Genomic DNA, 72,089 nt, shown 5'->3' with positions numbered 1-72,089 from the left:
TCTCCAGCATGATTTTCATCTGATTATGAGGCTGCTTCATTAAGAGCACTCAGCCTAACGAGCTGTAGCTGTAATAAAGTAATTTTCTGTCTTGTGCTCTGATTGATAAAGAGTTTCTATAGCTAAAAGGAATTGAAAATATAATTATAATTAGAAATGGTTGAATAAAGTTATTACAGGATTGCTGAAGGGTAGTGCAATTGACACCATAATGTTTTTTTGGAAGTGCACATCTTAAAATTAGACTTTATAAAGCAACAAAACTCCTTTGCTAATAACTGGGCCGAATGTTGCTGCTTCCATAAAATGAACATTTAGATTAAAGGAAAATGAGACTTTCTCACATTGTTCTCGACAAGAAAAACATATGCAAGAAGAATGCCGTCGCCTTTCTTCCCAGCATTCTTCCCTTGTGAAGTAAAGCTTATGAACATACTTTTTACTCCATTTATAATAATTTTCCTTCTGCCATATGTTGGAAAAAGATCTTTTTGATTAAACTGATGTCTTTTTAAGCATACAGTATAATTTTGGAGTTTCTCCTTGCCAATGTGCAAAGAGTTATGCTGTCTTTTTATATATTTATATTTATGAAGCAGTTGGATTTCAGATAATTTTTCAAATTATGTAGAGGGTTTTTTTTTTCTGTCTTTGCCATTCATTGGTTGAAATGAAAATGTAACTGGGGAGGATACAAGATTCTGACCCCCTCCCATGGGAAATGCTAATCAACTTTTTATCCTAGAAACCTTATTTCTTTTTATGATGTTCACATTTATAAACCATGAAAACTCTGTTAGAGCAGTCCTTGGTGTGTATGTCATTGGATATGTCTGCAATATTGACATATAAGTCTATGGCAGTGGTTTTATTTAGAATTAGCTGATAAACTTTGTGCTTCAAATTAGTTTCACATATTTAATTTAGTCTCTTTTGCCTTATTTTAGCTCCCTGCACTGCATGAAAAACATGCATATACTTTAAAGCTATATGGTTATGTAAATCTATTTTATGCAAACTTACCCAGACATTATTAGGTCTGGGCTGAATGGAGGAGTGGATATTCCTAGATCCACACTTTTGACGGATTATTTCAAAGCTCCATTTTTACACTGATTCTGACAATTGGAAAGACTTTTAGAATTTTTGAGAATCATTTCCAACATATCATAGGGTAATAAAAGCATGTTATTGGAATACCATTAGTAAGATTAGAAAGGAAAAAAAGAGCAGAATTTTATTGGTTGTTCATTGAAAATGTTAGCTGTGATTAGTTACATAATCCTACATTAACCTGTAAATTAAAATTCCTTGGTGCAATTTGATGGCTGATTTAATTTTGTCTTTCTTTGTTTGCCGCAGGCTAATTCCATTATGAATTCTTTATACAGCCTTTTCCCTCAATGATTAGCAGCTTCTACTCAAGTTCTGATTACTATTGTACACTTAGCACTACATAAAGCCGAGGATTAATATTCCCCTGAAGAATTGTTGCTATGGATCTGCTCTATTCCTTCTAAGAGATGTTTCTGCAGCTTCAATTGTCCATAAATTATGATCTCTAGTGAATTATCAGTGGGAGTGAACTGAGCTTAACAAGCTGAAGAGTGCACTCTAGTTCGGAGAGAAAAAAGGCAAGGGAGAAAGAGAAAAAGAGATTCTCAATTATTAATTGTGAGGTTGGATCATTCAGAAGAAGTGATATTTTTTCCCATCTCTATCCTTGCAGACATGTACAAATTAGAATGAGGTTGTGGGTTAAAATAGATGCTTTAAAATCTTTCAATATGTAGTGATTATAACATGCCAGAAGGTCTTAATTACCTGTAAACAGGAAGAGAGAATGCTGGTTCTGCTACCCAGTAACATAGCAGGGTTATAGGGTGGGTTTTATTTTGAGAAGTGGCATAGTCTTAATTTGCAAAGTGTGATTTCTCCATCTATCAGTTTAGGAATATGTATTTGGGTACCATTGTTTTAAAACATCACTGGGAATAGCAGAATGCTCAAATGGAGTCGATACAAGGATTTTTCAAAATGAGAAAAGTTTTTCTCAAGAAGGTGGTATTTCCAGATAAAGTTGATCTGTAGCTTGGGAAGGGTCCCAATTTTGCTGGGACTAAAAATCAGGGTTTAGATCATTCTTGGGTATGCTTCTCCTTGGGAAGGACATCACAGGGGGGCGTGTGCAGTGTGTGTTTTGAACCTCAGCTTGGATAAACCCAACTATCCGTTGCTTCCACTCTATAGCACTGTTTGCTGGATGGTGCAACATGGGGCAGAAGCCCTTACTGGCTCAGACACTGGGACTGAGTTTAGCCAGAGAAACCCATTGGAATCCGGTGGAGACCACCAAGCTTGCCGAATTGCTTGCTTTACCCACACGTGTCCCGGGCCAAGAGAAATAAACATTTGAATAATATATCATGTAAAATGATTCTCTTTTCTTTCTTCTCTCTTTTTCTCTCAATTAATTTCCTTCTTCCTTTTTACTTCCTTTCTCTTCTAATTTTCTCTTTCTTCCTTCTATTCCCCATCCTTTCTCTACTTTAGTCTTCAATGTTTTTTTTTGGGTTTCTCTTTTTCTTTTTTTATTCCTCCCCCAGCCACTCTTCCCCAAAGAGCTCCAATACTGAAAATATGCTGGCATTTTAAAGTTAAAGCAAAAAGGTGAATTATATTACTACTTGGAAGCCAGCTAAGGGCAGAGTCCTGAGGGAAGTGAGATAAAATAACGGAGTCTGAGAAATGCACTTAACAGAACAGACACAGTGGAAAGAATCTTTTCCAGGAATTATCACTTCCCGGTTTTCCAACTGCAAAGCAACAAATCATATACCAAGTCAAGGCAATGCTGTTATTACGGAAGTGGTTCCTTCGAATCATTCTTAAGTCAGAGTCTCAGATTGTACTGAGTAGTTCCTGGAAGAGAAGGTAATGCCCACTTTATCAGGAGCCTGGTTTCTGCAGCACAATTTGTGACAGTTTGGGTACATTCACACAAAAGTACAGGTATGCACACACTCACACACATATGCATACACACATGCAAATCCATGCAACACTTCTGAGCGTGAAAAGATGTTATTAGTATTTAAGCCAGGACAATAGCCATAGACAAGACCATGCTTGGCAAACAGGTCAATGGTCACCTTAGCTTTAGTGAAGGATTGCAGTCAAGGTCCCTGAAGATGAAGACTCTCCCACAGTCCTGTGTTCCCATGTTTGCCTTTCCTTTTGGCCGCTGGGAATCTGAGCTTCCCTTTCATGTTTGAGGAATTCGGCACCTGATGGATCTTGTTAGGAGTCAGGGACTGTTCCCCACTTTTTACTGAAACCCGTTTGCTTCTAGGGTGCAAATATGTGACCGTGGTTTGCCCAGCAGATACATCTCCGTGGCACTTGGGCTTGGGGACTAGTGATGCCAAGAAGGGGTCTCTGAGGAGCTGCCTATAGTTTCTGGGCTCAGCAGGGATGGCAGTCCCACAGCAGGCTCCCGACCCCAGGGTTGGGGTGTGTGGTCCAGGTGGACCAGGACTGGGTGAGATCTTGAATGCAGTTCCTAGGCACATAGTATCCCGGTCTTCTCTTCTCCTACTAGAGATTCTGTGAACATTACTCTCTTATCATCAAGGAGTTGCCATGAGAATTACATATGAGACCATGTGGGAGTCAGTTATAACATACTGGTCAAAGTACACTTCTGCATTCCACAAACCAGGTACCTGGGGACTTGTATTCCAGGTGCAGGGACCTGGGAGCCAGTGAAGAGTGGCCAGAGAGTGGAGGAGACCACATCTTCTTTATTACATAAAAATTCAGCTCACTTTACTCAGTACTGGAGGTAGGAGTGGGGGACCAGGGGCTAGCTAGACCGCCCTCCTCAGAAGGTACAAGATCTCTGGGAGCACTTAATGGTATGTTTCTCAGCAAGACATCCAATGGCATTTTAGACAGAAAATTTCTATTTTGTGCATTCTTGTTCCTGGCCCCACCCATTACATGCTAAATGCCATTTTTGATCTCCCAATAGTTGTGACTACCCAAATCCTTCTCTCCACCCAATTCCAGACATCTCTGGAGAGCATCAAACCCCAGATAGAATCATTGAATTACTACTGTATTCTTCTGATCACATACAATAGTCTTTCCAAAAAGAGTTTTGACAAGCACATTTTTAGCCATTTCATAACATTTTTAGCAACATTCTGTGTTCTGGTGATACTTTAATACACTTTACAAATCAGTCTCTGCAGTCTACTTTTTCTTAATCCACCTCTACTTAAAATGGGTTTGGAGTAGGGTACCAAAGGAGGCTGAGCGATCACAGAGTTCATCTCTACTTGATTTGACAAACAACCCATCTTGAAGCCAAATTTCAAGGAAAAAACCCCACTCAATGCTTATTTTATTTCATGTAGTAGCATTTGCACTTAGTGGAAGTAAGTGATATTTTGGGAGTGACTCCTCCTTCTAGAACCTTCTTCCCCAGGGACTTGGGCACAGTCCCCAGGCAGGAATCTGGTCCACTGGAGACCCCCAAGGCAATATCTGCTGAGTGAGGACAACTCTGGCCACCGGAAAGGGTTTGTTTCGTATTAAATGACACCTAGGGTCTCAACTTACAGCATGCTGAAAATCCAGAGCCTTCTCACCCACGTGCTCATGTGACTGTTTTCCCAAGTTATATGGCAAATTATTCATACTTGGTAGGCAGAGTGATAGAAGCTTAAAGATAGAATTACCCAGTTTAGCTGCTTTTCTTTTCCTTAATAAGGGAAAGAAGTCAGAAGTGTTGAAATGACTTATCAGATCATCATCATAATAGCAGCTCACATAATATTCTACTCTACTTATCATTATTTCATTTATATTTGGATAAGGCTGGTTTCCATGCTGGTTTTCTTGTAGTCTGCCTAACATGTTTTTATAACTAATGTATTTTCTAGTTAAAGCATAGCTCACAAATTGAAATTCTTCTAGCTTTTCACCTTGGGGGAAAGAAATGGCCAGGTGTGGTGGCTTATGCCTGCAATCTCAGCACTTTGGGAGGCTGAAGCTTGAGGACTGCTCGAGGCCAGGAGTTTGAGAACAGTGTGGGCGACATAGTGAGACCCCCACTGCTACAAAAGATGAAATGACACTGCTCTAACATTAACCATTCTAAGTATTAGCTCATTTGAGCCTCTTGACAGTTTTATTAGGTAGTTATTATCATCATCACTGTTTTACAGATGAGGAAACGGAGGCACAAAGAGATTAAGAAATTAACCAATATAAATCATAGAAATCGCAAGTGGCAGAATCAGGATTTGAACTGTGGACCTTCAGCTCCAGTGCCTCCACGGCTCGCGGCCATTATGCCATTCATCTCGGGAGGTGGAAAAAGCATCTGAATCTGAAGTTTGTTTGCTGTGAGGTGTAATAGACTCCTCCGCCTTTCTCTCTCTGCCTCTTTCCTTCCTTCCCCATCAATTACTTATCTCTCTGTAACTGAAGCTCCTCTCCACTGAGACAGCTCCGCGGTGCTTCCTGTCCCTGCTTCCTTCACATCCTCACTTTGACATTTACATATCCACTGCCTCTCAGTTTTTACTGCTGCCTTTCTTGCCAAATACAAATAATGACTGTTCTTTTTACTGCTCCTTGTTTCTGGTGCGGCGGGACAATGAGGGGAGCATAGATCAGTGTTTCTCAGAGCATGGCTGTGGCGAACCTTGAAAAGAGGGAGCCCTGGTAACAGGCCCAGAGGTAGAGGCAATTTCCTTGCTCCATTGATGTCTCTCCCAGGGGCGAGATTCTCAGTAGAGGAGCCAGCTCTGGATTCAGAAGAAACAGTGATGGTTTAAATGGGGTGTGTGTGTGTGTGTGTGTGTGTGTGTGTGTGTGTGTGTGAATAATACTCATTCAGTGAGGACACAGAGGTCTCAAGCTAGGTGATTTCCTGAATAGCAAGCGCAGGGAGCACCAATGAAGGCATAATTTTAAGACATGAGTTAAATATTTTCCTGCTCTCATATTGGCCAGTGTGAGGGAGTGAATGAAAACCCCAAATGAAAGGGACCCACATTCTATGGATGCCTTCTCTGGCCTTTTATTTCCTCTCTATTCTAGCTACAGCTCAAATTTGCGTTTGAGCCAAGGAGGCTGAATAATTTTCCTTTGCCGAAAGACTAGCTGTCAAATTTCATGCAAGTTGATTCTGCTGATTTGCATGAAAGGAAATATAATCTGATGAAGATGTAAATGTACACAATTGTTTTCTTATCTGTAGGCTTTCTGTTTCTTATTTGGAGTCTGATTTAAATAGTCCCATTTCAAGTAACTTAGAAAGGCTTAATGCAGTGCCAAATGATTACATTTTCAGAGACTTGTTGTTGGTTAATTCTGGCTTTCCTTCTCCTATATCAATTCATTTTGTCATGCTTAAAACAAGAACTTTTGAGCATTTATATTAAAAATATTATGGGAGATAGGATGCAAAGATAAATAAGAAATGGGCCCAACCTTCTAGAGCTTACAGTGAAACACATTTTAAAATGCATTTTGAAGTCATTTGAAATTTGGTATGAATTTGCCATATAAGCAAGGTTCTAACACATTGCAATTGTATAACACTTTATTGTTTACAAAATACTATCATAATCCTAGGCAAGACAACAAAAACTTCTTTAACCTCTTATGTAGTTGAAACAATACAAGTGAAGACCATTTTAAGTGTTATTTCTCAGTTCTGTGAAAACCCAGAACTACCATGTGTGAGATCTTGAGCTGCTTCCACTTCATTCTGCAGTGGAATTACCGAGGCATCAGGACATAAGCCTGAGTGTTGGGCGAACAGCATCAGTGAGTCCCAGCTTTTGCAACCTCTCACTTCTGCACATGGTAGTTGATACCCCTAAACTATCTTTTGTGGGTCAAATTTGGGCTTTCTTACTAGAGCCAATAGGAACTTTCAAAATTTTGATGTTGCCTGCCAGCATCTTAACAGTTTCAATCTCTAGCTGTAAATATGTTTGTCTATGCAATTATTTAGATATTTTATCTAATGTTTCCCCTGGTTAGTTAAAACAAATGTCAAAAACAGGAGAATGCAAATGTGTGGCTTTTATCGAGTGAATATAAATGAGATGGGTTGAAGCACTTTTGCCATGTTGTAAGTGGAGACCCTACTCTCTCATTCGGCCTGTTACATCAGGTAAATGAGCGTGTTCACCTGTGAAAGAAAAGAAGAAAATGGTAAGACACATGGTATGATAGAATTAGATTATTAAAGATTGTATATGCAAGACAAAGTAGAGTTAAGATCTTTGTAAGATTATTTTTAGCTTCCTGAGAACAGAACCTGTAGCCAAGTTTACGGTTTTGTTTGCTTACCTTTGACTCTGAGACATATTTCAAAGTCAGTGTGGATGGAATTAAAGGTTTCTATGACTGCATGGGTAGAAGGTATTCACTATTTGAAGACGGCAGATGGTGATAGTGGTGGCTGGAGTATTTGGCTACAGAGAAATAGCAGAGTAAGGAAGGGGACAAAGAGGAAGGAGGGCGGTGTGGCCTAGGTCAGCAGCAGTAGTGTACGGGGAGCTTGAGAGGAAGGGGACAGGGAGTGTCCAGCTAAGGGAGACACTTCTATAAGCGGGAGACATTAGGAAGTCATACAGAATGCTTTACATCCTATTAGTGACAAGGAAATGATGAGATCATGTTTGATGGTGGATCAGGAAGGCTTCAGGGTATGTATGACATTTAAGCTGAGCCTAGAAGAGTGCATAAGATATTTTTTTCCAGCCAGAAATTTGGGGGAATGATATGATGAGGGCAAATGGGATGAGATGAATGATGAGAACAAAAGTGGAGAGGTGGCTGGGCACGGTGGCTCATGCCTGTAATCCCAGCACTTTGGGAGGCCGAGACAGGTGGATTACCTGAGGTCAGGAGTTCGAGACGAGCCTGGTCAACATGGTGAAACCCCATCTCTACTAAAAATGCAAAAATTAGCCAGGCGTGGTGGCAGGCGCCTCTAACCTCAGCTACTCAGGAGGCTGAGGCAGGAGAATTGCTTGAACCTAGGAGGCAGAGGTTGCGGTAAGCCAAGATCATGCCACTGCACCCCAGCCTGGGCAACAGAGCAAAGCTCTGTCTTAAAAAAAAAAAAAGTAGGGAGGCAGGAAATGTAAGCACCTGTTTGGGGAACAGTGAACTGTTGGGCAGCAGTTATAGGTCTGTTCCAGGTTCACTGAGGAAAGAAGAGAATGATTAAGCTGGAAGGCTAAATTTGGCCAGGTCAAGGAGGTTCTGGAATTCCAAGCTAAACTGTGATTTAGATTTAATTTGTTAGCTGCTTAATTTGGTGGTGGAATCCCCAGGACTTAGGAGGAAGGGGAAGCAGTGATAAAGCTCTTGTAATCGTTCAAGCGGAAGTTTCTAAGAACCTGATTCACTGAAGTAAAAAGAAGAATAGGATGCAGTGTTGGATTCAAGAGTTAGAATAGGTGTGATTTGGCAAGGACAGGAGAAGGGGAAGGAGTCAAGAATGATTGAGTAAATGGGAGATTGGCAGTGTTTTAATAGACACAGTTAAGAGAAAGGGTGAGAGATAAATTTTAAAGGTGTTGAGTTTGAGGTGGCTATGGAATATCCTGATGGAATCCTCTGGAGTATTTGGTGGAATTGTAGGCACGGAATATGGAAGCAACTTCTTTGGAAGCAATGGCAAAAGTAATGGGGATAGATGAGGTTTTTCGATGAGGACACAGACAGCAGAGGTTCAAGGACTGTGGTTCAGAATTGTGGGAATTTACACTTTTAGGATTTGAAGGAGGAAGGTGAACCAATGAAGAGAGAAACAGGAGAATTAAGTGCAGTGTAAAGGATGACAAGGAAAGAGCAAGCTTCAAGAAGGAAGTGGTAAGCAACAGGACAAAGTGCTGAGAAGCTGTTGAAGTGGCTATTAAAAGTCACCAGAGACCCTTAAGTGAGTGGGTCCATTTAGAGCAATGCTGCGATTGATGCTTTCATATTAACTTGAACGTCTCTGCAGTGCAGGGGGCAATGCCACTGCTTGGAGTTAGGTTAGGGGGTTAAAAATGGGGCTGTACATGCAAGTTCAGAAGAGCCAAGTGGGGAGATTCATCAGCAGTGAGGGGCCAGTATTGGGAAACATCGTTGAAACTGAATTCAATCAGCATGGTTTGAGAACTTTTTTCTAAAAATGTTTGTTAGATTAAAGTAAATGGTGAGTGTTTCAAGGGTCTGGAGAGTGGCAAGACAGTTTCAGTGGGCGGTCAAAGAGTCGAGGGACTCTAGGGTGCTTGCAAGGGAGGAGGCTTCAATGCCTGGCATTGGGCCCCGCTGGGCAGTAGGGCAAATGAAATTGGGAAGTGTGTGAGGCCCTTGTCCAGAAGAAATTAAGATCCAGGAGAAAGGAAGAATGGTTGGCTGTCATGATAAAGGCAAGGATATATTTAGCAGGAGTGAGCATGCACACAAGCAAGGACTATCCAAAGGAGGGAATTTCAGGGTTTTGGACTTTTTAGCTGGGGTAGTTTACAGTATTGTGATTTCCCAGGTACTAAAGTAGAATAGGGATGAAATTTCTGGGGTTCCACAGGTCTGGGAGGTTTTAAGTCAGTGCTGAAAGGATCATCAATATGTATTTCTTTTGACAAAAATATTATTTAAGTCCACTCTGTGTGAAATATTATGCAAAATGGGTAATAATATACCAATTTACAAATGTGGAATTAGTTCCTAGAAGTTTTTAATCAACTTGCGTGGAATCATCCATGTAGTACATGGTGAAGACAAACTTGTGAATCTGTCGTTTTTGAAGCCACTGTTTTTTCCTACCAAATTACATTTCCTCAATAAGATGATGAATTTTCCAAATTTCTAAAATTTTTCCATTAGACCTGCTATAGAAAATAAGTAACTACTTTCCACAATGGATTTTAAGTTACAATATAAACACCATATACTCTAATTGACCTAGGATCAATGATCAATGTACTTTATTTATGGACATTTTCTTTCCTGAAAATATAATTAAGATACTTAATATTTGTGATAAAGCATGCTATCTGATAATAATCAATATGGATTCTGAACTCCTCAGAGCTAAATGCAAGGGGCAGAAAAGGAAGGAAAGAAACTACTATTTACTGAGGGCCTACTATATGCCAGGCAGTGTGCCACATTTTTTTCATATCTACTGTAGCATTTAATCCTCATAACATTCCTATATTGGTAGGTAATACTGCACCCACTTTATATATGAAGAAGCTGAAGGCTTGCAAAGTGGCCCAAGGTCTTCCAGTGATGACCTGCCAGAAGCAAGCTATGAATCCACGTCTCACCCCAAAGCTGCCTGTGTTCTTTTGTGAGAAGAACCACAAGCTAAAAGTTCATGTGATCTTTTGGGTCTCCTAGGGGTCAGTACACAATGGTGACCAGAATAGAGATAGTTTGCTATAAACAGGGAGAGAAAATATGTTGTTAAGTGGGTGCATTGGGAGAGAGATCTGAAAATGGAAACGTAGAATCAGAGGTATATTGACATCTCACACAAAGATATTGGGGTGTGTGAAGGGGTGAGTTTTGAGGGGCTATCATGGGAAATTAGAATCCAATTAAAGGGAAATAGACATATTGGAATGGTTTAGGCTGGTCTCAAGAGGTTTCAACTTCCTTATTGCCTTCCACCCAATACAAATATGACACTTGTTTTCATCCTCTCCATTTCTGCTCTCATGTTTGCCAGGATCAATACCCAAGGACGGGCACTTCTCTAAGAGCTGTGATTGAGCTTGGTAAGTATTTCAGGAGCAACTCAAACAGATTCTTTTGAATCCTGAAACGTGAAATGGTAGCTCTTGCGTCTCTCAATGGAGGGCATGGGTTTAGAGTTTTGTAGAAAACTGACCTAACACTTAATTCTCCATTTCACATTGGCAGGCCAGGTACAAGGTAACATTTTTTCTTTCTTTTTTTTTTCAACTTTTATTTTAGATTCAGGGGGTACACGTACAGATTTGTTACCTGGGTATATCGTGTGATACTGAGATTTGGGATATGAATGATCCCATCACCCAGGTACTGAGCATAGTATTCAATAGTTTGTTTTTCAACTCTTACCCCTCTTCCTCCCTCCCCCTTCTAGAAGTCCCTAGTTTCTATTGTTGGCCTTGTTGACACAATGGGGGCTGAAGATAACTGCCCTTTGTTATTATTTCTACTATTTTACCTTTTAGATTTCCTAACTAAGAACCACTTGTCCCCCAAGCTGGGCATATTTATTTATGAACCCTTAAAGGGGCTGATGTGAAATTCTGAAGATTTTCTGTTAGTCTTGACACTATGAATGGGGTTATTTCGTGGGCATGAATAAGAAGTGGTTGACATCAGTGAGTGATTAACCAGATCCTTGATGTTATGTTTTCTGGTTTCCAAAGGGCTGTTTCTATGAGGCTGACATCTATAGGGACCAGTTAAGGCCAGCTTCAGTCAAACATTATGAAAAAGTGTTTGGCTTTTATTCAGAAAGCACTGGATCTGTGTTAGATCCTTTGTTCTTAGTGAATTTTTCCTTATGCAACAAATGTATAAACAGTGGATTCTACTTTAAAAAAAATTGTCCTCTTTCCTCCTAGGGAGAAATTCCTTCGATTTTATAGTTGTTGAACTTAGAACTTCTGGACACATTAAAATCAATTCCACACACTAAGATGCATTTTAAGAGTTATTAAGTAGAATTTTTGATCATGTTTCTTTTCTACAGATACATTAGTGTTAAAGGGAAACATCATTTCTGGCTTTGAGTGTGTGTCCTACTTTGTTTCTGGTGGTTCTCTGGGAGATAGGCCACCAAGAAGCATTACTTTGTCCTCTCAGCTAGATGGTAAAGATCAGCCAGGTGTGGAAAGATCCATTCATCTATTCAGGAAACAGGTACTGAGCGGTTGCTACTTGCCAGGTGTGTTCTGGGGCCTGGAATTACAGTAGGCAACAAGCCAGACAGAAGTCCTTGCCCATGAATTTCTGGTGGATGAGGCAGACAATAAAGTAACCAACTAAGTATATAAATTCTCATAAAGTGTTGGGGAGTTGTAAGCAGTATGAAGAAAAGCAGGTAAAGGTGATAGGGAGAAGAGCCATAATTTTCACAGAGTGGTCAGGGAAGACCTCTTTGAGGAGATGCCATTTGAACTGAGATCACAGTGATAGAAGGCTGGAGAAATTTGGCATGGGATGCTTTGCATTTGCTTTTTGACACACAGAGTGCTTTGTTGTGGCGTTCAGTCCTCCCACAAACCCTGTGAAGAAGATATTAATATCTCTATTTTCAGATGATAGAACTGAAATGGAGGCAGTTAAATGACTAGGAAGAATGTGTAGGGCCGGATCTCTCATTGGACTTAGCCCACATGGAGTATCTGGCCCCACACCTCCAATCTAACCTTCCAGTAAACATGCACCAACGCATTCAAGACAGTCACCGGGGCGGGTGTAAATTCACACAGCAGAGTAGCTAAGCGTTCAGGAGCGGGGTGGGAGCCAGAAAGAATGGGCCCTCAGAGGTGCCTGCCTTGGGGAAAAGTGAGTGCAGCTAGGCACTCATGGTCCTTTCTGGTCCAGCATGCTCAGACAATGAGTAAAGGCCTTGGACACTGTCCTTGAGGTGTCCCAAATAACCTTATTTGAAGCCATTTAAAAAAAATCTGAAAACTTCCTTTAAAATGATATCCACCAATCCCTCCCCACCAACTCACACCCCAGGTGTTTAAGAAATGCTGTGAAGTAACTGACAATAAGCAAAATGCACAACGTGCCTTTTTGTTCTTTCTTTTCCATTTCAGTCAGAGAATTCAGGCTTTCTGTAGCTCCCTCTGGTAACAAGACATCTAAACATGTTCAAAACAGTGTTGTTATCTTTCACTTTACCCTTGAGCAACGTAAAGAAAACACTGTGAACTGGCAGGCATCATTTTGCTAACACTCTCACATACATGCTAGCTGTGCTTCTCCTAGGAAACCTCCCCTTCTTTCTCTGGAAGAAGATTTTCTGCTTCATACTTTGGGGTCTGTTTCCAGGAAGCATGTGGCTCGACTTGCTCTTTTAATTTCATCCCAGCCCTATTCATTGCATCTTTAAATGAGCATTGTTTAGCAAATCCAGAAGCAGAACTTGTTTCTGGCTTCCTGGAAGGGATTTTACTTGGAATGTAAAGAGGTTGGAGAGCTGGGCTTTTGTTTCTGGCTTTGCAGAGGGTCTAGGCTGCAGAGGCAGATATGTGGCACACAAACCATCGCTGTACATTCCGCGATCCATGGCAGACATCAATAATCACTCCTGGCATTTTCTCTTGTTACATTTGGACATGGTCCCCAGAGTTCTTCACAATCCATGGCAGTCCTTGCTGACTGCCAGAGCTGACTTATGGATATAACTTCCTTGTCATCTTATCAGAACAGCTTCCTGGTGACAGCTGCCTTTACTGTATCCACTATAAACTTACAAATAATTTTAAATGCTCTTATTTTACTCTTAGTATTCTCAGGACAAAAATAACAGAAATGTAATAGAATATCTATGGTTTCTGGCATGAAAGGAGGGTTTATTGAAATCTTTGAAGGGGATATGTTTAGGCAGTCAGTCTAGACATGCACATTTTTAATAAGTTTCTTAGATTTTGCTAATATTTCCACCTCTGTGTTGAGAAACATTACAGCACACATTTCTAGTTTTTGGCACAGGCTTTTAGCTGCCCTCTTAATAGAGCAGGCACTCCTGGGCGAGCCTGGGGAAGGGAGATCTGGAAAGCACCTTTAGTTGTGCAAAACTCTGAGGGCCAATCTGACTGTGGCAAAATCACGTCCTCATCCCAGGGAACTGTAATGGTGGCTGAGTTTCTTGAGAACAGTGAGGCAAGTCTCTCTCTTACCACACAAAGTGTTGCCTGCTGGCTTTGCCCTTTGGAGAAATAACTTCAGGCCTGGAAAGAAGATGGTCTCCCTGGTGGAAAGGAGCCAGCTTCTCCCTTGCTTGCCTGCCGCGGAGTGGCCAGCGTTCCTGTCAGCACGAAGCTGGACTGGCCCACCTGGTCAGGGCAAGAGGCGGCTTTTCGTACAAAGACTCCATTTGTAGTTTCTAAGAAAGAACTTCTTAGAATGTTCAAAACCAAGTTGTGAAAATATTTTTTTGGAGTCACCTCATTAGTTTTAACAATAAATGCTCATAACTGGAAGTAATGATTTGGCAATTATAAGTCAAACTTCAAGTAGGGGTAGGAGACCTATTTCTAGAGAAACAAATAGGGCTGCCTCCCATTGAGCTAAATTGTGCTTTGAACTTTCCTAGAGTTTATTTTCCCCCAGGACCTTTAAGAACTGAGCAAATATCAGTTCATCAATAAAACCTGTGTTTGTAGATGGTTTATGCTGAAGTATTTCGACTCGGCGTCCGTATTTGAATGTGGGAACTGAGTCAGAGAGACTTGCCCAGATCATCTCTGTCTAACTCTTTGAGTGGTATGCAGGGTGGGTGCAATGAGGCAGGGTGGGGTAGACAGCACTGTGACTTCTGGTCCCCACAGGTGATCTAATGACCTAGGAGTCTGCCTGGTATGTGTTATTATGGCATGCGTATCAGTCTCCTGTTCTGTGCTATAATTCATGCGCTTGCTTATTCATTGAATTATTCAACAAATGCTAATAATTGCCTATGATATCCCAAGCCCTAGGCTTTGTGCTTGGAAACTAAGATAAGTAAAATATTGTCCTGCCCTCATATAAGTCTAAGTCTAGTGAGGAAAACAGATCCATGCATTGATGTTTTGAAGCAGTGCAGCAGGCCGTGATAGAGAAATACCCTGAGCTTTCTGGTGTGTAAGGAAAGTTCTCTAATCCTGATGGGGGAGTGAAGAAGGGTGTGTGTGGGAAGCTTCCTTGTGAAGGTGACAACCTGAATTTTAATGGAAATGCAATAGGAGGCAGTTTTCTTTTATTCATTTTTCTTCTTTCACTAGGTGGGGCCTGACATGTTCCAAAATTAGACAAACAGAAGGAGCGTTTTATGGTGAAACATAGGGCAGAACAGGGATTCCTTGGGCACAGAAATGTGCAGGTGGTATGCTGAGAGGGGGTCAGTGGTGGTCTCATGAATTGCTCAGTTGGCTTGTTCCTAAAGCCAGTGGCTCTACTCTCAGGTTGGAACAGGGTCTGATTCTGTTTCTCGCTTTCTTTCTCTACCCAATAATTGCAGTTCCTCTGAAAGCTCTATGCCGAATGTTCCATTCTGTGAGCAGCATCCCTAACCTTTCAGCTCTCCATCCTCATCTAGACCGCTAATTTATTTGTTCCTACCACTTTTTCACTTTCCACCCACTCCCTTTCTCTTAATTACTTCCTTTTTTAGTGCAGATTCCAAGATTCAACATGAAAAACACTCCCTTGTAAAGCCCTTGACCTCTTGGTCTCTCTCTTACTCTGTAACATTCATCTGGCAAAACCCCAACCATGCTTAACACCGTCTATCTGTCTACTCAATACTTGCACCCAAGCAACTGAGCAAGTGAGAGAACAACACACAGCCATGCCTTAGATGTACAAGGAGACGCCTGGAATGAGTACTTGACACCGCCCTGCAATCTGCCACACTCCCCTAGTTGTATATACGGGCTCACACTCGCCAACCAGTTATTTCACACATTCATTCATGATCCATCTGGTGGGCATTTCCTTTATGTCTGGCACAGTGACAAGCCCTGGGGACAGAGCGGGAAACATGACACACAAGCACCATCATACTGCTTACTGAGAGCTATGCAGGGAATGTTGGGTGAATTGACAGACGGCCTGGCTGACTGCTTTACATAGATTGCTTTGGGAAAACCTCACTGAGGACATATTTAAGCAAGTATCTCAATACCAAGAAGGAGCCAGCCCATGAAGATCAGAGGAAGGAGCATCCTAAGCATTTGGAACAAATGGAGCAAAGTCCCTGAGATGGGCTTGTCTTGTTCAAGGAACAGGAAGGCCAGTGTGGCCAGACCATAGTGGTCAAAGAAGAGAGTATTATGGAATTAAGAGTAGACATGCAAGGATGTAGAATTGCAGGTGTAGGCAGGTTGGAGATTCAGGAAGTTGCACTGGATGGCTCTGGTTTCCTTGCCCAAGGAGCAGCTAGTCTCCCTTAGAACTCAGGGTGTGTGGTAAGTGTTGTGCAGGTGGCTCAGGAGAGTGGGGGACTTTGTCACAGTCACTTTGGTAAATGGGACAGGGAGCTGACCAAGAATTGGAGTAAGAATTGGAGGTTGGAGATGTGGCATCTCTGGGGTCAGAGTTTATAGTGGCTGTGATCATTCTGGCTGTAAATGGGAGCAGGGGAGGTAGATTCTTGCATTGATCTGGGGATGGTGTTTTTCAGAATGGATTTGGAAAAAAGGATAAGGTGTTAAAGAAATGAGACTGCAGGTGGGTAATAGTTTGAAGATCAAGTACAGGGTTCAAGCTGTTAGAGGAAAGATGCCAAGATAGCTGTTAGAGCCCGGGACTAAACCGAGATCAAGAATCCTTTATGAGATTGAAAAGCAGCTGTAGAAAGAGTTTTAAATAGTGTTTAATTATTTATTTATTTTGTAGCCCAGCAATAGCAGCCTGAGTTCTAGCTCAGAAGCCTGCTTTTGATAGCAGATTGAGACATCAGCTTTGCACCTGGCAGGCCAGGAGATATTAAGGAGTTCTGTTTGAATGAGTTTGCCTTGTCTAGGCTAAGGTATTTGTTAGGAGGGCCAGAAGCAAGGATCTTGGAGAAAAGAGAGAAGCAAGAAAAGGAGTGAGGGGAAATGGGCCAGAAGAAAGCAAGCTTTCACAAAGGAAAGTTGCTGATTCTGTGTGTGATCAATCATGCTAACAAAGAGGCCAGTGACACAGCCTTGTCCTCCCAGAACATCGTCATTCTACCAACTGAAGCCCCTTTGGGAGATGCCAATGGTGATTTATAGGAGGTACTCCTGCATGCTGTAGTAGCTTACTCTACTATGCACAGGGTTCTTTGCTGATAGAACACTTCCTTTTAAAACTCCCTTTTGTGGGCAAGCAAGTCTCACATCTTAATACAAAGCAACCTTTGGAAGATAAACACTTTTAAATCTTACGTTTTAAAATAAAAAGTTTCCCAAACCTAGCCTTGCCTGAGGATTGATAGGCGTAAAAACATTCCCCAGCAAGTGTCATTTTACCAAATCTAAATTCTCAAGGCAATCTTGTGTCTTTCACTAGAATCTTTCTTAGACTCTCTTGAAAGAACTTAAAGTTTGCATTGATTTTATTATTTTTAATTTTACTTTATTGGGTGAAGAATACTGCTAATATAATACATGTTCTATTCATTTGCAGTCTTATTTCTAATTAGGCATTTGATGAGGACTTGTTGATTGATTAGTTGCCTGGCCTTTTACTTTTCTGCCCGGGGCAACTGAGGCAATGGCCTTTAAGGCCAGTACTACAGGATGTTAATTAGCAAAAAGCCAAAAAGAAAAAAAAAATTCAGCAGTCAAAAAGGTTAGAGATACTCTGGAAAAAATAATGTGAAACACATTTTTTTTGTAACTGCTGACTTTCTGGGAGGTTTTAATATGCTAAGGAACATTGAGAGTTTCCAAGAGGGGGATAAAGTATGCGGTATGTCTACATCCTTTTGAGCATAGGGTCTTCTTTTGTTGGAGTGGTTTATGGGACTGATATTCTACAGAAAACCCTTTGAAACCTATAACATTAAGATTTCCAATAAAGGATGCTGGGGGCAGAAAAGGAATGAAACTCAGAATAATACTCTTTATATACGAGAAACCAAATTCTATATTTTCCTTTAGTTTTACTTTAGTAATTGTTTTATTCATTTCCATGTTCCATCTACATGCTATCTGTCTGTCTGTCTATCTATCTATCTATCTATCTATCTATCTATCTATCTATCATCTATGTATGTATCTATCTAATCTCTCTCTCTCTCTCTGTCTCTATCATCTATCTATCTATCTTCTTACAATGAAACCAGTATTCCTCCAACCAAGAAGGGCTTGTAACTGCGCCAACTAAAAGATTGGGATGAAAGTGATATGTGTGACTTCCAGACTTCTAATATTAGGTCACAAAAAGGTTATAGCTTCTCTCTTTCTTTTTTTTTTTCTTTTTGAGATGGAGTCTCGCTCTGTTGCCCAGGCTGGAGTACAGTGGCTCAATCTTGGCTCACTGCAAGCTCCGCCTCCTGGGTTCATGCCATTCTCCTGCCTCAGCCTCCTGAGTAGCTGGGACTACAAGTGCCCACCACCACGCCCGGCGAATTTTTTGTATTTTTAGTAAAGACGGGGTTTCATCATGTTAGCCAGGATGGCCTTGATCTCCTGACCTTGTGATCTGCCCGCCTCAGTCTCCCAAAGTGCTGGGATTACAGGCATGAGCTACCGTGCCTGGCCGATATAGCTTCTCTCTCTCTCTCTCTCTCTCGATATAGATAGATAGATACAGATATATGGTTATCCCTATGTCTTTTAATGCTTTCCATTGGAACTCAGCCACTATACTATAAAGGAGTCTGAGCTAGACCATTTGGAGAGGCCCTTGTGGCGAGCAACTGAGACCCGCAGCCAACAATGAGAATCAGCCTGAAGCATATCAGTGACTGGGACTTCAGATGATTCCAGATCTTAGCTCTCAAACTTCAAGGTCAGCCCCAGACACTGTGGAGCAGAGACAAGCTGTGCCTGCTGTGCTTTGTCTGAATTCCTACCCACAGAAACCGTGAGCACAATAAATGGTTGCCTTATGGTAATAAATTTCGGAGTTATTTGTAACACAGACATCGTCATTTGAAAAAAAGGGTGAAGCTCCAGATTATTAACCTGACATTAATGGCCTCTCTCCAATGTGGTCCCAAACTATTCTTCCAACTATTCTTCTCCAATTATTCCATTATGAATTCACTGCTGAAAATCCAGCTGCTTTTTGTGCCCACAACAAAATCACACTTTCCTTCCTCCACATCTTTGCCTATTAAATTGTAAGTTCCTTGAATAGTTCTTTCAAAAATATTTTCTCAGGACTTAACAAAGGGCTTAGAATGTTATTGATTCTAAGCTATTGATAGATATTGGAATAAAAATCGATGAATAAACAAAGGAGGTCATCCTCCTAGATAGACATATGTTTTCTATATTTTTCCACATGTTTAAGTCCTATTCATCCTAAAATATCAAGTTCAAATATCATTGCTTGTTGAAGTGTTCTCTGGTTGTCTCCAAATTAAGCAACTTTCCTACCTTGAGTGCCAATATAAAGCATTGCTTATACTAATTACATAGCCCTTGATATTTACAACCATAATGCTTTGGCGTCTTTCCATGATCTTATATATAATTTCTCCAACTAGTTCTTAAGGTATTTGAGGACAGTACTATACCTTATTATGCTTTTGCTTCTTATCTTCCTCCTTCTTCTCATTTTTAAATTCTCCTTAAGACCTATACAGTGTGTATAGGTACACACTGTGTATTCAAAATCTATTTGTTGGTTATTATGAGCCAAAAATAAAATGATAGCTCTCAAAACAAAAAAAAAATGCAAAATCTAGTCTTAGGCGGTGTGACATCTGTAGTGCATTCAGATCCAGGGTGATCACTCTGAACTCCGCACCATTTATGTTGTAAGCATTGTGCACTATTCCAGGAGGATGTGGTCATGAGAGGATAGAGCTCAGTTTCCCACCCCAACTCTTCAAGAGCAGTTCTACCATATCAGAAGGCTATTATATACAATTTAATTTGGATAAAGTTCTTTAGCTAGGACAAAATTAAAAGGAACATGGACAAAGAAATGAGGAATTCAGAAATTATAACGAGCTTTTAGAGGCACTGGGGGTGTTCAGGGATATCTGAGAAGACATGATGCCCGTCTTCAGTTAATTGAAGTCAGGTATACACAGGATTCATGCTAAATAGCACCTGATTATTGACCTAAAGTGAATTGATGGTTAGATTTTGAGTTTGTCGCAGGAAGACTTTAATAGTAGAGAGTACTGTCAATGGACTGGGCTTTCCTATTAAGTATCATGCTCTGTATCATTGGAATTTTCCAAAGGGAATCAAACAGGTAGACTTCTGTTATGAAGAATGACTTAATGGCAAGAGGTTGAATTTAGTGAATTTGTTCCAATACTTCATTTCTGGGCTGCTTTTAGTCTAAGTTTAGTCAGACAGAAGGAAAGCATTCTAGGTATTCAAACAGAAGGAGTTAAATGCAAGGAATTGGTTATACTTTTGTAGGAAGGGCTGGAAGAGCAAAAGGGAGGTAGAGAAAGCATGGAAGAGGTAAGAGGAAGAAGGGGTAAAACTGAGATACAAGAAGCTGCCAATGTCCTGGGGTGAAGCCCATAAAGCTGCCTCTTCTGCTGCTTTGTTGGAGACACTTTTCAGTTATATCTGGATGCAGTGAGGAAGAGCTGCATGAACCAGGCCTACAACTGTGCAGGCTGCTGCAGTTCAGAATCATCTCATCCTGCTGCAACAGCAGCAACCACCTGGGACTGTTGGCAGTTGACACTGTCAGAGCCAGAAGCAGGAATATTTTCTAAGTGCTTCCTATTGGCAGAACCTAACAGGAAGCTAGTAGACAAGGGAACCTGGGAACTGTAGTTCACAGACTCACAGTCCAGCAGAAATAGAGCACAGTATACAAAGGCAGGTGGGGTGCTGACAGACAAGAAGTCAGTCGTTGACATTTGGGCCCATAGGCCCACTCTGGTACAAGCATCCATTTCTCATAGGAACAATCGCAGTGGCTCCAATTAGTCTCCTTCAATCCCCTTGGCCTTTCTTCTATCTGCTGTTTATGATAAAGCTGGAGGGGTCTCTTTAAAACAAACATCTAATTATGTCTCTCCTTTGCTGAAAACCTCCCAGTAGCTTCCCATTACCATTAAGGCAAGAGTCTACTCTTTTGTATACATGTCTAGAAGGCCTTGTGTAGTCTGCTCCTTCTTCATCTTTATAGCTTTCTCTGACATTAGATTTCTTCTTGGTCTTTGCAATGAAGTTATCATGGTTTCTTTCAGTTTCTTGAATGTGTTTTTCTCCTTTTCTGCCATGTGTCTTTTGTACATGCTTCTCCCTCTCTATAGGATATGTCTTGGATTTGTGTCCCCACCCAAATCTCATGTTCAATGGTAATCCCCAGTGTTGGAGGTGGGGCCTGCTGGGAGGTGATAGATCATGGGGATGGATCCTTCATGAATGGTTTAGCACTGCCCCTTTGGTGCTGCTCTCATGATAGAGTTCTCATGAGATCTGGTTGTTTAAACGTGTGGCACCTCCCAGCCTCACTTTCTTGCTGCTCCAGCCATGAGATGTGCCGGCTCCCACTTTGCCTTCCTCCATGATTGTAAATTTCTTGAGGCCTCCCCAGAAGCCGAACAGATGCCAGAATCATGCTTCCTGTACAGCCTGTAAAACTGTGAGCCAATTAAAACTCTTTTCTTTATAAATTACCAAGTCTCAGGTATGTCTTTATAGCAATGTGAGAACAGACTAATACAATATAGTATGTTCTCCCTCCACATAACCCAGACATTCATTCGTTCTTCAGAATTCACCTCAATCAGCCTTCTTTCATAGACACTTTCCTTAGTCTTTCTGACTGGGTCAATTGTACTATTTTAGTATAAATGTTTCCATCTATTACTTACTTACTTCTATGTCTCTCTCTCCTCCCCTGACACACACACACATATTTAATTTCTTTCTTTCTTTCTTTCTTTCTTTCTTTCTTTCTTTCTTTCTTTCTTTCTTTCTTTCTTTCTTTCTTTTTTGAGACAGAGTCTTGCTCTGTCGCCTAGGCTAGAGTGCAGTGGCGCGATCGCGGCTCACTGTAATCTCTGCCTCCCAGGTTCAAGAGATTCTCATGCCTCAGCCTCCCAGGTAGCTGGGATTATGAGCACCCACCACTATGCCCAGCTACTTTTTGTATTTTTAGTAGAGACGGGGTTTCATCATGTTAGACAGGCTGGTCTGGAACCTCAGGTGATTCGCCTGCCTTGGCCTCCAAAAATGCTGGGATTAGAAGCGTGAGCCACCTCACCTGGCCCACACATTTAATTTCTATCTCCTCCTCTCAACTGTACACTTTTGTGAATTCAGGAATTATGTCTTTTTCTTTGCTCAACAATGCTCACTCAACACCTAGCACAGTGCCTTGTATATAAAAGATGCTTAAAAAGTGAATAAATATACAAAGGCATGGGTATATGATCTGATGATTCATTCTTGCTGAGTGAAAGTTAAAATATCCTGGGAACCAGTGTCAGTTGTCTACTTTTTATTGCACACTTGAAATGCTGGATTCACTGTCGGGCTTATCATAGGGATCATGTAAATATTAGAAAAATGACAATCATTTTTTTCTCTGACTCTTTTGTTTGAGAGGTAAGTCTATCTCTATAAAAATATAACATGCTTTTGGAGATATTTTGCCTTTTCTTTGTACTCCTGAGATCCCCTGCTCTCCCTAATGGCTCCAATCTTTATCAAGATCTCTCCCATGGGAGAAGCCCTCTAAGAATGCTGACTTTGTTTGCTGGGTGATTTTGAAGCCTAGTCTATTCTGGGAACAAAAACCCAAGCTGAAATGGTTTGCATTTGCCATTGGGAATTTAAACCACTTGTCTCTAAGACTGTAGCGACAGGAACACAGGGAAAAATAGATGAGGATCTGAGTTGCAAAAATTCCCCAGGACTCATTGGAAAACTACCTAAGGAAGGAGGGGGGAAAAGGCACCAAACAATCTCTAAAAAGAGCCATATTGGGGTCAGCATCTAGCTAGTTTATTAATTTCTTTGACTGTTGTTTTTTCCTTTAATTTCTGTCCCTGAACCTGGCAAAGAATTGTGGCAGTTAGTCCCCAAGTCAGTTTGTGGGGAGGCCATGTTTAGTAGTGCAGGTGCCATCTGGATTTTGAATTTGCCATGAGAACACCCTCTGCCAGGCTTGAGGTGTTTAGATGATGGTGAGATGGGCAATAAGGAAGAAATATGACATTGCTCATGAGTGATTATTCTTCTTGTTATTTATTCCCTATTCCTTAAACCGTAGGTGAAATGTCCTAGTCAAAGACTTTAGCTGACAGGAGACTCCCAGTCTCTTCCAGATGGAGAAAATGTGAACCTGAAGGGATTATTTTTGCAGTGTTTACAGTGCATAGAAGTTTCCTTAAATATATAATCAGAGGTAATTAGACTGTGTGGTGTAAGAAGGGGTATAAACACTATTGACATGCTAGTCTCGAAATAGGCACCATCTGAGTTGATTTGCCTTTGACAGTTCCTGATTTTCAATATTTTTGATATTTTGGGAAGCAGATGTGATGAGGGTGAAGAAGTTTAAGCCCAAGAATAACATCTCTTGGCTCCAAGATAATATTGCTTGTTTGCATCTTCTTATCTTCTTAATCTATGGAGAGACACCAGCACATGGAGGGATATTGTCAATCTAGGGCTTAGTAAATTGGATGATTCAAGATGGCAAGGTTCTACCTGCTGCCAGATGAATAAGCTTCCGTTAAATCTATGGAAATTCTCTGCCACAGGGGTTGACATCTTTTACTCTGGGTCGAATTTTTTAAAGTTACCCCTTCCAGTCTTGAAGCAGACTTAATATCAGTATTTTGTTGTGCCTGTCAGAAGTTTTTTAAGTCATTCTTTCAGTATTGTGTGAAAATATAAAACACTACAACAATTCACAGTATGATTATTAACAATTCCACTTAGGAATAACTGGTGTTTCCTTGATTTAAGACACATTTGATAATGCCAAATGTGTTTCCCCTTACATACATAATAAATGTGTCCCAGGGCCATGGCAGCCTGGAGTTAGAATCTTGGTACTAAAAACTAGCATTGCATTTATTCTAAGGCTCAGTGCCTTCCTACAGATCCCCATATAAATGCTTCCACATTTCAATGCTTGCGTTGCTGCATAGCAAATTACCTAAAAATTTAGTGGCTAAAAGCAACAAACCCTTAGTATCTCAGAAAATGCAGTTTTTTATGGCTTAGAAATTTGGCATTGGCTTAGCTGGCTGACTCTCGGTGTCTCCTGAGATTATGATCCACGTGTAAGTTGTGGTGTAGTCATCTGAGAGCTGGACTGGGGCTAGAGAATTAGCTTCTACAATGGCTCACTCACATGGCTGTTGGCAGGAGGCCTCAGTTGCTTGTCACATTGGGCCCCTCCACATGGCTGCTTGAGTGTCCTTATAACATGGCAGCTGGATTTTTCCAGAGCGAGTGATCTTAGAGAGAGCAAGGAGGAGCCCGTAGCCCTTGTGCCCTCATCCCAAGGGTCATGTTACTTTACTTCCACCATGTTGTACTCATCAGGTCACCAAGCAAAACTCACACTCAAGGGGACAGGAATTAGTCTCCACCCTTTGAAGCTAAGAGTATCAAAAAACTTGTGGACATACTTGAAAACCACCCTATTGCTGATTGATTGTGACCTGCTCTACTTTGAAATGCTTATTTCTTCTTTGTACCCCAAGATCTTGTCACTTTGGCTGGACCTGATTCACCTGTCCAGGAGCTGCACTTAATTTTATATGTTTTGCCCTTTCCCTCCTGAGCAGAACACCACCAGGCACAACTCTCAGGGAACTTGCCTTAGCTAAACCTAAACCTAAAGACTTCAAAACAAAATTAGTTACTCAAAAGTCAAGTTTCCCTCCTGCTGTGGAACTGGGAGAAGGTGGAACATTTCCTTTCCAAGGATCCTATTATCTTTTTCTCTCAAATGGCCTTTGTCGGGGCCATGTAAATCAATTAAAATTTGTGTTCTCGATTCGTGGGCAAGATAGCTGAATAGGAACAGCTCCGGTCTGCCCCTCCCAGTGAGACCAACGCAGAAGGTGGGTGATTTCTGCATTTCCAACTGAGGTGCCTGGCTCATCTCATTGGGACTGGTTACACAGTGGGTGCAGCCCATGGAGGGAGAGCAGAAGCAGGGTGAGATGTCGCCTCACCCGGGAAGTGCAAGGGATCAGGGAACTCCCTCCTCTTGCCAAGGGAAGCCTTGATGGACTGTGCCATGAGGAACGGTGCATTTGGCCCAGATACTACAGTTTTCCCATGGTCTTTGCAGTCCGCAGACCAGGAGATTCCCGCAGGTGCCTGGGTTTCAAGCACAAAGCTGGGCGGCTGTTTGGATAGACTCCAAGCTAGCTGCAGGAGTATTTTTTGTGCCCCAGTGGCACCTGGAATGCCAGTGAGACAGAGTCGTTCACTCCCCTGGAAAGGGGGCTGGTGCCAGGGGCCCGAGTGGTCTTGCTTAGTGGATCCCAGCAAGCTAAGATCCACTGGCTTGAAATTCTCGCTGCCAGCACAGCAGTCGGAAGTTGACCTGGGATGTGCGAGCTTGGTTGGGGGAGAGGCATCCGCCATTACTGAGGCTTGAGTAGGCAGTTTTCCCCTCACGGTGTAAACAAAGCCGCCAGGAAGTTCAGACTGGGTGGAGCCCATCACAGTCCCACAAAGCCACTGAAGCCAGACTGCCTCTCTGAATTCCTCCTCTCTGGGCAGAGTGTCTCTGAAAGAAAGGCAGCAGCCCCAGTCAGGGGCTTAAAGATAAAACTCCCATCTCCCTGGGACAGAGCACCTGGGGGAAGGGGAAGCTGTGGGTGCAGCTTCAGCAGACTTAAACATTCCTGTCTGCTGGTTCTGAAGAGAGCAGCAGACCTCCCAGCACAGTGCTCAAGCTCTGCTAAGGTACAGACTGCCTTCTCAAGTGGGTCCCTGAACCCCATCCCTCCTGATGGGGAGACGTCTCCCAGCAGGGCTCGACAGACCCCTCATACAGGAGAGCTCCAGCTGACATCTGGCAGTTGCCCCTTTGGGATGAAGCTTACAGAGGAAGCAGCAGGCAGCAATCTTTGCTGTTCTGCAGCCTCTGCTGGTGATACCCAGGCAAACAGCGTCCGGAGTGGACCTCAAGCAAATGCCAGCAGACCTGCAGAAGACGGACCTGACTGTTAGAAGGAAAACTAACAAACAGGAAGCAACAGCATCAACACCAACAAAAAGAATGACCACTCAAAAACCCTATCTGAAGGTCACCAACATCAAAGACCAAAGGTAGACAAATCCACGAAGACGGGGAGAAACCAGTGCAAAAAGGCTGAAAAATTCCAAAAACCAGAATGCCTCTTCTCCTCCAAAGGATCACAACACTTCGCCAGCAAGGGAACAAAACTGAATGGAGAATGAGTTTGATGAATTCACAGAAGTAGGCTTCAGAAGGTGGGTAATAACAAACTCCTCCGAGCTAAAGGAGCATTTTCTAACCCAATGCAAGGAAGCTAAGAACCTTGATAAAAGATTACAGGAGTGGCTAACTATAATACCCAGTTTAGAGAAGAACATAAATGACCTGATAGAGCTGAAAAACACAGCACGAGAACTTCGTGAAGCATACACAAGTATCAATAGCCGAATTGATCAAGAAGAAGAAAGGATAGCAGAGATTGAAGATCAATGTAATGAAATAAAGTGTGAAGACAAGATTCGAGAAAAAAGAATGAAAAGGAACAAACAAAGCCTCCAAGAAATATGGGACTATGTGAAGAGGCCAAACCTACATTTGACTGGTGTACCTGAAAGTGATGGGGAGAATGGAACCAAGTTGGAAAACACACTTTAGTTTATTACCCAGGAGAACTTCCCCAATCTAGCAAGACAGGCCAACATTCAAATTCAGGAAATACAGAGAACACCACAAAAATACTCCTGGAGAAGAGCAACCCCAAGACACATTATCTTCAGATTTACCAAGGTTGAAATGAAGGAAAAAATGTTAAGGGCAGCCAGAGAGAAAGGTAGGGTTACCCACAAAGGGAAGCCCATCAGACTAACAGCAGATCTCTCAGCAGAAACCCTACAAGTCAGAAGAGAGTGGCAGCCAACATTCAACATTCTTAAAGGAAAGAATTTTCAACCCAGAATTTCATATCCAGCCAAACTAAGCTTCATAAGTGAGGGAGAAATAAAATCCTTTACAGACAAGCAAATGCTGAGGGTTTTGTCACCACCAGGCCTGCCTTACAAGAGCTCCTGAAGGAAGCACTAAATATGGAAAGGAAAAACCAGTACCAGGCACTGCAAAAACATACAAGAATGTAAAGACCAACAACATTGAAGAAATTGCACTAACTAATGGGCAAAATAACCAGCTAGCATCATAATGACAGGATCAGATTCACACAGAACAATATTAACCTTAAATGTAAATGGGCTAAATGCCCCAATTAAAAGACACAGACTGGCATGTTGGATAGAGAGTCAAGACCCGGCTGGGCACAGTGGCTCACACCTGTAATCCCAGAACTTTGGGAGGCCAAGGCAGGTGGATCATGAGTTCTGGAGATTGAGACCATCCTGGCTAACATGGTGAAACCCCATTTCTACTAAAAATACAAGAAATTAGCCTGGCGTGGTGGCGGGTGCCTGTAGTCCCAGCTACTCGGGACGCTGAGGCAGGAGAATGGCGTGAACGCAGGAGGTGGAGCTTGCAGTGAGCCGAGATCATGCCATTGCACTTCAGCCTGGGAGACAGCGAGACTCCATCTCAAAAAAAAGAGTCAAGACCCATTGGTGTGCTGTATTCGGGAGACCCATCTCACATGCAAAGACACACATAGGCTCAAAATAAAGGGATGGAGGAAGATTTACCAAGAAAATGGAAAGCAAAAAAAAAAAAAAAAAAAAAAAAGCAGGGGTTGCAATCCTAGTCTCTGATAAAACAGACTTCTTTAAACCGACAAAGATCAAAAAAGATAAAGAAGGGCATTATATAATGGTAAAGGGATTAATGCAACAAGAAGAGCTAACTATCCTAAGTATATATGCACCCAATACAGGAGCACCCAGATTCATAAAGCAAGTTCTTAGAGACCTACAAAGAGACTTAGACTCCCACACAATAATAGTGGGAGACTTTAACACCCCACTGTTAATATTAGACAGAATGACGAGACAGAAAATTAACAAGGATATTCAGGACTTGAACTCAGCTCTGGACCAAGCAGACCTAATAGACATCTACAGAACTCTCCACTCCAAATCAAGAGAATATACATTCTTCTCAGCACCACATCACACTTATTCTAAAACTGACCACATAATTGGAAGTAAAACACTACTCAGCAAATGCAAAAGAATGGAAATCTTAATAGTCTCTCAGACCACAGTGCAATCAAATTAGAATGCAGGATTAAGAAACTCACTAAAAACTGTACAACTACATGGAAACTGGACAACTTGCTCCTGAATGACTACTGGGTAAATAACGAAATTCAGGTAGAAATACATAAGTTCTTTGAAACTAGTGAGAAAAAAGACACAATGTACCAGAATCTCTGAGACACAGCTAAAGCAGTGTTTAGAGGGAAATTTATAGCACTAAATGCCCATAGGAGAAAGCGGGAAAGATCTAAAGTTGACACCCTAACATCACAATTAAAACTAGAGAAGCAAGAGTAAGCAAATTCAAAAGCTAGCAGAAGACAAGAAATAACTAAGATCAGAGCAGAACTGAAGGAGATAGAGACACAAAAAACCCTTCAAAAAATCAATGAGTCCAGGAGATGGTTTTTTGAAAAGATTAACAAAATAGATAGACTGCTAGTGAAACTAATAAAGAAGAAAAGAGAGAAGAATCAAATAGACACAATAGAAGATGATAAAGGGGATATCATTACTGATCCCATAGAAATACAAACTACCATCAGAGAAAACTATAAACACCTCTATGCAAATAAACTAGAAAATCTAGAAGAAATGGATAAATTCCTGGACACAAACACCCTCCCGAGACTAAACCAGGAAGTTGAATCCCTGGATAGACCAATAACAAGTTCTGAAATTGAGGCAGTAATTAATAGCCTACCAACCAAAAAAAGACCAGCACCAGATGGATTCACAGCTGATTTCTACCAGAAGTACAAAGAGGAGCTGGTACCATTCCTTCTAAAATTATTCCAATCAATAGAAAAATAGGGACTCCTCCCTAACTCTTTTTATGAGGCCAGCATCATCCTGATACCAAAATCTGGCAGAGACACAACAAAGAAAGAAAATTTCAGGCCAATACCTCTGAAGAACATCAATTTGAAAATCCTCAATACAATACTGGCAAACTGAATCCAGTGGCACATCAAAAAGCTTATCCACTACAATCAAGTCAGCTTCATCTGTGGGATGCAAGGCTGGTTCAACATATGCAAATCAATAAATGTAATCTATCACATAAACAGAACCAATGACAAAAACCACATGATTATCTCAATAGATGCAGCAAAGGCCTTCGATAAAATTCAACACTGCTTCATGCAAAAAACACTCAATAAACTAAGTATTGATGGAATGTCCCTCAAAATAATAAGAGCTATTCATGACAAACCCACAGCCAATATCATACTGAATGGGCAAAAGCTGGAAGCATTCCCTTTGAAACCCGGCACAAGACAAGGATCCCCTCTCTCGCCACTCCAATTCAACATAGTATTGGAAGTTCTGGACAGGGCAATCAGGCAAGAGAAAGGAATGAAGTGTATTCAAATAGGAAGAGAAGAAGTCATATTATCTCTGTTTGCAGATGACATGATTGTGTATTTAGAAAACCCTGCCGTCTCAGCTCAAAAACTCCTTAAGCTGATAAGCAACTTCAGCAAAGTCTCAGGATACAAAGTCAATGTGCAAAAATCACAAGCATTCCTAAACAGCAATAACAGACAAACAGAGAGCCAAATCATGAGTGAACCGAGAATAGAATACCTAGGAATCCAACTTACAAGGAATGTGAAAGACCTCTTCAAGGAGAACTACAAACCACTGCTCAAGGAAATAAGAGAGGACACAAATAAATGGAAAAATATTCCATGCTCGTGGATAGGAAGAATCAATATCATGAAAATGGCCATACTGCCCAAAATAATTTATAGATTCAATGCTATTCCCATCAAGCTACCACTGACTTTCTTCACAGAATTAGAAAAAAAACCACTTTAAGTTTCATATGGAACCAAGAAAGAGCCCATATAGCCAAGACAATCCTCAGCAAAAAGAACAAAGCTGGAGGCATCACACTACCTGACTTCAAACTATACTTCAAGGCTACAGTAACCAAAACAGCTTGGTACTGGTACCAAAACAGATACATAGACCAATGGATAAGAACAGAGGCCTCAGAAATAACCCCACACATGTACAACTGTCTGATCTTTGGCAAACCTGACAAAAAACAATGGGGAAAGGATTCCCTATTTAATAAATGGTGTTGGGAAAACTGGCTAGCCATATGCAGAAAACTGAAACTGGTTCCCTACCTTACACCTTATACAAAAAGTGACTCAAGATGGACAAAAGATTAAAATGTAAGACCTAAAACCATAAAAACCCTAGAGGAAAACCTAGGCAATACCATTCAGGACATAGGCATGGGCAAACCTTCATGACTAAAACACCAAAAGCAATGGCAACAAAAGCCAAAATTGACAAATGGGATCTAATTAAACTAAAGAGCTTCTGCATAGCAAAAGAAACTATCGTAAGAGTGAACAGGCAACCTACAGAATAGGAGTAAATTTTTGCAATCTATCCACCTGACAAAGGGCTAATATCCAGAATATGCAAGGAACTTAAATTTACAAGAAAAACCTTATCAAAAAGTGGGCAAAGGATATGAACAGACACTTTTCAAAAGAAGACATTTTTTGCAGCCAACTAACATAAAAAAAGTTCATCATCATTGGTCATTAGAGAAATGCAAATCAAAACCACAGTGAGATACTGTCTCATGCCAGTTAGAATGGTGATCATTAAAAAGTCAGGAAACAACAGATGCTGGAGAGGATGTGGAGAAACAGGAATGCTTTTACACTGTTGGTAGGAGTGTAAATTAGTTTAACCATTGTGGAAGACAGTATGGTGATTCCTCAAAGATCTAGAACTAGAAATACCATTTGACCCAGCAATCCCATTACTGGGTATATACCCAAAGGATTATAAATCATTCTACTATAAAGGTACATGCACAAGTATGTTTACTGCAGCACTATTCACAATAGCAAAGACTTGGAAACAACCCAAATGTCCATCAATGATAGACTGGATTAAGAAAATATGTCACATATACACCATGGAATACTATGCAGCCACAAAAAACGGTGAGTTCATGTCCTTTGCAGAGACATGGATGAAGCTGGAAACCATAATTCTGAGCAAACTAACACAGGAACAGAAAAACCAAACACTGCGTATTCTCACTCATAACTGGGAATTGAACAATGTGAACATATTGGCACAGGGAGGAGAACATCAACCACTGGGGCCTGTCGAGGGCTGGGAGTCAAGGGGAGGGATAGCATTAGGAGAAGTACCTAATGTAGATGACGGGTTGATGGGTGCAGCAAACCACCATGGCACATGTATACCTGTGTAACAAACCTGCACGTTCTGAACATGTATCCCAGAACTTAAGTATAATAAAAAATAAAATAAAATTTGTGTTCTAACGGGAATAGGTCAGAGACTTTTTCTCGGGCGTGGGATGTCTGCAGGAATCTGGAGCCCTGATACAGAATTACCACACCAGGTTGTCCTTAGGAAGGGCTGGCTCTGGACACAACCTGTGAGCAAGGTTTGACCCCCCCGACCCTAACACCCTTGTAAGATCAGCCAAGCCCATTCCTTCTCAGGGCCTTTACACTCGCACTTCCGGGCATAAGCCTCAAATGTTCACACCCACATTGCTGCATGACTGATTCCTTTTTGTTATCTCAGCCCAAAGACCACCTTCTCAGAGAGCTTTTTCAGACTACTCAATCTAATTTCTTTCCTGCTGGTAGGCCGTCTTTAAGAGTGCATCTGACTTTACTTCTTCAAGGCTGCATTACTCTGTGAACTTATTTAGTCTATTTTTTTGTTTCTTTGTCTACCTCACCCCATTAAAACATAAGGAACATGAGAGTAAGGGACCTCACTTTCCTTTTCTCTGCTGTATCCTCAGCATTTACAGCAGAACCTGATGCACAGCAGGTGCTCAAAAATGTTAACTGGCTGAACGAATGAATGAGTGAGTGATGAATACAGATTCTGTTGTGAAATAAAAAAAAAAAACCCTGAAGACTAACATTATAGACCAAGCAGGCTGTGTGTTCTTAGGCATATCTGGGAAAGAGAAGCACAGCTAATCTGGGCAGGTAGAGCCTCAGCGTCATTACAACTTGAATATCAAAGGAATGAGACTTTCTTGGTATCCCAGTTTATTGAAGCAGGTCATACCTGCTTTACATGGGTTTTCTGTATGTATATTAGGAACCCCAGCCTTATGAGTCGCCCAGTTCATTGGGCAAACATCTGCCGCTGATGGTGAGACTTTGTTAATCCATATCCAACATGAGCTGCACCTGTCTGTCTTCTCTCCTTTGATCCCACCCATGTTTTTCTCCCTTGACCATCTTCCCCTTAGCTCATATGCAGCTCATGAGCCCCATTGCCCCACTCCTGTCCCTTCTAACTGCCTTATATATTTTTCCACTTTTGGAGTTTTTGTTACACATAATTAAAAATCCAAAGGTGATGAAAAATGGCAAATGATTCAAACCTGGGTAAATCTATTCATGTCAGAAGTCTGTAGTTACTGGTATTTATTTCTTTTGTGTTCCAGTGGTATTTTCATTGTTGCTGGCCCCATCACTCCTCTTTTTCTCTAGGGAGAAATCTTGGCTGCTGGCTTCTTTAAAGTGTTTCACAGATGAAGGGAATATCAAGGACAGACTTAAAAGAGGGAAGAAGACTATTATTTGAAGCCAGGTGAGGCCACTTAGGAAATGTGGGTACAATCCTTTCCAAGTCCACCTGTGTTGAAAGCATACAGCAGCCTCTGTACTTTGCTAGCCTGAGCTGTTTGGCAAATGATGTCCCTTTTATTTACTCTCTGTCCCTTTCTTCATCCTGTTCCCAGCCTTCGGAAGGCCTACCTGTGTGGGCTGGTAGAAGTGGGCTCCTGTGTGCTCTGTTGCTAGTTGGATTTGGCCAGTGGGAGGCACCAGCAGTGAATCAGAGGATGAGAGAAGAGTGGGGTCAGGGTATCTACTCCCGTGCCCTGGCTTGCTCCAGTGGATGCTATACAGGCAGTTTCCTAGATGTAGGGAACGCTCCAGTTTTCAGTAACTTCTACCTCCCTTTGTCCCTTAATTGTAGGGGTAGTAACAGCTCTTCACAGTGGACAGCCTGAGGTGCTGCACTATTGCTTTCTGGTTTTTGTAAATCTTACCCATCTCTTGGAAAGCAGCCCCTTTATTAAATTCTCCTCCAGTAGCAGAGATGCTGCACACACATCCCCTTTCCTCTCAGGGCCTGAGGACCAGCTTGCTCAGCATCCTTGTCCTCAGCAAATCCTTGTCACAGCCTCCACAAACGACTATAGCCTAGGCCACTGAGGCATTTGCAGACACTGCTGGCATTGATTACTTCGAAATAAATCATATGGAGACTACATTACTGTGCCCACCAAGAACCAAACCACCCCACCCAACTGACACTACAGGATGCATCTACATATATATATGTTTTTGTTTTTTTTCTTTTGAGATGGAGTGTTGCACTGTCACCCAGGCTGGAGTGCAGTGGCTCGATTTCTGCTCACTGCAAGCTCTGCCTCCTGGGTTCATACCATTCTTCTGCCTCAGCCTCCTGAGTAGCTGGGACTACAGGTGCCTGCCACCATGCCTGGCTAATTTTTTGTATTTTTTGTAGAGACGGGTTTCACTGTGTTAGCCAGGATGGTCTCGATCTCCTGACCTCGTGATCCACCCGCCTCAGCCTCCCAAAGTGCTGGAATTACAGGCGTGAGCCACATGCCCAGCCAAAAATGTTGTTCCCTACAAAAGCTACTCCATAAAATTGGAACTATTCTACCAGATGCACAGCTATCAATGGAGAGACACACACACACTTAAAACTATGAAAAAGCAGGGAAGTATGACACCTCCAAAGGAATACAACAATTCTCCAATAACATACCCCAAAGAAAAGGAAATCTATGATATGCCTCTGTAACTCAACCTCAATCTTTCCTTCTAAGCCTAAAGGCAGAACTCTTCCCTTCTTCTGTCAAAACTTGATACCTGCTAGTAGTTTGATCTTCGGTATTCTAAGAAAGGGAGGTGAGCACATAAACTTGTAGTACAAATTATTTACATTGAAAAAGTGTATATATACAGATGCAAATGAGTTACAAATATTTTGGTCTCATTTCTAGGTGAAGCCTTGATGACTGTGGTTTGAATTCACTGGGAAAAGTGGAATCGTCAAGAGACCCGGGCTAACTAAATCCCTCTGGGAGCCTCAGCAGCTGAGGCCATCACTCAAAATTAAGGGTGGTAGATTCTCCTTTGGACCTGTAGGTCCAATTCAAGAACTAATGGCTGCCCTGATTATTCTGTAGTCTGTGTTGTCTGATGGATCCATATCTTCCTCTTTGGAAAGCTGGGAACTAGAAAGAAGTATTCTATTTGCTATTACCCAAGGGATAATACTACCAGAATAGCCAGTGGAATTTGCCTATTACTTTTCTTAAAAACAATCTTTGTGTTCTGGAGTAATTTTAGATTTATAGAAAAGTTACCAAGGGAGTACAAAAAGTTCCTACGTACCCTTCACTCAGCTTCCTCTACCATTAATGTCTCATATAAAGATAATTTGTCAAAGCTAAGAAATTAACATTGACATATTAATATTAACTAAACTCTGGGTTTCATTTGGATTTCACCAGTTTTCCCACTAGTAACTTTTTTGTGGTGCAGGATTCAATCCAGGATACTATGTTGCATTTGGTCATTGTCTTAGTCCATTTGGGCTGCTGTAACAAAATACCTTACACTGGGTAATTTATAAACAACAAAAATTTGTTGCTTACAGTTCTAGAGGTCAGGAAGTCCAAGATCAAGGCACCAGCACATTTGGTGTTTGATGAGGGCTTGTTCTCTGCTTCAAAGAACACCTTCTTGCTGTAGTAGAAGGGGAAAAATAACTCCTTGGAGCCCATCTTACAAGGGCACTAATCCTATTCATGAGGGTGGAGCCCTTATGGATTAATCACTTTCAAAGGTTCCACCTCTTAATATTATCACATTGAGTATTAGGTTCTAATATATGACTTTTGGGGGGATACCAACATTCAGATCATAGCAGTTATCATATCTCCTTAATTTCTCCAATCTGTAATACTTCCTCGGATTTTCATTACTTTTCATGACCTTGATGTTCAGGCGTAACTTTTTAAATTAGTTGAAAGTTCATGAATGCAATTAGGACATGATTAATCTTATTAATCATGAAAAACTATTTTCACATAGCTGTTGCCATCCTATGGATCCCACCCTTTGAGGACAGGTCAGGGCCTTCCCTCTATTTTGCACATCTCTCTCAGTGGCCATGCTGAGTGTGTTATGATTTATGGTGATCATAGCATGGTATTGAGGATTTTTTGATCAGTGTCTGCTTATCATGGTAGCCAGCAGCTTTCATCAGCTCCCTGTATGAAGGAAATGAAAAGATCTCTTTTAGGAAACAGGGTCCATTTATTTTCCCCTTGGTGTTCCCTTTGAAGCCAATCTATAAACTCCCTTAGATGACAGTCACCTATAATAATTTTGAATAATGCTCCTGAACCTATGCTCCCTAAAAGTCTGTCCCGCTGGTTGGACTTTCTTGTGCTTTAATTGTTGCATGTTATCACTTTAAGGGTAGTATTCTTTCTCACAAAGCTTTTAAGCATTACTTTGTGAAAGGTGTTAGAAAGGTGAAAATGGTAATTAAATCTTATCTCCAGTGTAATTTTATGATTACATAGTACTATTCCCCAGAACTATGCTTTCAAAATTGTTGTGGGCCCACAAATGCCTCTTATGTATCACTGTAGAGAAAGTGCTAACACAGGGCTTTGTTGTCCAATTATTTTTATTTCAGCATCTGAATGGATTCTCGATCTAGGCGCCGTTGTTCATGCTCATCCTTCTCACTCATGTTACTAAATGAAAAAGCAGGACTCCACAATCTTGTACTTGGATGATTGTAACGCTGGGGCACCAAAGTTAAGACACTAGAAATAAAGGGATAAACTCGTCCTGATGACATGGACCTGTGAACTGGTGCATCTTACAATCTTCAGAGACTCAGGGACAGATTAGCAGTCTCAATTTTGAATACCTCAACTATCTGGTGGAAGGAGATCTTCAGTTATATCCATTCACTCCTTCAAGCAGTTATAGAGCACTGACAGTGTGTCAGACATTGTGTCAGTTTCAAGATGGCTGAGAGTTTGTTCCCATCAGTCTGCGAGGGGAGACCTGCAACAAATAATTGCTGCTCAGTGTGGCACGTGCCGTGAGGGAAGGAAGCTGAAGGAGCCCTGGAAGCTCAGGATTGTGGGGAGCGACGAGGGAATGAGGGCCACCAGATGTTTTGGTGAGGGGTCCTGAGGACAGTCCCCTGAGAGCTTAGGACTTCCAAAGTGAATACTACTTTAAATAACACTTTGTGGGAAATTCAGTCATGTGTAGTGAGAATAGAGGAGACAAGGGGATGAGACAGAAAGTGGGAAAATCAGTTAGGAAGAAGTTATTGTAGTCCAGGCAAGGAGATACAGTTTCCCTCCTCCTCTCTTATTTTATTGTAAGAGGAAATCACAGTCTGTAGAAAAAAATGTATAGAACTGGTTTGTAGTTAAAGAAATCCTAGCTCTACCATTTATTGACCATGTAATCCTGAGTAAGTCAGTGGAGTTCTCCAAGTCTCCATTTTTCTCTTGCAGAGTGAAATAAAATGTGAAGAGTAACTGCCTGGTTGCTCTCAGACTCATTCTCTGCCTTCCTTTGCTCTCTTCTGTAATGCAGAAAGCTACATTTCTTTCCCAGACTTTCCAGCTCTTTGGCTTCCAGATGGATTTGACCCAAGAGAGGCAGTGGCAAGATTGCAGAGTAGCAGTGGAGAGTAGCCAGGGCATTTATCTTCCTCTTTTGGCTTCCTGTGGCATCCTTGACAGCAACTCAGTTTCCTTCATGGCTCCAGCTGCTGCTGTGGGGCCCTAGCTTCTGGACTGTGTTACACCACTGCCTTCTGCTGTCCCTCCAGACCTAGGGCTGATAATGGCTTCCTACTGTTGATAATGCCAGGGTTCACCCTCAATAACCCTGATTGTATTTCTAACTTTTCCTTCACTGATGTAACTGATTTTTCTGTATTAACTTTCTTCTGTTTGTAGAACGAATAATGGTTTCTATTTTCCTGACTAACATGTGAAATAGAGGTACTCTTTAAACTGCAATGTAAGTATAGATATGTGAGGTTTTGCTGTTACTCCTTAGGACTGTTGTATCTGAAGAAAATCCTGGAATGCAAAATTCCATGATGGGTGGAGCTTGGTGTAGCTCTTGCTGGTCAGTGGGCCTACCTATAGGCTTGGTAGGCAATTTCTTCACTTTTGGACTCTGTGCCTATATATCTAGTTCAGAAGCCAGCAATTGTTCTGTGTCAGTGGCTCCTCTGGGTCCATGCTCTATGCTGAGCAGAGACACAGATACATGAAACATATTCTTGTCCTTCGGGAGCTTATGTCTGTAGAAATTTAGCAAAAAATACCTAATATAGTACTAACACGATTTGGGATTTGTACCTAAAAAACAAAGTACAAATCAAGCCAACTATATTAAAAAGTTTCTTTGATGAGTTGACCAAATACCAAGAAATGAAGAAATAATTGAGTATGCACTATAGAAGGTATCGTTCTAGATGATGCAGGACATACAAAGGAGGACTATGACATGGTTTTCCTATCATGAAGAGGTTTACAATGTCCTGAAGGAGACAAAATAAAATTACATGAAACTAATGATCAAAGGAAGTGTATTACAATTGTTTAAGCATTGCAGAAACAATAAGTTTTAAGAACTTTAATATTTTTGACCAGTAAGTAAGTGTGAAGTTATCCTATTCCCAAAAATGTAACAACATGTTTAAATTTCTTTTTTTTTTTCTCTTTTTTTTTGAGATGATGTCTTGCCCTGTCACCCAGGCTGGAGTGCAGTGGCACGATCTTTGCTTACTGCAACCTCCGCCTCCCAGGTTCAAGCGATTCTCCTGCCTCAGCCTCTCGGAGTACCTGGGATAACAGGTGCCCGCCACTGTGACCGGCTAATTTGGTATTTTCAGCAGAGACAGGGTTTCATCATGTTGGCCATGCTGGTCTCGAGCTCCTGGCCTCAAGTGAGCTGCCTGCCTCAGCCTCCCAAAGTGCTGGGATTATAGGTGTAAACCACCACGCTTGGCCTACATTTCTAAAAAAAATAAAGAGAGCAAACCTGTTAACCTAGAATTCTTTGCATGGCAAAAAAAATCTTTCAAAACTGGAGTCAAAAATGAGGTTTTTTTTTTGTTTTTTTTTTTTTCAGAATAGCAAAAAGTGAGGAAATATGTTGTCAGCAGACTTTCACTATAGGACATGTAAGAGAAATTCCTTTAGGTGGAAGAAAAATGATGCCAGATGAGACTTATATCTGCATAAAGGAGTGAAGAATACCTGAAATGGGAAATATGTTTGGAATATGAAGCACATTTTTCTTGTATTTAAATGTCTTCAAAATGTTTGACTTTTTAAGGCAAAGATAACAATATTGAATTGAGAAGCTTGTAAAGTAGGCAGAAGTAAAATGTATGACAAAATAGTACAAATAATGCGAAGGAGGAAATAAAAGTATTCATCATAAAGTTCTTACATTATACATAAAATGGTACAATACTATTTGAAGGTAGAGCATCTAACTTCTAGATGCCCACTGAAAACCCTAGAGAAACTGTTGGAAAACAAAACAAAACCCATGAACCAAAAACAAAGTGTTTTAGCTAATAAAACAGTAGCGAAGATAAAATGAAATAAGAACTGCCCAGTCTAAAAGGATACAGGAAGAGGGAAAAGGCAACACAAAACAGATGTAAGAAATAGAAGGGAAATAACAGGATGGTAGATTGAAAGTCAACTGTACTGGGTAAATGAAAGTGATGTAAATGCCTCAATTAGCATGCAGAGATTTTATGATTGGAGAGAATACTAAGACCCAATTATATGTTGTCTAGAAGAAACACACTCCAAATATAAAAACAGAGAAATGTCACAAATAAAAAAATAATAAAGAGCCAGACACAGTGTCTCACACCTGTGATCGCAGTACTATGGGAAGCTGAGTGGGGAGGATTGCTTGAGCTGGGGAGTTCGAGACCAGCCTGGGCAAGATGACAAGACCTTATCTCTACCAAAAAAAAAAAAAAAAAAAAAAGCTGGTTGTGGTAGCACATTCCTGTAGTCCCAGCTACTCAGGAGGCTGAGGTAGGAAGATTGCTTGAGCCTAGGTGTTTGAGGCTGCAGTGAGGTAGGATTGCACCACTGCACTCCAGCCTAAGCAACAGAACAAGACCCTGTCTCAAAAAAAAAAAAAAAAAAGATAGAAAATATATACTATGCAAACTCTAATCATAAGAAAGTTAAGAGTTGTTAATACCAAAGTAGACATCAGAAAATAAATATTGCCAGAGATAATGGGACATTTCATAATGAAAGAGGGATCAACACATTAAGAACACATAATAATCATAAAATGAATGCACTCAATAACAAAGCTTCAAAATATGTGAAGCAAAACCTGACAAAACTACAAGGAGAAATAGTTACTTCTTCATCATAGTTGAATGTTTTACTCTCAGTAGTTAATAGAACAAGTAGGCAGAAAAATCAGTAAAGTCAGTAAATATATGGAAGACTTGAATGACACCATAAAGCAAATCCACATAATAATGGAATACACATTGTTTTCAAGTGTGTATGAGCACTAACCAACATATGCTAGGCTAAAACAAATCTCAATAAATACAAAAGAATTGAAATGACATAAAATTTAATCTCTCACAACAACATAATTAAACTGGAAATCATTAACAGAAAAATATCTGAAATATTCACAAATATTTGGAAATTAAATAAAACACTTCCCCAAATCAAAGAAAAAAAAAACACAAGAAAAATTAGAAAACATTTGGAATTAAGTGACAATGAAAATAGAACATATCACTGTTTACAAGGTAGAGCTAAAGCAGTATTTAGAGGAAAATATATACTATTAAATATTTATGTTGGAAAAGAAGGTTCAAAATAAATGGCTTAAGTTTTTACCTTAAGAAGTAAAAAAAGAGCAAATTAAACCTCAAATAAGTAGAAATTAGGAAATAATAAGAGTAAGAACATAAATAAAAACAGAAAAAAGCAATAGAAAATATCAATTAAGCAAAACTGGTTCTATAAAAAGATCAATAAAATGGATAAACTTATAACTAGACTGATCAGGAAAAAGAGGAAATACAAATCACTAATATGAAGAATGAAAGGAGACATCGTTATAAATTTTGATACATTAAGGATAATAAGAAAATAATAGAAATAAATAGATGTCAATAAATTTGACAATTTAGATGAGATGGACAAAGTCCTTGAAAAACGCAATTGGCCAAAACTGACTCAGGATGAAGTAGATTATCTGAATAGCTCTATATCTACTAGTTAAATTGAAATTCTAATAAAAAATCTTATAAAGAAAATCCCAGTCCTAGATAGTTTCACTAAAGAATTCATCAAACATTTTAGAAAAAATGACATTATTCCAATACAAAGTCTTTTACAAAATAGAAGAGATGGGAACGCTTTCCAACTTATTTTATGTGGCCAGTATTACCTTAATACTAAAATCAGAAAAATTCATTATGAGACAAGGAAACTATAGACCAATAATAACCTTTATGAACATACACACAAATATTCCTTAACAAAATCTTAGTAACTTGAATTGAGCAGTATATAACTGATTGATTTAGTATATAACTCATGACTGTGTAAGATTTATCCTAAGTAATGCACAAAAGGTTTAACATTTGAAAATCAGATTCCTAAACCTGACAAAGAGCACCTGTGAAATACTTCCAAGTGGTATTATATTTAATAGTAAGAGATTGAGGACTTTGTCCCTAAGATCAGGAACAAGCAAGAATGTCTGCATCCCTTATTTCTGTTTATTTTTGTACTGGAGGTCCTGGTCAGTGCAATAAGGAAAGAAGAAAAATGAAAACACATATAGATTGGAAAGGAAGAAATAAAGCTCTCTTTATTTACGGAGGACATGGTCATGCCTATAGCAGATCCTTAGGAATTTACAAGAAAGATTCTAGAACTAAAAGTGAGTTTAGCAAAGTTACATGATACAAAGTCACAGTACAAAAGTCAATTTTATTTATCTATAGTAGTAACAAATGGAGATTAAAAATTTGAAAATGTCATTTGGAATGGCATCAAAAAACATGAAATACCTATTAATCAGTTAAGAAAATATGTGTTAAGACCTATATGCTAAAAAACTATAAAATATTGATGAAAGAAATTAAAGGAGACCTGAAGAAATGGGCAGATCCATCTTGTTCAGTATCAGAAGACTTAATATTGTTAAGATTGTCAATTTTTCCTATATTAAACTACATATTCAATTCAATCCCAATCAAAATCCCAACTGCCTGATTTCAAGACTGACCATGAAGATATACTAACCACAGTGGTATAGTATTGGCATAAGGACAGATGTGGACATTTTCAGAATATAGAACAAAATAGAGATTCTAAAAATAGATCACCACATGTGTGGTCAATTGGTTTTTTTTTACAGAGATGTCAAGAAACTTTAACTGAAGAAAGGGAATATTTGTAAAAAATTATGATGAAGTAATTGTAGTTTATCTGGAAAAATGAATATTGACCATTGCCTCACATCACACATGAAAAGTAATTCTGTATGGACTATGGAAGCTAAAAAATGCTAAATCATAAAACTTGTAAAAGAAAACAGGAGAAAATGTTTTTGACTTTTAATTAAGCAGCGATTTCTTATATGGGGAGAAAAAAGTGTAAATAATTAAAAAATGATACATTTGGATCTCATAAAAATTAAAACTTCTGCTTTTTTACTAATACCATTAAATAAATAAAAAGATAAATGAGATATGGCAGAAAACAGTCAAAATACTATGATAAAGTATGTATATATAGAATATATAAAAACTCTTACAATTCAAAAGTAAGAGGACGAAAGGTAAAGAAAAATTAGCAAAACATTTGAACAGACACTTACCAGAGAAGATATATGAATAACTAATATGAATATGAAAAGATACTCAACATCATTAGTCATCAGGGAAATACAAACCCACAATAGGATACCAGCACAAGTCCATAAAAATGACCAAAATTAAAAAGACTGACAATACCAAGTCCTGGTGAGGGCATAGAGCAAGTAGTATAAGAATTTTTGAAAAAAAGAGTGGTGGTTTCTTATAAAAATAAACATATTCTTATGTTGTGTCCCCTAAATTTCCACTTATGGATATTTATCGAAGAGATATCCACACAAACACTTGAAATCTTCGCAGTGGTTTCACTTAGGATAGCCTAAAACTGGTAACAACTCAAATAAATGTCCATCAACTGGCCAATGGACAAACAAATCATAACATAAGTAAAAAAATCACTGTATAACTAAATGAATGCATTTTATCATGCATAAACTGTATCTCAATCAAGTTGGTAAAAACATGGAGATAATATCTACCTTAACTCTGTTGAAAAGGTGGAATGAAAAAAGTCGGAACCATTAGCATGCTTTGAAACAAAATGTGTGTAATCCGTGCACACTTACCAGACCCCAGAGATGATGTGGGGCTTAAGAGAAATTAGGTAAAACCTAAAGAATAAAATCAGAGGCAGAAAAAGAAGACTTTGAAATTGAATCTAGATTTCCCTAGAAGTTTTGAATTTTGAAAAAAAAACCCCCAAAAACCCAACCTATAAATATGTAACTTGTGGCAAGTGGCCATTTTCATAAGCCCTGTTGCACAGCGGTAGGGGCATCAGAGTCTAAGTGAAGTGGAGCAGTCTGACCCACACTAGGTTGTCTGTGATGTCCAGTGACAAAGAAATGCCTTGTCCCTTGAACATGTGATAATGAAACATATATATGTTAACAAATAAAGTGTTAGAACACAAAGTACATTTTTATGGCTTTTCTCAGTCTCTTAGCTGGCTGCATTCTTACATTTCCACATTGAGTTTATGATTCTTGGGGACAGTGGAAAAGGGAGCAATCTCATGATAGCTTGAGCTTAGAACCAATTTGTACTTGTAGAACTCTCTGGTGAGCATTCCATCTCTAACCCATGTCCAGCTGTACACCCTCTAGCCACTGATCAAGACAGAATGTATTATAGTTGTTATTAAATATTTGTTATTAATAACAAAGTATTTGAAATGAAATATATGAAATAAAATATTTTCATTTTTACCAGAGATTGTAGAAAATGGTTTGAAATGATGAGTATATTGTCATATTGCTGGTGTGTGTTGGGCTGGTTGCCAAATGGGAATATGATTTTGAGTAAAAGGTCCAGGTCATTCTTCCATTTTCTACGGTTTTCTTTATAACTAAAAATTGCTTTAGAAAATGAATACTAGTGAATTTTACCCAACAACTGAGTATATAGCATACTGTGGTGTGTTAGTTAGGGTATGAGTTGGGTTGTTGTTGCAAAGGCATAACTTGATGGATTAGACAAGGTATAAATTAATTTCTCTCTACTTAATTGTTTGAAAGCAGAGAGTTAGTAAGGGCTGGTAGAGTGTCTCTACAATCACCTATATGTGGCTTCCATTTCTGTGTCTAAAGTGGCTGCTCCTGGTCTAGCTATCACTTCTGCATCCCAGTCAATGTGAAGGAGAAAAGAGGAATGCCAGTGCATACCCCTTCCTTTTGAAGACATGGCCTAGAGGTTGCACGTAATACTTCTATTCATATCATGTTGGCAAGAATTTAACTGCAGGGGCACACTTTGTTGCAAAAGGAGTCTGGAAAAATGAGTCTTTATTCAGGTGGCAATGTGCCCAGGTATAATTGAGGGCTTTATTATGAAAAGAAGACAATGGATATTGGAGGACATCTAGCCATGTCTCACAATTGTGGAGGCTGTAGTAACATGAAAGGAGGAGAGGAGGACTTAGACAGGAGATCTTTATTGATTCTACAGCCAGAAAGACTTGAGGACAGCAGGGTTTTAGGATTTGGTTTAAATGTGGTATGCCCTCTCTATTGCTATGGTAGAGGCCGCAGCCATGGAAACCAGGTGTGACATTGCCTTCGTTGCTTAGGTGTGACTAAGAAGATGGCCATAGAAATGGTAAGAAAGGATTAAACCTGAGGAATAACTTGAGTAGGTGATGAATAAGACCTGGAGACAGATCAAAGTGCAGAGGAGAGGGGAGTTTCAGGGAAGACTTCAAGGTCTGTAGTGTGTGAAAGCCAAAGACTGTAGGTTATGCTGACCCAAACAGGAAACCTGGGAGAGAAAACCAATTGTTGGGAAAGACAATGACCTTGATAGGCATAGTTTTCAGTGGCTCTTGATCATAATTCAGGTCTGGGACAAAAAAAGAAGTGGGTGCTTGGTCCATCCTTGAATCTCTGGGCCGATTCTAAGCTCTCCTAATTTCTCTTTGATTTTTTTTCCCAAGTAAACACACTTACAAACAGCCTGGAACCGGGGAGTTTTGAGATGTGAAGTAGAATGAGATTTAAATAATATGCCCCGTGGCTGGGCATATAACCTTCATCACTCTTCATTTCGTTATTTTTAGAAAATAGGCAAAATAAATTAGCCTACTAAATATTGGCAGAAAATGCATAGTACCTATGTTGATACCCAGGTTTTGCTCAAATCTTATCAAGTTCTGAAACCAGAGGTTTGTAATGATCAGTGTTCCTCTTAGATATTTATTTATTTAGAGATGGGGTATCACTGTGGTGCCCAGGCTAGAGTGCAGTGGCACATTCCTAGCTCACTGCAGCCTTGAGCTCCTGGGCTTAAGTGATCCTTCTGCCTCAGCCTCCTGAATAGCTGAGACTGCAGGCACATGGCACCATGCACAGCTATCTCTTAGAAATTTCTTTGTTATTTTACTAGAAACTTCCTTGGACTTATCTTTGAGGTCAGTTAAAGCAATCTGCATATCAAAATGATTTTTTTTCTAGTAATGTCCAGGTAACAATCCCCAAAGAGACCTGTGTTGCAAAAATTATAGATAACTCTTCTACATTCTTTCTAAATGCTGAAAGATGTATAAAAATTGCATTTGGTTAAACAACTGGATATTTTTTAAACTACTGGATGAACTCAGTCAAATAGTTTGTAATTGGTTAGTAAAGAAATAATGAGTAGTTTACCAAAATAATGGGTAGTTTGCCTAAATATAATCTGGATTTACATATTTCATCTCTAAATTTGCTTATTTGTGGTTAAGACTAGAAATTAAGTTTTCAGAGACATGGCTGCCCAGGGAAATTCTGTGTGGGTATTTGTGGTGGGAAGGGGATAAGTGACAATGCGTAGGGAGATTTCTTCCCTTCTCTCTGCTACTCAAGAAATGTTGGAACAATTTGGTCTTTGTGGAGGTTCACCACTTTGGATTTGCTTGACATTTCTGTCCAGTTTCTAAACAATACATTTTAAAATATAAGTGAACAAGTTCTTGTCACCCTGAAGAGGAAGGTGCATTGTTGTCTATGATGAAGGGCTTTCCTTTGCTGTAAAAGACAGTATTTGTTTCCTTCCTTTTAATCAACATTTATTTGAATGGTCGGTAGAGAAGATTCTTAACAAAGAACTTTGGTAATCAGTTGATTCTATTTGAGTCAAGAGATCAATTTTTTTTTTTTTGGTCTGAAAATGCTGGCTAAGAGGATTACACCTTACAAGTAGGAACCAGTGGTTCTTCTGGTTAAAACAAAATTATTTACAATGTGGGCCAAGATAAAAAGGCTGCTATATAAAAGCATACCTATCTTTCTAAATTCAGTGGTTGTTCCCTGCTTAATTTCTTTTTCCCTTTCAAAATCGTCACAGGTATCAGACAGTATTTTGAGCTAATGGCCTGGAAAAATTCATTATGAAATCATTTTGAATTAGTCAGGGAAAACGCAGAGCCTGACAACTATTGCCTTCTGAATTCCTACAGTTTTGTCCACTGTGGACATTTCTAAAATTTGGAGTATAAATGAAAAGGCTTTGAACTTACTTCTGCTTGCCACAGTGGAGATCTGAGCAATTGATTTTGGATCAGTTGGCTTCTCATCTCCGAGGAAGGGAAAAGCAATAATAATTGAACACATTTCTTTTCACTAGTAGTAGTTTGGCTATAAGGATATTTGAGGTGGTAGTTTAAAAATTTTTAATGGTAACATGGGTGCACTAAAGTATCATAGTGGGAATGCAGGCAGGCACAGAATTTAGTTCTTAGAAGAATGTATTTTTTGGCTCTCATTCTATATCAGGAAATGACTACAGTATATTGCTCTGCAGGTCTTATACATTTCAGAAGAGTGGTACCATATTTAGCTTAAAACATTAGCTTTCTTTAGAGTGAATGTATATACATATATGTGTACCTGTGAGCAGACAGTAATGTTAAAAATAATCCCTGATCTGAGTGGATGTTGGCCATTCAATTTCTGAACATTGGGCAGACTTTACAAATAACGTTGCAGAGCATTCTGATCTGTTTTACCAAATGAGGAGGAAGTAGCTTACGAATGGCCATCTACAGGTCACCAGCTTATCTATGACATTGGGTTGGGCCTGGCAAGAACTAACAAAGGGAAGCCCAACTATTTCATCAGCTGTATAAGAATGTGGGCACTTTTTATTCCAGGCTCCTCACAACAAAGATCTGTAGTTGACAGTACAAGATTGGTGCACATGGACTAACATGTTGGGGAGGTTGAGAAAACGATGTTCATAGACAACCTACCTGGATTAGGTATTAGGCACTTATTCTTAGATATATAAATAAATGCAACTGGACTACATTTATGAAAACATGTGCCTATTCAGAAGCACCTCGCTCTAAGTGTCACTCTATCGATATATACACTTGCTGAAAGGTTCATGTTTGCATTCATGGAGAATCATGTGGAGTAAATGATGTGCTAGAGCTGTCCCCTTTTGGCTCATGGGAGCCCATTGTTAGATTTTGAGAAATTTTACAAGGTGGTTGTTAAACACAGGCATTATCAAAAATTAAATTATATAAACTTATAATTAAATAAATTATATTAAAAACAAAGGTAATGAATACCTCAAGCTCATTGCTTCCTAATTAACTTACCACATTTTACTACAAGATGCTTTTGAGTTTAATTGCAATGACCATGTTTCTGTGGTGAAGGCACTATATCATATTGTCTATTGCACATCTCTTCCCAACTCTATGTTCGGTGACATCTACTTGGTAACTTGAAATCAGGTAGATAGAGACTCAGGATACTTCCTTTTTTTGTTTTTGAGGCTTTTGATATATTAAAAAAAATCTCAAGAATGCCAAAATTGGTGAAAAATTATGGTACATTTTAAATATACATGGTACAATGTATTGTGATTCTGCTATTCACAAGATAATTTTAAATTTTAGAAAAAGATGTTAATTCATAATATATGAAAAGATGTGTCCTAGACTTTAACCAGAGACAAGGGTTAAGCTGTTTACTTTTAATGGTCTTGGTTTCCGTCTGTGAGGTGTCATCTCATTTAGAGATGAAAACAAAAGTCTAAAATGGAGGCCCTTTGTGAATTCAAGCCTGGGGCCCTTGGTATTTCCAGGCACTGCCGTAAGTGGCCTTGCCTCATAATATCTGATTTTTCATCTGTAAAGTGACTATAATGATAATAATATTCACTGTATAGTTGCAATTAGTACTCAGGAAGATCACATACGGAGATTATGACAGGTCAGGTCATTTATAAATGGCAGCTATTTGAAATTATCATCATCATCATCATTGCTTTATTGAGTACTTATTGTGTGTTGAGCCCTGTTCTAAGAACTTTACAAACATTAGCTCATTTAAACCTTAAACAGCTCCCTAAGCTAGGAAGAGTATAAGCTCCATTTACAGATGAGGACACACAAGTAGCAGTTTAGTCACTTGCCCAAAGTCATACAGCTAGCATGTGGTGAGTTGAAATTGGAACCCAGGTCTGACTCCACAGTCCATGCTCTATATGTCAATACTTTCTACTTATTGTTTTAGTATCCCTTGCAGGGCATATAGTAGATGTTTAATAAAAACCTTTTTGGTAACACTGTTTATGGTGCTTTTTTCTAAGATGTTCAGCCTCACTTCTTAGCTCTAGGTCACCAGAAAATTCCATTTCTGTTGTGAGAGGGTTCAAAGAGAATAACTGCTTACGCAGATGTAAAGCCAGCACTTGATAGGAGAATCTTGAGTATTTTGCAATATGTTTACTAAATGAAATGTAAGATAATTAACATACACATATATGATTTTCTTTCTGAGGACATTTTATTTTCTGGTCTTCATTTGCTATGCTATTAAGAGAAGTTTTGTTTCAGTGGTTTGTTATCTGCTTTTATGAACTTCTCCCAGCGAGACTCTGTAATCCAGCACATGGACACTGTTTCCCCTAATAGGATTTACCTTTATGAATATCTGAAAATCCTTCCAGAAGATTAAATTGTTTAGCTCAATATTTAATCTGTTACTTCCTTTCTAAAGACACCCCATGGACGTTGCCATGCATTTGGCTGATATGAGAGGTATTGATCAGTCATAAACAAACACAAAAAAATTGAGAATGACCAGTGCAACTTCTCCTAGCTCCACCTTATAATTCAATTTTGATTTGAGCTGCTTTTGATTAATCTTCTTATTTGTGAGTGTGTGAATTCAAGAGGCTTGCTAAGTTTCTAAAGTTGCTGGGCATTGGTCTCTGGCGGATGGCTCAGCTAAAGAACAGTATGATTGCGTTTTTATGGTTTTCAGATATTTAATAGCTTCTTCCTGTCATTTTCTGAATGACTGAATACAGTTCAGCCCTCTGGGAGCAGTGCAGCATCCGAGAGCGGGAAGATGACTGAGGTCTGTGTACTTGACTGATTGCCTTAGTCTTAATTGTTCTCTTAATTAGCTGCAGTAGCAACGGCATCTGGGGAGAGATCACGGTATTGGTAAACAGCTCCACCTTGGAGCTCAGGGTAATGCCTTTTGGAATCCTGACAGTGAGCAGCTCATGCGCTGTCTCTCCTCAGAGACGGGGACCTGCCAAATCGCCAGCCCCCAAGGCCGATGAGCCCCCTCTTGCGATCTGTCACTCTGGCCCCTGAGAAGCAGGTCTCCAACTGTTTGTCCTTAAACAAATGCTGTTTTAATATGCAAAAGTAGGCTTTATTGGGCTGGATGGATGAACATAAAACAAAAGGAAGGGGATAGGATTCACCGAGCAGGGTGTCCAGCTAGAAGGCAGGCTTGGCAGGAGGAGACCCAGGAGCAGGGCTGCAGCCTGGGAGGGGTGGCTCCTCCCAAGCCATTCTTGTGTTTCCCATGAAGACATCACGAATGGGCTCAGCTCAGCTTGTCTCTGAGGTGTGGCTTGGCCTCTGAAACCTGGCTTGCCTATTCTTACTAACTATTTGGGATTTCTCCTCCTTTGTATTTCTCCACTGAGGTGTGGCACGGAGACATGAAACTTCATCCCTAACTACCAGAAAAGGAAAAAGGAGAAAGTTCACCTAGTCTGGGGGATTTGGAACCTAAAGAGTGGAAAAACTCAACTTTTTTTTGTGTATGTGTAAGTGACAGCGCGTTATTGTCATGCTGACCCAACCAGCATATTTTAGAGCTTGTAGAACCCGTTCAGGCTTACATTCATGTACAGAATAGAAAGGAAAACAGGTGCTTAGGTGGCAAATTACAAGGTCAGTACTTAATAAATATTTCAAAAGCTATGCAAAGCAGTAACAAATTGGCATGGAGGAGCAAAATGATCTCAAAAATGACATGAATCAGTTGTCAATATATGTAAGAAAATAAGGAGATCTATTGGAGTAGGACTCAAGGACATGGGAGGAACCTGTGAGGTCTCAGGCAAATCATTTACCTTTTCTATGTAGAATTCCCTTTTGATATAAACAGGTAGGCCCTACGTGCTCCACACACTTACCACACAGATCAAATATGATCAGAATGAGCTTGCTTTGAAAGGAAAAGGCATTATTGAAAACAGGCTTTAGATAATTGTGGTTATATTTTATAGTGGTTATATTTATATGTGGTTATAATTGTAACACTTTCATGATCATAGGTGTATTTTCATTGCCTTGAAAATAAAGATACAGCTCAGACATGGTGGCATTTCACATACATGTGTACATAGTTGTATGGTTGGCCATCTCCTTTTCCATCTCTCGTCCAGGAAATAACCTTCTTCGTAATTTAACCAGCCTGTTTTTCCCTACAGGGCAAAACCTAAGAAAAGAACAGCTTCAGTGTTCTGAGAGTTGCCTCTGAACCCGAGCTAGTAGAATGTTCACAGAAAAGCAATGTCTGGGAATTTGAATGAGTTAAACTATGAGATCATGTTTTGAAGGCATGTGTCATACTATTTTCAGGACAATACTGAAAACCAATGTGCCAGCTACTTGTGGCTATTAAAATGGCAAGGCTGCCTCTTGTCAAAAATGTATTCAGTAAGTTAACCCTGATATTATGCTAATATTGGAACAACTGCATTCTAGTTATCAAAAATACTCCCTCCCCAGAATCTCAGCTATATGATATGTTTTACCTTTGCCTTGCTATGGTGAGCTGCATTTCATGACAGCAGAGTGCTAATTATGTTAGCTATCTTTTATACATATATATGATATCTGTATTATATATCATATATTTATACCTAAGATATCTTATATGTATGCATATATAATATGTAACGCATTATATAATATATAATGTGTGTGTGTGTATGTGTGTCACAGACAGCAAAATCTTTCTTTTGCTGGGCGCGGTGGCTCATGCCTGTAATCCCAGCACTTTGGGAGGTCGAGGCGGGCGGATCACCTGAGGTCAGGAGTTCGAGACCAGCCTGACCAACATGGAGAAACCCAGTCTCTACGAAAAATACAAAATTAGCTGGGCATGGTGACACATGCCTGTAATCCCAGCTACTTGGGAGGCTGAAGCAGGAGAATCGCTTAAACCTGGGAGGCGGAGGTTGCAGTGAGCCAAGATCAAGGCATTTGACTCCAGCCTGGGCAACAACAGCAAAACTCCATCTCAAAAAAAAAAAAAAAAAAAAACCACATTCTTTTATGCTTTCCTTGGACCAAGGGGAAAGTCACATATTTTGGCAGTAGGAATATTTGATTAATAGGCACTCGATCATTATTGATATGAATAAAACACCAATACTAATGAAGTCCATAAGAAGCACCTGTACAATTGTCATTAAGATTTTTCCTAACAGAGGCATTGTGCAATACCTTCTCATCAAAAATTGCTATTATAGCTCTGTGTTTAGCATGTGCCTGAATATCAGCCCTAGGGTGCATTTATTTCCTACCATCAACACAGTGTCCTGTCTCCAATGTGCTACAGAGGGGTGTAGTTTGGCTGTCTTGGTTTCCATTCCCAATACTTCTTCCCATTGTTCTTCTCTACTCTAGAGGCTACAGAGGTAAATTTTCATCTTTTTTTGCCAATAATGAATGGCCATCCATTTGCCACAGTTCTAGCAGGGGAAAGAAAGAACCCCGGGCCCAAGAAAGCAGCAAGGGAGGGCAAACAAAACAGTAGCAGGAACCACCTAACTGCACTCCTTGTTATATGAAATAATAAATTGATATTTGTGGAAGTCAGCTTAGTTGGTTTTTTGTTATCTATAGCTGCAGCATTTCTAATGGAGGAAAGAGGCTCTATGAATCTGAAGAATCTATGAAGCACTAAATGTTAAATAAGTGGCCTCAATAGAAACCCTGCTTTAATACAAACTCCTTTCTCATCTAGAGAAGCCTTGTTATTGATGATGAAGGGCTTGGCAAACTGTGGCCCCTAGGCCAATCCAGCCTTCTGCCTGTTTTTGTAAATAAAGTTTTATTGGCACGCAGCCATGCTCATTTGTTTACGTGTAGCTACTTTTGCCCTACAATAGCAGAGTTGAGTAGTTGGGACAGAAGTTGTGAGACACCCTATGACCTATCTAAATGACCTGTCTAAATGACCTGTCCAAAGACATTTGAACTTTGTGCTTAGTGAGAGCAGTTCCTTCTGGCCTTTAATAAATAGCAAAGCTCTTCAGTAAAACCTTTTAAGGCATACCTTTGTTGCAGCGAGGAAGCTCTGGCAGGGTGTGCATAAAAATTAGACTTTTGGTTTTCACCAGAGATAAGGATGCAACCTGTCTGGAGGGCTTGTGGGTGTGGGTGTGGGAATGTACAGCGTCAGAGCCAGGAGCTGGCAGGCCTGTCCTCAGCCAGCCTTCTCTCCAATATCAGATTCCTACAAAGTGGATTCTAATCGGATGCGTGTGTCTCATTCTCCTTTAAGCAGATACCAGCTATACTCACTTGGAAAAATATATCCCAGTGCTAGAAAAATCTGTTCCAAAAACATCCAGTCTTTCACAGCCCTACAGGGCTGCTTCTGTTTGTGTGTTATCAGAGTACTTGGTTGCCTAACCTTGAGGGCATTTTTTTTTTTTTTGGCGTTTAATGAAGAAAGGGAGAAAATCTCTCAAAACAACTGACAACTCCAAAAATTACGTATTCATGAAAACTGATGAAAATAAAGTCAGCATAGTTCTTACCAGTCTTCCCATTCTATCACCTTTCTCCACTTCAGGCCTTAGATCATCATCTATCGTTAGTGAAATACTCATTCTCATTTTAGTTGTATTTCAGTGCAGGCAGTAACCAATGCATTACTCTGTTTCCACTTCCCCAAATATGCATTTATGTTTTTGTTTTGGTAAGAGAAACAAAAAGGGCCAAAGTTGTCATAGGTTTTGATATAAGTCTACACCTTATTTGCTTTTTTCTATCTCTTATCTTATAGACGGGGAGGTAGAAATCCAGTAAAAGTAAAAGAGCAGACTAGGAGAAAAGAGAGCAATAGCAATACAAAGATGAATTTGATCCAGGTAGTGTTGGGAGTTAATCAATTTAGAGTTTCAGTCTATTCATGGTTTTGGTTTTTGCTTTAGAGAAAAATAAAAATCCTAAGCTCCCACAGAACATCTGGAAAATGAAACTTCTGCCCGTCATAATAAAACTAGCTGGAGATGTAAGCAAGCCTCCACACTCTGGAAAATACTTAGCCAAGTGAGACCTTTAGTCATTCCCGGCCTCTGAAATGAAAAGGATCAGATTATGTGAATGTTACCCTGAAGCTTGGAATATAAATTTGGTGGAACATCAGTCTCCTAAATTCAGGAATCTGGATTCAAGTTCCATGTGCGATTCTATGACATCCATTGACATGTTAATATACTGATCCTGAAAACCGATGCCCTGGGAGATGAACTAGATACTGAATTTGCACCATGCCTCCTATAGAGGAAGATATTATTTTTATGATGTGCCTAAGACATTACCAGAAACTCAAGTCTGTGATGGAGGCAGTGAGATTGGAGGGCCCTGTGAAAGGACACAAAGAGAAGGAGCTATGGAATCTACTGGGCAGGTATGGATACTGCAAGTGAGCTGAGTTCTCTGCCTGAAAAGAGGTACTTTTCCAGTCAGAAGTGGAGATATTCTGTCTTGGTGGAGCATTTATACTGCATCATACACCTGACCCCAACATATGCCTGCCTCTCCATGGGCTATAGAGGTGGCGGCCCAAGCAATCATCACTTACAAATGAGAAAAGAGAGACTCAGAGAGGGCAAGAGAGCAGTGAGGGACACCAGAACCAGGACTTGAACCTTAGTCTTCTGAGGCCAATCCTTCCTCTCTTTCTGCTGTGTAAACTGCCTCTGATGAGGGAGAAATGAACCACTGGTGTAACCTCCCGGACCTTAACCTACAAAGAAACCAGATAGGCTCACAGGCAAACACCAGTTGAAGTTCACAAATAGTTTATTAGGTTAACCTTGACCCTCCAGTTTACAAGTTTGTGAAGCTTGGAACAGGAAGGGTAGGTGAGAGCTCAGGATGTTTAGATCAAAGCATTGCAATTCCTTGGCTCTGCCACAGAATGTCACCTTTACATCATGTACTTCTCGGCATGTCAGCATTTCCTAGGAGCAGAAAAAGAAGAGTTTTCTTAAAGGAGCTAGTTTCAAAACAGAATTATCTCAACTGGTGCTTGAATAAAGCACTTCTCAAGCTATAGAAATCGTTGGCATTGAAAAAATCCCCTTTCTTCTCTTCTGCCATTTTCCCCCTGGTTTATTATTTGCAGTGTTTAAAGGATTTGTATGCCAACTTTTCTCTATTCCTTCTTTAGTACAAGGTTTTATAAATTACACCTTTCTCCTTTAAAAAGATCTGAACCTTTGTATTTAAATTGTATTTAACCTACAGCCTAAACGATTCAAGTTTAGAGACTCTTAAGTACTTAATTCTAAGGATCCTATTTCACAGAAGGCTCTTTCAGAAAAGAAAGTATAAACATCAGCTATGTGAAGGGTTTAGGTGAAATGAATTTCCACAGACTGAAAATGGAAGACTTACATTGTGGGGAAGAGATGGTTTGTGAGGAGAAGCCATCTGGAACTGGAGAGTAAGAGAGCATGAAAAGGATAGGACAGGAGGGCCCCTGATGGGAATGATAGGGCAAATATACTGGTTCACCGCAGGGACAGAGGGAACCGTCAATCACCCAGCCATTCAAACCCCAAGGGTTTTTGAGGTTTGACATAAACAAACACTCCTGTAGTCACCATCTTTCTGGCAACGTGATTGTGCTGCCTTTTGAAGGAGGACTCAAAGAGTCATCAAGTCATGAGGTTTTATTGACCTCAGAGGCACTGGGAGGGGCTGCTGGAGGCATCTTGGGCCTTTGACTGCCTGGATAAGGTGGCCTAGTCTTTGCTCCTTTTCTTCTATTTTTAATTCACTCTGCGGTGTTGGTTGGGAGGACACAGAACCCAGAGGCAATGTTTGGAAGTGCAGAGTATGGTGCAGGAGTCATTTCCTGACAAACACTCAAGTTTGTCATTTCTCCATTCTTCCTATTTGAAGCACACCTCACCCAACTGCTGCTCAGATTAAGAAGATCCCGCAGCATCCCTGGTATCCATGGCCTTTTATTGCTCCTGGAATTCTCGCTCCTTTTTGGGTGTGCTTTGTTCATTTCATAATTGGACTCTTAATTCAGCAATAGCTCTGGCCAATAGCTACTAATTATCACTTTGCTTGGTCTTCCCATGGCAATTATTAATTAAACTTCCCAGAGAGTCATAATGAGAAATTAAAGACTGTAATAATATTTTAGGAAGCAGTGTCCCATGATGTTGGAGGTCTACATTCTGTTCCAAAGGCAGAGCAGAGTTTGTTTGTTTAATTCACAAACATTTACTGAGTCCCCTCTAGGTAGAAGGCCCCATTCCAGGTTCCGGGCATACACTGCGGATGGCTCCTACTCTAGGGAGGAACTGAAGGTCACGGTGTGGAGTGTTTTTTGATCCACCTCTTAATTCCTATTGATTCTCCTTTCTCAACTTATGCCATTCCATTGAGAATCAGGTCCAACTTTCCCTTCTACTTTCATTACCCACTGTTCCCTCCCACAACCTTAAGGAGCACTCAGGTTAATTGCTCCTTTTCTGAGTTCCCATGGTAACTTTGTATAAACCTCTATTATAGAACTAATATTTTTATCATCATTAAAAAAACCTCAGTTCCTTCTCCCACTCTCAGTAAATTTTGCCAGGGTGAAAATTGCGTCCTCTTCACCTGTGTACTGGATATCACCTAGCCTAGGGCTTCGCTGTTGGTGTTTAGTAAATATTGAAGTTTTGCAATTTCAACTTAAGATCAGCCTCAGAGTGCGGGCTCAGTTCTAAGAAAAACTTTAGAGCGGGAGCGGGGAGAACAAAGAGCAAGGTGGGCAAGGCCACGGAGCTGGCCTTCCATGGAGGTCAAGGTTCTGCTCAATCCAGCCCCTTAAGTAGTGCTGGCCCACCCTACTGCATGCTACAAGGAGCACAACCATTTCTGCTCAATCCACATGGTGTTTCCAGCTTCAACTTAGACTCTGCCCCTTTCTGTGCTCCTTGATCTCGTCTTCTCTAGATACTTCTAATCCCTTAGCTTCAAGCTCCAGCTTCAAGGCTTTCTTTCTCTCTAAATTGCTTGGGCATGATTTTCTGGCTCTGACCCATAGCAGTCCCCCTTGGACCTGATGTGGCACTTTACCCTCTGCTCTAGCATCTCAGGGCCAAGGTCTTGCCTGTCACAAAGCTCCTACTGACTCATACCCCAGAGTGGCTGGCTGACCCCGTGATAGGATTTTAGGGAAAAGCCACAATTAGCCTATCAGTACTCCATGTCCAAATTTCCTCCCTTAACATATAGCTTTCACAATAGCTCCCAGAAATATTTTCTGCTTTTATTCAAAATGCAAAGGCCCATGGATGGAGTCATTTAAGTCTCTAGCATGTATAGTATGTGCAAAAGAATTGGAAAGAAATTTTTTTGGGAGGAAGATAGATCTTGTGGCTGGTGGGACTCAGTTTTGGAGAAAGGCTCTACTGCAGTGCAGATAAAAGCTGGAAAGACGAGTGCCACCCATACTGCAGAAGGGGTAGACTCTGGGGGGTATCTGTTGTTTTTGCCACCCAGTATCCATTCACCTTTCTTCTGTTAAAGGTAATCTGATTCTTCTCTTTGGAACCACTGTTCCAACAACTTCAGCCTATAAAGTTTGAGTGGTGTTGAGTCAACCACTGACTTTAGAAGGGCACATATGAGTCAGGTTGGCCAGTAGTACATCCTATCCCTGGCCACTGAGATGGTTCAGGGAGCGTCAAGCCTAAGACTTTCATTCAAACTTACAAGGAAAATAACTGTCCCTTTTCTCCTGTGCTTGCAGTTGTGAGAGTTTCAGCCTGGAGAGGACCACCCTGCTGGAAGGGGGTCCTGGGAATGAAGCCCACTTAGGTGAGAACACACACCAGGGATATGTAGCTGGATGGACTCAGCAGCCCTTGGGGAATAAAGCCAGGTGTGCTTTCTATATTTCTACTAAGATCATTTTTTGTATTTTTTTTTCCTACTCCAGTTTCAGTTGCTATTTTTTCTGTCATTTTGCAACCAAAGCTGCCCTGACTAACACAGCACTAGGGGAAGCATCTCTGGGTTTGATCGAGGTCAGAAGGTGTGAGCTTAAACCCCACCTGTGTCACTCATCAGCCGTGTACTTAGCTTCCCAGAGTCTTGGTTTCCTTATCTGTAGAACTCAGTGAATAGTGTCTATACTGCAGTGTTTTAGTCAACATTCTTGGTAGTAAGCAGCTGAAATGACTCTGGTTAACTTAAGCAGAAAAGTGCTTCATTGGAGGGATATCAGGTAATTCACAGAACTGAGGAGAAGGCTGGAACCAGGCTTGCAAAATGGGCAGAGACCAAGAGGAGCTGAGCAGCCAGAACCTCAGCTAAAATGCAGCTAGGACCTGCATTTTACCTCTCCATGCACCCCCAAAGATACACATGGCTCATAGGTCATTCCTCTTGGTGTTACTTGCTCCTTATTCAAAGCTTGCCTGGGGCTGCATATCCTGTTGGGCAGAAGGTAGAGAGTTCCTTTTTTGTTGCTGTTGAAGCAGAGTCTCACTCTGTTGCCCAGGTTGGAATACCTGGTGCAATCATGGCTCACTGTAGCCTGTGCTTCCTGGGCATAAGCAATCCTCCCACCTCAGCCTCCCAAGTAGCTGGAACTAGAGGTGCATACCACCATGCCTGGATAATTTTTGTAGAGATGAGGTTTCACTGTGTTGCCCAGGCTGGTCTTAAACCCCTGGACTCAAGCGACCTGCCAGCCTTGGCCTCCTAAAGTGTTGGGATTACAGGACAGGAGAGAGCCACTGTGCCCAGCCAAGTTTCTTTACAAGGCTTGGGTATTGAGCAACCTGGCATAATGACAAAAGTTCATGACAAATAGCTTCTACGAGAATTATATGAAGTCACGGCTGTAAAAGCCTGCCGTACTGTTCTATCAAGGCTAGTTCCTGTTTCCTTTCCTCACATTTCTGATCAGGGCTGACCCTACTGATCTTTGTCTTCAGAGAACCAACTCTGCCAAAGCCCCAGATCTAACAGGCCACACGAGGCTGGACAGAATTTTTCCTCCTCTGTACACCAAGACATTTAATGACTTTTCTTCTTGTTGGATATGTCTTCATTCTGTTAAGTTTTCCCAACTTTCCTTTGCTGTTTGTAGTGATAACTACTCCTTTAGACTGTTAGATTCTTGAGGGCATAGTTAGCATCTATTGCATCAATTTCCTAAAAGTGCTTAGGTTATATTCTAACACATGCTAGCTGCTTTTTGGATCAATGTTTATTTACTGATTGGTCCAAAATTAGGACTGGCTGTTTGACCATTTCAGGAAGACCATGGATGGGTTGTATTTCTTATGCCAATACCTGTGCCTGGCATATATAAGTATCCAATATGTATTTTTTGAATGAATGGGTGGATGGTATATAGTAGGTGGCCTCTAGTACCATGCTACAAAAATATTGAACATAGCTGCAGCAATATTGCTCCAAGACTGCTGCTCATTCTTGTAAGTGTGTCCTTGTGCTATGACACTTGATAACTATCTCACTCATTTCCACCAGATCAATGTAAATGATATTAGTGATGGCTTACTGAGCACTGCCTAATCTCATGTAAAAGGCAGAGATGTGCACTGGGGAATTGAATGCCTCATTATATGGTGGACAGATGGGCTGGGAAGCCATTCCAACAATAGGCATCTAGGAAGACCTATTATGTACTGGGTGCTGATATACAAAGTTGACAGAAATGTAGCCTGTGCCTTTGAGGAACTCGGAGGCTAGTGGGCTCACGAAGTCTGGCTTCTTAGATGCTCAGAAATGAGTCCTTAGCAAAGACTGTATCCTTGGGAAGCATAAATAAAAGGTGGAAAGATTGCCATATGTTGGTGTAGGTTTTAAGTTCCAGGGAATTCTCTTGGAGAAAAGATTTCTAAACACTTCTTTTCTATAATTCAGGCTTACTCAATATAGTCGTCCTTGTTTCCTGACATCTCCGATATCTCTCAAGATAGCTTATTATCAAAGTTCCAGGACTTAATCTTTTTTTTATTTTTTATTATTATTATACTTTAAGTTTTAGGGTACATGTACACAATGTGCAGGTTAGTTACACATGTATACATGTGCCATGCTGGTGTGCTGCACCCATTAACTTGTCATTTAGCATTAGGTATATCGCCTAAAGCTATCCCTCCCCACTCCCCCCATCCCACAACAGTCCCCAGAGTGTGATGTTCCCCTTCCTGTGTCCATGTGTTCTCATTGTTCAATTCCCACCTACGAGTGAGAATATGCGGTGTTTGGTTTTTTGTTCTTGCGATAGTTTACTGAGAATGATGATTTCCAATTTCATCCATGTCCCTACAAAGGACGTGAACTCATCATTTTTTATGGCTGCATAGTATTCCATGGTGTATATGTGCCACATTTTCTTAATCCAGTCTATCATTGTTGGACATTTGGGTTGGTTCCAAGTCTTTGCTATTGTGAATAGTGCCGCAATAAACATACGTGTGCATGTGTCTTTATAGCAGCATGATTTATAGTCCTTTGGGTATATACCCAGTAATGGGATGGCTGGGTCAAATGGTATTTCCAGTTCCAGATCCCTGAGGAATTGCCACACTGACTTCCACCATGGTTGAACTAGTTTACAGTCCCACCAACAGTGTAAAAGTGTTCCTATTTCTCCACATCCTCTCCAGCACCTGTTGTTTCCTGACTTTTTAATGATTGCCATTCTAACTGGTGTGAGATGGTATCTCATTGTGGTTTTGATTTGCATTTCTCTGATGGCCAGTGATGGTGAGCATTTTTTCAGTGTTTTTTGGCTGCATAAATGTCTTCTTTTGAGAAGTGTCTGTTCATGTCCTTCGTCCACTTTCTGATGGGGTTGTTTGTTTTTTTCTTGTAAATTTGTTTGAGTTCATTGTAGATTCTGGATATTAGCCCTTTTTCAGATGAGTAGGTTGCAAAAATTTTCTCCCATGTTGTAGGTTGCCTGTTCACTCTGATGGTAGTTTCTTTTGCTGTGCAGAAGCTCTTTAGTTAAATTAGATCCCATTTGTCAATTTTGGCTTTTGTTGCCATTGCTTTTGGTGTTTTAGACATGAAGTCCTTTCCCATGCCTATGTCCCGAATGGTGATGCCTAGGTTTTCTTCTAGGGTTTTTATGATTTTAGGTCTAATGTTTAAGTCTTTAATCCATCTTGAATTAATTTTTGTATAAGGTGTAAGGAAGGCATCCAGTTTCAGCTTTCTACATATGGCTAGCCAGTTTTCCCAGCACCATGTATTAAACAGGGAATCCTTTCCCCATTGCTTGTTTTTGTCAGGTTTGTCAAAGATCAGATAGTTGTAGACATGTGGCATTATTTCTGAGGGCTCTGTTCTGTTCCATTGGTCTATATCTCTGTTTTGGTACCAGTACCATGCTGTTTTGGGTTACTGTAGTCTTGTAGTATAGTTTGAAGTCAGGTAGCATGATGCCTCCAGCTTTGTTCTTTTGGCTTAGGATTGGCAATGCGGGCTCTTTTTTGGTTCCATATGAACTTGAAAGTCGTTTTTTCCAATTCTGTGAAGAAAGTCATTGGTAGCTTGATGGGGATGGCATTGAATCTTTAAATTGCCTTGGGCAGTATGGCCATTTTCATGATACTGATTCTTCCTACCCATGAGCATGGAGTGTTCTTCCATTTGTTCGTATCCTCTTTTCTTTCATTGAGCAGTGGTTTGTAGTTCTCCTTGAAGAGGTCTTTCAAGTCCCTTGTAAGTTGGATTCCTAGGTATTTTATTCTCTTTGAAGCAATTGTGAATGAGAGTTCACTCATGATTTGGCTCTCTGTTTGTCTGTTATTGGTGTATAAGAATGCTTGTGATTTTTGTACATTGATTTTGTATCCTGAGACTTTGCTGAAGTTGCTTATCAGTTTAAGGAGATTTTGGGCTGAGACAATGGGGTTTTCTAGATATGCAATCATGTCATCTGCAAACAGGGACAATTTGACTTCCTCTTTTCCTAATTGAATGCCCTTTCTTTCCTTCTCCTGCCTAATTGCCCTGGCCAGAACTTCCAACACTATGTTGAATAGGAGTGATGAGAGAGGGCATCCCTGTCTTGTGCCAGTTTTCAAAGGGAATGCTTCCAGTTTTTGTCCATTCAGTATGATATTGGCTGTGGGTTTGTCATAGATAGCTCTCATTATTTTGAGATATGTCCCATCAATACCTTATTTATTGAGAGTTTTTAGCATGAAGGGTTGTTGAATTTTGTCAAAGGCCTTTTCTGCATCTATTGAGATAATCATGTGGTTTTTGTCTTTGGTTCTGTTTATATGCTGGATTACATTTATTGATTTGTGTATATTGAACCAGCCTTGCATCCCAGGGATGAAGCCCACTTGATCATGGTGGATAAGCTTTTTGATGTGCTGCTGGATTCGGTTTGCCAGTATTTTATTGAGGATTTTTGCATCAATGTTCATCAAGGATATTGGTCTAAAATTCTCTTTTTTGGTTGTGTCTCTGGCAGGCTTTGGTATCAGGATGATGCTGGCCTCATAAAGTGAGTTAGGGAGGATTCCCTCTTTTTCTATTGATTGGAGTAGTTTCAGAAGGAATGGTACCAGTTCCTCCTTGTACCTCTGGTAGAATTCGGCTGTGAATCCATCTGGTCCTGGACTCTTTTTGGTTGGTAAGCTATTGATTATTGCCACAATTTCAGAGCCTGTTATTGGTCTATTTAGAGAGTCAACTTCTTCCTCGTTTAGTCTTGGGAGGGTGTATGTGTCAAGGAGTTTATCCATTTCCTCTAGATTTTCTAGTTTATTTGCATAGCGGTGTTTGTAGTATTGTCTGATGGTAGTTTGTATTTCTGTGGGATTGGTGGTGATATCCCCTTTATCATTTTTTGTTGTGTCTATTTGATTCTTCTCTCTTTTCTTCTTTATTAGTCTTGCTAGCGGTCTATCAATTTTGTTGATCCTTTCAAAAAACCAGCTCCTGGATTCATTAATTTTTTGAAGGGTTTTTTGTGTCTCTATTTCCTTCAGTTCTGCTCTGATTTTAGTTATTTCTTACCCTCTGCTAGCTTTTGTATGTGTTTGCTCTTGCTTTTCTAGTTCTTTTAATTGTGATGTTAGGGTGTCAATTTTGGATCTTTCCTGCTTTCTCTTGTGGGCATTTAGTGCTATAAATTTCCCTCTACACATTGCTTTGAATGTGTCCCAGAGATTGTGGTATGATGTGTCTTTGTTCTTGTTGGTTTCAAAGAACATCTTTATTTCTGCCTTCTTTTCGTTATGTACCCAGTAGTCATTCAGGAGCAGGTTGTTCAGTTTCCATGTAGTTGAGCGGTTTTGAGTGTGTTTCTTAATCCTGAGTTCTAGTTTGATTGCCTGTGGTGTGAGGGACAGTTTGTTATAATTTCTGATCTTTTACATTTGCTGAGGAGAGCTTTACTTCCAAGTATGTGGTCAATTTTGGAATAGGTGTGGTGTGGTGCTGAAAAAAATGTATATTCTGTTGATTTGGGGTGGAGAGTTCTGTAGATGTCTATTAGGTCTGCTTGATGCAGAGCTGAGTTCAATTCCTGGGTATCCTTGTTAACTTTCTGTCTCATTGATCTGTCTAATGTTGACAGTGGGGTGTTAACGTCTCCCATTATTATTGTGTGGGAGTCTAAGTCTCTTTGTAGGACTTGTTTTATGAATCTGGGTGCTCCTGTATTGGGTGCATATATATTTAGGATAGTTAGTTCTTCTTGTTGAATTGATCCCTTTACCATTATGTAATGGCCTTCTTTGTCTCTTTTGATCTTTGTTGGTTTAAAGTCTGTTTTATCAGAGACTAGGATTGCAACCCCTGCCTTTTTTTGTTTTCCATTTGCTTGGTAGATCTTCCTCCATCCTTTTATTTTGAGCCTATGTGTGTCTCTGCACATGAGATGGGTTTCCTGAATACAGTACACTGATGGGTCTTGACTCTTTATCCAATTTGCCAGTCTGTGTATTTTAATTGGAGCATTTAGTCCATTTACATTTAAAGTTAATATTGTTATGTGTGAATTTGATCCTGTGATTATGATGTTAGCTGATTATTTTGCTCATTAGTTGATGCAGTTTCTTCCTAGCCTCGATGGTCTTTACAATTTGGCATGATTTTGCAGTGGCTGGTACCGGTTGTTCCTTTCCATGTTTAGCGCTTCCTTCAGGAGCTCTTTTAGGGCAGGCCTGGTAGTGACAAAATCTCAGCATTTGCTTGTCTGTAAAGTATTTTATTTCTCCTTCACTTATGAAGCTTAGTTTGACTGGATATGAAATTCTGGGTTGAAAATTCTTTTCTTTAAGAATGTTGAATATTGGCCCCCACTCTCTTCTGGCTTGTAGAGTTTCTGCCGAGAGATCAGCTGTTAGTCTGATGGGCTTCCCTTTGTGGGTAACCCGACCTTTCCGTCTGGCTGCCCTTAACATTTTTTCCTTCATTTCAACTTTGGTGAATCTGACAATTATGTGTTTTGGCGTTGCTCTTCTCGAGGAGTATCTTTGTGGCGTTCTCTGTATTTCCTGAATGTGAATGTTGGCCTGCCTTGCTAGATTGGGGAAGTTCTCCTGGATAATATCCTGCAGAGTGTTTTCCAATTTGGTTCCATTCTTCCTGTCACTTTCAGGTACACCAATCAGACATAGATTTGGTCTTTTTACATAGTCCGTATTTCTTGGAGGCTTTGTTCATTTCTTTTTATTCTTTTTTCTCTAAACTTCCCTGCTTGCTTCATTTCATTCATTTCATCTTCCATCGCTGATACCCTTTCTTGCAGTTGATCGCATCAGCTCCTGAGGCTTCTGCATTCTTCACGTAGTTCTCGAGCCTTGGCTTTCAGCTCCATCAGCTCCTTTAAGCACTTCTCTGTATTGGTTATTCTAGTTATACATTCCTCTAAATTTTTTTCAAAGTTTTCAACTTCTTTGCCTTTGGTTTGAATTTCCTCCTGTAGCTCGGAGTAGTTTGATCGTCTGAAGCCTTCTTCTCTCAACTCGTGAAAGTCATTCTCCATCCAGCTTTGTTCCATTGCTGGTGAGGAGCGGCGTTCCTTTGGAGGAGGAGAGGCGCTCTGCTTTTTAGGGTTTCCAGTTTTTCTGCTCTGTTTTTTCCCCATCTTTGTGGTTTTATCTACTTTTGGTCTTTGATGATGGTGATGTACAGATGGGTTTTTGGTGTGGATGTCCTTTCTGTTTGTTAGTTTTCTTTCTAACAGACAGGACCCTCAGCTGCAGGTCTGTTGGAGTTTGTTAGAGGTCCACGCCAGACCCTGTTTGCCTGGGTACCAGCAGTGGTAGCTGCAGAACAGTGGATTTTCGTGAACCACGAATGGTGCTGTCTGATCGTTCCTCTGGAAGTTTTGTCTCAGTGGAGTACCTGGCCGTGTGAGGTGTCAGTCTGCCCCTACTGGGGGGTGCCTCCCACTTAGGCTGCTCAGGGGTCAGGGGTCAGGGACCCACTTGAGGAGGCAGTCTGCCCATTCTCAGATCTCCAGCTGCGTGCTGGGAGAACCACTGCTCTCTTCAAAGCTGTCAGACAGGGTCATTGAAGTCTTCAGAGGTTACTGCTGTCTTTTTGTTTGTCTGTGGCCTGCCCCCAGAGGTGGAGCCTACAGAGGCAGGCAGGCCTCCTTGAGCTGTGGTGGGCTCCACCCAGTTCGAGCTTCCTGGCTGCTGTGTTTACCTAAGAAGCCTGGGCAATGGTGGGCACCCCTTCCCCAGCCTCACTGCCGCCTTGCAGTTTGATCTCAGACTGCTGTGCTAGCAATCAGTGAGACTCCATGGGCGTAGGACCCTCCGAGCCAGGTGCGGGATATAATCTCCTGGTGGGCCGTTTTTTAAGCCCATGGGAAAAGTGCAGTATTGGGGTGGGAGTGACCCGATTTTCCAGGTGCTGTCTGTCACCCCTTTCTTTGACTAGGAAAGGGAACCCCCTGACCCCTTGCGCTTCCCGAGTGAGGCAATGCCTCACCCTGCTTTGGCTCGTGCATGGTGAGCTGCATCCACTGTCCTGCGCCCACTGTCTGGCACTCCCTAGTGAGATGAACCCGGTACCTCAGATGGAAATGCAGAAATCACCCGTCTTCTGTGTCGCTCACGCTGGGAGCTATAGACTGGAGCTGTTCCTATTCGGACATCTTGGCTCCAGCCCCTGGACTTAATCTTGCCCAAGTCTTTTTGCTACTACAAAATGATAATTCTGTGTATGCATATGTGTGTATCTGTATATGTGTGTGTGCATGCACGTGCATCCATGCATTTGTGTGTGTGTATGTGTATATGCATGTGTGCATGTGTGCATACATACATACACGTGCATGCATGTGTATATGCATGTGTGTGTGTGCTTGCCCATATTCATGTGTGGAAATGATGAGTACAATGACAGAAGGGTAGAAACCAGAGCTAGATGTAAGACAGAGTAGGAATGATGTGTAACTTAGCTTTTTCTTTCTTTACTCATCATCAGTGACCCTGTTAATGTTTTGTCTGTTTAATGAATTGGTATTAGTTAATTATTTGGGCCATTAAAAGTTCAAGAACCTCCAGTTCTTTTTATTCCCTGAGTTCCTAGAGCCTGGCGGTGGCACAGCCAGGCAGACAGGGGTGAAAGGAGATTTGTTCCCAACTGGCTTCCCCTCTGCAGTCTCTGGCCTGCCTTTAATGATGAACATTTAGAGCCTCCTTTGAGGGCTGCCCATTCATTAAATGAGTTAACACAGTTTCCTCTATGGTGAATTTGGGAGGAAATTAATTCTCCCCCAGTGCCTAGTTCAGTGCCCCAAGCTTAGAAGATGCTCAATAACACATTGCTCATCACTGCTGCTCATCTGCCCTGTGCAAGAACTTTGGAAGTTGGCCTTCTGCTCAGTGAATTTTCCATTTTCAGTGTTTCTCCCAAATGCTCTCAGTTGTTCCACAATCCCACAAAGGTCATATGGTCCGTGCACCAGGTATGTAATTTGCTAATCTCGTGATTAGACATGCACACAAACCTCAGTGCTATTCTAAGGAACTCTGCAGTTGGCCTTTGGATTGTTTCTCCCTTAACAAATCTCCTAGGCACATGTGAATGGAATTAGTCTTCTGATCACTCTGACCTGCTGCACACTGTTGTTGAATACTTTTAGTCTGTAGTACTTCCTGGGTTGTGGGCTGCCCAGGTTTCTGTGATCAGAGGCACATACCTTGGTTCTGGGTGCCGTCTTTGGGTCGACAATCCCCAGGCGAGAGGGGCCTCACACTTAGTCTTGATGTGCTTTGGATGTAGAAGTTTTGGGAAGATTTCTGGGTTATTTCTTTCTCTGATTTTATTCTTTTGTTGTCTTGACAACTAGAATAATAGTCTTAAGTGTCTGTGTTTGTATATTCTTTGGAGAATATTTTATCACAAATCTTTTCCAAGAATGCCTGTCTCATGATGCATTGATTATTCCTCAATGTCTTCCTTTTTTTTTCTGTATGTGCTTGTTTTCCACAGTTGGGAGAAAGAAATGTTTGTATGACGTAAACAGCCTCTAGGTTGAGGATTAGGAGTGCTCAGTTAGTACTTTACCTCTCTGGCCTTCAGTTTTCCAGATTAAATGGACCAAATGATTTCTTTAAGCCCTGAACTGCCACGACCCTAAGCCAGAATTAGGTAAGAATGTGCCATTACTTGCTGAGATCCTTGCAAGAATCTTCTGCATTATGCATGGGAATTTTCCGATTCTTCACTCTTCATTGACTAGAATTTTTTTTTTTTTTTTTGGCTGAAATATGTTACTTCATTTACCTCAGTCCTCGGTATTTTGCAGAAGGGGTAAATGCTGCCATGTAAACACATGATACTGGCAGAAGGCTAGTGCTGCTTCAAGCCAGTGTTTTACTGTGGTTGGAGTAAATGTCATGGAGTTTTCTTCCTCTTTTCTTTAACAGATCTCTTGTGCTTTTCCCCTTCCTTCTACAGTTGGTACCCCTTATCCCCTCTTTGTCATTTATCAACTTGAGGGCTTCAGGGAAAAACTTCAGACATCCACGAGGAAGTGAATCCTCATAGAGGACTGCCCTGGAGGCTCTTGGGAGGGTGGAGCGTCCAAATGGATTGGCTTGGAATCCCTGACACTCAACTACAGATGCTTCCTTCAATGTTGACTTTGGAGCCAATTGAGTCTGCTTGTGTGTGACAATTGGGGAGGGATCTTTGGTGCCTGTGGCAGGATGGCTTCTCCTTGGCCATACCAGGTACACATTTCAAAGCCAGAACTGGAAATATCAGCTTCACTCAGGATAAATTTTCCTTACATCTTTGGTCAGTAAAAGCAATATACATTGCAATAAAGGAAGGCAGTGTTTTTCCTTTATTGTAGCATTTAGGTAGAAAAGAGAAATATGAAATGATAATAGTGCATGATATGACTTTAAATGATAAATTCATGTTTATCATTTAAAATGTAATAATATCACTGGTAATGACATACCACCTGTTAAAATGTGGAAACACTTCTCTACTGGGTGGTAAGGAGCTGCTGCCTCACATTTCCCGTGTGTTCATGCTACCACAGCCTCTCTGGTCATTACCTCTGGGCCCCCAGGATGTCCTGATCATCCTGGCATAACAGATGGCCTGCTGCAAGGCTGCTACAGCTCCAAGACTGCTGTTTGTTCCTGTAGATGGGTGCTCTGACTGTGCTACTTGTTAACTACAGTGCGCCTTACCACTAGATCAATGCAAATGAAAATAATAGTGATGGGCTCCCACTCTGTGTCTAGGACCATTCTGTAAACTCTGGAGGGAAGTGGCCCTGTTTCCATTCTTAGGGCCAGACACACACGAGCACTTGATAAACATTTTCTCAGCAGTCAATGATGTCATGCGATTCCATCAGTGACATTATAAGGCAGGTGTTTTAAATCCAGTTTTGTAATTGCTAAGAAGATGTCCTAAAGAATTCAAATTACATGACCTGAGTCCAGCTGAGAGGGGAAGGAGTGGATAGTTCAACCCAGGAGTGTCATGGCAGGTTAAAAGACTTGACTCTTCTAGGGTGCTTGAGATGTTCTGAAACCTCACAGGTGCCTGCTAACTTGAATGGTCTGTGATTCCCGATTTTGAAGGTAACTTGGTTTTAGGTTCCCCGAGAAAGATGGGTGGGAGGAAGGGTACTGTGTATGTGAAATGGAGCAGGAGGGATGGGCTGTGGATCCAGGAAAAGGGGCTCTAAGATCATCCTGAGAGATTACAACACACCTGCCCCCCACTACTGGACCCTATAAACCAAAAAGTCCTTCCCTATAGGAAGAGGAGAAAAAAAAAGACCAAATTATATGAGAGGAAACTATACATCAACCATCATACCACCATACCTGCTCCCCCATTAGCCCTCTGAATATAGAGAACGAAGCGTCAATTTTCCAGAGGTACTAATGGTTTCTAATTAAGGCAGAGACATAGAACTAAGTGTTTAGAGGCCTTTTGCTGTGTTAAATAAGGCCAGAGCAATTGGAGGAAGCTGCTCAGAATAGGGAGACTGGGTGTTTGAAAGCCAAGCCTGTCAAGCTTCTGAGTTTGTATAGAGCCCCTTGGTAGCTTACCCTGGCTTCCTTGTATCATCAGAATTGCATAGAGACAGAGAACACAAGCCTTGGGCTATGTTTTAGTAATTACAGTTAATAAAATTCATTAAGAGATTATAAATTAATGTCTAACAGTCTCATTTTAAAACTTGTGTGTTGATAGGCATAGATATTAGAAAAACTGTTAACCCATAATAATAGCCATCACTTATTTAACTCCTATACTGTCCTGGGCTTTAGATATTTTGGTCTCGTTAATCTTCACAACACCTTTATGAGATAGTTATTTTGACTGTGGTAGTTTGAATATCAATTCTTCACTCCCTGTATGGATTTACAAAGGCTTCGTGGGGGCAGAGTGCACTTTCTCCCAACTTGGCTTGAAATTTGGTTATGTTACTGCTTTGTCCAATTGGATCTTAAGAGATGTGACTTGCCCAAGGCCTTTAGATATGTTTGCACAGCCTGGCTTGCCCCTCTGTGCTCCTGTGGCTTGCCATGAGAAGAGCATCCCTGTGTTGCTGCTGGTCCAAGAAGATCAACCCACAGCCTGGAGCTCAGCCCTGCTGACTCCACTCAATCCCAGTGGACCTTCAACTACTGGCAAATCTGTGAGTGAGAGAACAACTGCTTTTTAAGGGACTGAGATTTTTGAGATTATTTGTTGTGCAGCAAAAAAGGACAAACACACAATCCTAATCTCCAAGTGTAGAAGCTGAGGTTCAAAGAGGTTACATAGTTTGGCCAGAATCACTGAAATATCACAGCACAGGCTGGATTCAAACCATGGGTCATCTCATTTCAAAGCTACATTATTGTTTGGGGAAAAGTGTCCTATATTGGAGCAAGCATAAGGTTAAATGTGATGAATATATTAAAAGTGCCTCCCCAAGCCTTAACCTAGTGGAGGGGAGGGACAGGGCATTACAGAATGGTTGCCAGAGAATCACCTCTTCTTCCAGGATGGGGCCGTTTAATGTAGGAGTGAGAGAGCTTGCTGGAAATATTCCAGGATGTGGTGGCACCTAGCAACCCTAAACACCACCCAGTGTTACCTGCTTCCCAGCCCCATTAATAATGATGCCCCTCCTGGGCCATAACAGGCTGAGCTTCAGCAAATCCCTTTCCTGAATGTTTAATATACCGGAGGCTTATTTAGATTCTACATGGGGAGCCTCATTTTTCTTTTATTAATTGTAATGAGAGTTATTTTTGTTGCCTTAAGTATAAAACATCCCTCTGGGGAGTTCTGGGCCCATTATAGACATGAAGAACCCAATGATCTTCTGTCCTTATAACAAGCCTAGGAGGGAGGCAAGACAGGAGCCACTTAATCGGAATTGTAATAGGAGAGGAAACCCGAAGGTTTTACAGTGGAAAACTCTAAGAGAAACAAATTAAGAAGCTAAAACTTGGCTGCTGTTGTCAAATCAGCCCCACAGGGAAGAGCCCAGGACACACAGAGGAGAAAAGAGGAAGAGGAAAAGGAACTAAGATGAGACAGAATAGTGGAGGGAAGGAGAGCCAGAAGGACAAAGGCAGGTTCTGAGATCTGGAGACAAGCTCTGCTGGGTGGGCAGTTACTTTCATGGCTTGCCAGCAAGCTGCCCCATTCAGTTGATGCCACATATGTATATCTTTAGAGTTGTAGATGCATCCCTGGGACTGACCCCAATTCAAAGGGATGATGAAAGCTGAAGAAACTTCCCTGTTGAGGAGCAGCCAGCCTTGCATTTGTATCCTCATACCAAGGGCAAATTTACTTTGGAAACTTCTTCCCCAACTACTTTCCTAATCAAACACTTTTACCTAAAGCGTTCTAAATTAACTGCTTTCAGCCTGAATGCAATAATTCTGTATTTCCTGATTTAATCTTGGCTAACATTCCCTCTATGGCTATCCTCTCCCAAGGACACACCAGGCAAAAATCTTCAAGAATAAAGATTGAATAAAGGGTTTTGCTGTCTATATGCTAGGTGAAGTTTCCTAAGACCTTCTTCCACACTCCTGCTGGCAGTTCTGGGGCCATTTTACAGCCTCTTTCCTCTTTAGCAGAAAGCATTCATGAACCATTGATTCATGAAATCAATCCAATAATGGGCTTGTTCACAGGTTTGGGACAAAGCAAGGGTAGTTGGGAAGAAATTTTTGGTAGACAAGAATGCTGAACTTGCTACCAAGGGTCCTAGCATGGCAATGTGGGAAATATCCCCCACATGTGAAAACCGTTTCCATTATTAACCTGCACAGGATATTGAAGTGGAGCCTACATGATTGTATAGTGAATCTCAAATAGTGGCTTTTAATTTTTCCAGAAACTATCAACCTGCTCAAACTACCTACCTCTTGCTGCAGCCTGTCTTACTTCCTGAAGCTTTGGTCATAAATCCACAGTGGCAGCTATCTTCTGAGTTTTCTTCAGATCTTCTCAGCATCCTCTGATTTGTATAGGTTGGGGCTGTGAAATAAAATGCCATAATTTAAACTGGCCTGAGAAGCAATTTGAAGAGTTGATTCTTGGCTTAGAGGCTCTGGGTGTGTGTGGATGTCTCTGTAAGAGAGCTGACTGAGGGGTCATCCCTGGAGAGCAGGGATATCTACCTTGGTGACAGAGCTGTTGATGTTAAGAGACCTTCAGACATTAGGCTGGTCTAAGCAAGTTTGAAAATAAGTCTTTCGCTCTCTCACAGCCACTTTCTGTGCTCCTTTATGACTCCTTGATCCCATTTTCCTCATGCCCTGAGCATTCAGGTTGCCTCCTGGTTACACTATGTGTCCATTTGACCTATTTCCCCTTAAAGGCCTCACATCGAGAATGGCTTGACTCCTCACTCCTCCATTCTTCCGTTGAAACCCTGTCAATTATTTTAATTAATTATCTGCAAGGGAGGCTCCTAGCTCCCCCAGCCACACTTTGATTCCACCTCCAAAGAGGAAGAATTTAACTATGCATGGATGGTCAGGCTTGAAGGCATTCATTGGGTCTCATTTTCTAAGAGATAGAGTCTTATCTAGAATGGGGTAAATAAGCCCATTTTGTGGCAACCACTCCCTTAGTCTTTCTGGATACGACTCCTTCCAAGGACCTAGAGGAACAAGGCAGAGGCTGTGTGGAGACTTGGCTGTGCTTGGCCATGCGTAGAGAGTCCTGGCCTGGTAGAATCTGTCTGTCTATTTCTCTCTCTCCCC

The sequence above is a fragment of the Gorilla gorilla genome, chromosome 12 (genome assembly GCF_029281585.2).
Source record: "Gorilla gorilla gorilla isolate KB3781 chromosome 12, NHGRI_mGorGor1-v2.1_pri, whole genome shotgun sequence".
Classification (NCBI taxonomy): domain Eukaryota; kingdom Metazoa; phylum Chordata; class Mammalia; order Primates; family Hominidae; genus Gorilla; species Gorilla gorilla.
This window is presented reverse-complemented; position numbering follows the sequence as displayed.